We start from the raw sequence: 72,089 nt of genomic DNA, 5'->3' as shown, positions 1-72,089 counted from the left end.
GATATATAAAAATGATCTGATTCACAAAATAAATCCGATAAAAATGCATCGATGATTCACTAAAGTTGTCCGAAAAATGAATCAAAACTTGATTTAGTAAAAGAGTGAACAAGCGATGTTTTTTTGGGATTTTATTTTTTGCAAATATTGTTATTTTTTATCATCCAATGCTTGATTTGGTTGATTCTCCGGTATACACACAAATAATACATTTCTTACCCCTCCTACTGAATATTTTCGTCTTATTTAATATTGATTCTTTTACATATATATATATATATATATATATATATATATATATATATATATATATATATATATATATACATATTCACCTACTAATTTTCAACTTTAGTTTAATTTAAGTTTTTTTCTTTATGAGTATTGAAGGTATGTGAAGTGTCACATCTATTCAAAAACATTGTTATTGGAATGGGTAAGGGAAGATCTGGTTTAAAGGTCGATGTGGTTATCTATGTGACACGTTTGTCAAATAAACTGGTCTATGTGTCGTTGAAGTGACATTCACGTGGACTTATTCTTGACATAAAAAGAACATCTATCCACTCTTTACCTCTCACTGTAACCTCCACCACCACCATAAATTTATTGTTTAAATCATTCTGGAACTAGAAAAAAAATCATGTTCTCAATAAAAACAAAATTCAAAACCTATAAAAATCAAACGTATTGTAAGCTTTTCCATTTAAAGTTTTTTTTATGAGAAAACTCAACCAGAAAACTCTTTTATTATGGATGTTGTCCTTTTATTTTTATGCAAACGATACGTCAATTTCAAAAGAGGGAAATTTATGAATCAATGAAATTTTCAATAAAGTGATAGCAATTTCTGCATCCAAATATTTTTCATATGAAAGTTGCTCTATAATTAAAAATAACAATGACAGTGGTGTGTGATTAAATATAAAAACGACCACACATAGACACACATCACACACATAAGTACACACATACACACACACACACACACATATATATATATATATATATATATATATATATATATATATAGTTGCCAACCATGTTTTTAAATTTAGGTTAATTTGCTAACTAAAGTTTTTCTCTAGTATTCACTGTCAATGAATTGTCACATCTATGTCAAAAACTCTACTATTAGAAGGGATAAGTGAACTTGTCCACGTGTTGCTGACATGGAATTCGTGTGGATTTTGTTCTTGATGAATAAGAACATTCATTCACCTCCACCATTCATCACCTCCATTGCCAATTATATTGTGCACCACCATATATTTTGTAGTGAAAACATTATGGAACTAGTGAACAATCTTATTTCCCAATGAAAATATAAATCAAACTCTGTAAAAATCAAACCTAGCAAAAATGGTAACATATAATTAAACCTCATGTAACTAATGGAAGACAAAACAAAATTGTTTGAAATTAAAACCATTTACTATGATACATACTATATGAAATCAAAATCTAATATAACTTGTCTAAAATGAAAACCAAATATATGATCCATACTCCATGAAATGGAAACAAAATGCTACGATAAATACTATATGAAATCAAAACCAAGTACAATTTGTTTAAAATAAAAAAAAATGAAACTAGATATTGTGATCAATACTCCATGAAATCAAAACTCAAATACTGAAAACTCAAATCCTAACTGGAAACTCCATGAAACTCAAATCCTACAAAGGGCTTTACACCAAGAAATTCAATAGAGATATGGACGACTTGTTTGAATTTTCTAGCTAATGTCATTAGTCTCATTGAATATGATAGTTTGTTTCATCATAGGGCATAATCAATGGTAATTAACTGGTAAAATAAACTTGAATTAAAGGGGGTCATTAGTTTCACTTAGCCAAGGTTCTCTTGTTTTCTAGATTGGATATCGACATTCCACCCAACCATGGTTCTCTAGTTGTCAACATTAGATGTCGTTGAAGGGATAGTCGTGATCTTTTAGCAAATGGGAAAATTATACATATCAAAGACAAACATTAATATAAAAGTGCAATTATGTTGATATGGTTCAAAAATGAACATCTGTATTTGAGACACTGTTTGAAGCTTTATAATTATTGTTGCAAAACTAATTTTGAAGGTAAATGTAAGATTACATAGTATTCACTATTTTATCATTTTGTTTTAGTTAGTTATATGATATTAATATTTACTTTGAATCTCCAACTTTATGAATTTTCCACTAGCTTACCATAAATCTAATGGGTGCACACATTTGAAAATTATAAATTTTCATCCAGCTTACCATAAATCCAATGGGTGCACATTTAAAAATAGTTGGAGACGTTCACATTCATTTATGTTATGTTGGGTTGAAGTATTTTAAAAGAATATTCCAATAAAATATTACATAAATACGAAAATCATATAGTTCAATGAGTTCAAGTGTTTTAATTTTGTTACCATTATGATTATGCATACCACCATCTACATGATTTCGTAATCAATGTTCATAGATGAACACATGTCATAAATGAACATATGTTCAATTCTCTATTTCCCATATGTTCATCATTGATGTTCCAATAGCTTTCTAGTCGATCTTTTTCTTCAACATTATACTATATGTTCATAGATGAATATATTTTCATGGATGGACATATATGCTCATGGATGAATAATTTCATAGAAGGACATATCTTCATGAACATTGGTAAATTTGGCCCTTGATTATACATGTACTTTGATTTATTTTTTTACAAAAAGTAGAAGTTGTGTGGCTCAAACTATATATAACGGAGACCATATAGGTGCATCTAGGGTTCAAAAACATTTTTCTAAAAATGAAATAATTCGAAGATCATAAAGATGCATCGGGTTGTAAAAAAATAACAATGGCATAAAGATTCTTCGTTGGATGTACGATGCTAAGATTGTAACAAATTGTTATAAAATTTCATTTGTAATTTGAATATAGTTGAGTTGTAATATGTTTATTAGTTAGTTTGGAAAAATGGATGAAAGTATGATGATGTCATTGTAATATATTGATTTTGCTTTGAATAGATTAACAAGAATAACATTATACTTATATTACCTACTGAATTCTTTTTAACTACTAAATTCTAGTTTCTCATGACTAGTAAGAAAATGTAGGATGGTTTAAAAGGTGTATTAGTTATGGAATTCTAGTTTTTCAAGCATGATTATTGGTCTTTAACATTTCCGATTGTTAGGCCCGACCCAGATACCTGGGCGAGTTGGGCTAAGGCCTAGGGCATCAAAAAATTAAGGGCATAAATTTAGTCCAACTATTAACTATATATCGTTTTGGCCAGAAAATTTAGCCCAAAGATAGAACATAAGTCTGATTTCTATCTTGACGTAGGCGTGGGCGCAAAGAAGTATAAAATTTGAACCGTCGATCATATATCGTGCCTAGAAAAACTAAACGTCCATTCCTAGAAACACGCCATCTGTTGCCGATTGGAGAACTCAATGCCTAGCATGCCCATATATTTCGAATGCCTTGATTACTTTTCAAGTCGGTGATGTCTCAGTGCCTCGAAACACGACGATGCTAAGGATTCAGTTTCTTTTTAGTATGTACGATTTCTGTTTTTCTTTTTATTGCTTTGGGTAATTTTGGCGTTTAAGAGATGTTTAACTAATATTATTTACAACTTCCAAAATCCATTTTTCTGTAAGTGACTCGTCATTTTATGGTTTATATTTATTGTTTTTACTTGGTTAATTTGAAGCGTGAGAGAATACATACTTTTATGAGTGTACTGGAGGGATGTTTTTCAATTATATTCATTATAGTTTCAAGCTAAAATTAGAGTATACTAAGGTAATTCCGTATGTAACTTACTAATAATCTAAAATTTGTGATGGGTAGGTTAGATTTATTAGCTTGGAAACATATTGATGTTTTTATTACACTAATACTAGTATTGTTAAAGGTTTTTGCACTATGATACATTGATACTTGATAGCCAAGTAGTGTCTTCATATTAGATTCATATACCAACATTGGAATTATGATTAGTCAACCAAATTTTGTTCATGTTTTAAGGTTGTCTAATGTTTTTCTTATTTTTGTTTATCAATTTATTCCCAACTGGCGGTCACTGGATGAAGAGATAACTAGACTCGCAAAACCAAAACATGGCGGTGGAACAAAGGTTATGGAATTATAGGCTGGAAGGGCTTATGCCACACTCTCAATGATGTTAGTTTGAACTGATAGTATGAGTTCCTTTCATATCATATCCTTATGCCACATTCAAGTTTATTGGTGCAATTGTTGCAAGTTCGAACAACTTCATTATGCTTTTCCATTGTAAATATGTTAGGTGATACATCGATGCCCCAAACATGAAATCTATAGCTACAATTTTTCTTCATTTCTTCCTTTTATAATGAAATATATATATATATATATATATATATATATATATATATATATATATATACAAGAAATGCATATTGACATTGTTTTAGTTGAAGTTTGTGACTTTTAGCTCATAACGAATGTGTTTTTTTTTCTAAAGTTTTGTTACATTGCCGCGTCAATATTTTTGTCTTGCATTGGTTAGTTCAAGTCCAACGATATAAAAAATGGGGGCATTAATATGTTGTTTCGCCCAGGGCATGAAAAAGCTTAAGACCGGCCCTGCCGATTGTATTGTCCAACCACTAAATTCCAATTGTTTGTGCATAATCATTTCGTTGAGGTCTTATATTAAACACTTGGTGTACAATACCAAAACAAAAAATAAACACAACCACCATCATGTTAACTATTGATAATGTTTCAAATAATAGCAGAGTCCTCTTGGGTTACCCTTAATACCCATTTGAACAATTTAAATACTAAATGTAGAAGAAATTAGTTTATTAATTTCTCATGTTTTGATAAATTAATTAGAAACTATTTTAGACTTAATTGAGAAGTATTTAATTAGAGGGGTTGAATGTTAATTAATTAAAATATTTAATTAATTGAAACATTCCAGAACCCTAAGGAGTGGGGGATGGAATTTCTAGATAAAGCTTTTTTGACACTCATATCCGTTTCTCTCATTGGATAAAAATCATAACCTTCATAGGGTTAATGGAATTTTCGTTCCTAGCTGCCCATATCCTAGGGTTTGTTTTTTTTCTTGTTGGCATTTTCGGGTGTAATCATTAGAGGGATTCGGGTTGAGGTCCTCTCATCCAAGCAAAGTAGCAAGAACAAGATCTCTAGTTGAAAAAGAGGTACGTATTCCTATTTATCTTAGAGTTGCAATAATAAAATGAAACATAGATCCTCATTGATTGCTTGAACACACATGATTTTGGTTAAGTCCTTTTCTGCCATTATCATGTGTTTAGAATGCCCTATAACCTAAAAATGGTATTAGAACCTTAGTTTATAGTTTTTTGCACTCCTTGATCCAAATAGATTTAAGTTAAATCTTGTTTGCTTATAGGAATTTTCAAAATTAGGGTTTTTTATTAAAAAAATTCTTTTGTAAGCATTTAAAAAAAATAAATAAGGATTTAGTTAGCTTAAACATAATTTTGAAAATTAGGGTTTAAAAACCTTGTTTGTTTGGCAAGTTTCCTAAATTGTTCTGTAAGTAAACCAAATTTGAAGTTTTTTTTCACATTATGGATATGACTCTTATAATTTAAATATTGTTTATGATAGGGATTAAAATTTGATTTTCTTTAATTATTTAAATATTATTTATGATAGGAATTATTAATTTGAATATTTAAATATTTTACTTAAGTTAATTATGAATATTGCGTTAATAAACAACCATGATTGAGATTTGTAGTTGTATAGTACTTTGAGAGTTAAGGAGCGAGTGTTACTGAGATAAATGATAGAGTTATGTTATACGAGTTAATAAGTTAGTACAATTGAGATATTGAGAGTGATATGGATAGAGAGAGAAACACACACACACACACAGATATATATATATATATATATATATATATATATATATATATATATATATATATATATATATATATAGTTAGTTAGTTAGTTAGTTAGAAAGGGAGAGAGGGAGATAGAGATATAGTGAGAGAGAGAAAGAGATATTGTGTCACACCCCCGTTGGCAGCGGAAACGCCGGGCTGTGCGACGTAGAGACATTGGATCACAATGAGGGGTTTATTGAACAATACACAAAAATATTGCACAAACATTATTTTTATTTACTATAGATTATTTAAGGGTTACATTTTTTTCATACTTCAGGAAGACTTCCTATTTATAAGCTAAACATAGATAAAACGAAAATAACTTCCAACACCTTCCTTGATGGCATCCTTCCTTCCACAGCTACTTCCCATACTCATTTCCATGGGAATATATGCATTTTTAAAATGTCAAAATAAAGTTGGTGAGTTCATAGGTTTTTATAGTTTTCTACTTTAACCTATTTATTTAATATGAATTATTTTTTTCTTTAAAAGTCTTTCTTTCTTTTAGGATATGATACCTATCCTAAACTTTAATAATTTTTATCAAATCCTTTTTAATTGAATCATACAACTACTTGAAGGCATCCCTCTAGGTAGTATAAATTAAGATTTTTCGAACAGCATTACCATGAGTCCCTATAATCGATGCTATTAACCGATATATACTCCACACGACGCATCATCGGACATCGAATAATATTATTTTTATAGTTAAGAAAGCTATCATGTTGGTATTGTAACTAGCAATCGTAGGTGGGAGTGTCAGCCATATATAGATCTATACATATATTTTTGGCTCTCACATGATTAACGATTATAGGTTTGGGGTTAGCCAAATTTAATCAAGCTAAAAGATGAATAATAATAGCTTACTAACACATGTTTATTTTATCTTAGGTATGATTATCCTTTTATCTTTTCTTTCTTTAGTCCTTGTTTAATGAAAATCTCTTCCCTAATTATCACTACATATATATGCTTTACCATGATATATATATATATATATATATATATATATATATATATATATATGATAATTATAAACAGTTAATTCTTCATAATTATTCTCATGTGCATGTGTGTGTGTGTGTATATATATATATATATTCATAATAGAATATTAGGGCAGAGTAACAGCTAAGTATAATGCATATCCTTAACATTACTTCTAGATACTAAGTTATCCTAAGAAATCAGTCAACATAACATCTATGTATAATCATTTCCTCGTATATCAAGTAGCATAACGATTAGGTCTAATATCACTACTTAAGACTAGGCAGGTTATATTTTCCTATTGTTTCAGGTTTTACATAAACAACTGATATATTTACAAAAATATATTTTGATAAATCCATTTAATAAACATGTGTTACCCCCCCCCCCCCCCCATAAAATCTTTAACAACCACAAAAGTGGGGTCGTAAACTCACCATTGATGCATGATACCAGTGATTTAGGGTTGATTCGAGCTCGGGACTCAGGGATCACCTCGGGATTACAACACCTCTAATAGAGAGAGTAGGAGAGGGGTTTAAGGGAATGCAGAATGGGGGTGTAGACCTTGTTGTTTATCATTGAGGTTTTGGACTGCATACGACGCAAATATATGTGAGTGTCTTCCGTTATCATCATGGCTCCGTCAAGGAGTCGCCACGTGTCACTCTCCCCATGGACCATGTCACTCGTAATATGTTCGAATCTAGAGTCAGGTGCACGTCGTGCAATGGTGCACACCTCGCTCACAAAGAAATGATTTTGAAAAATCTTTATCGTATATATGAGCTCTGATCTTTACCCTATATATATATATATATATATATATATATATATATATATATATATATATATATATATATATATCTGATGGTCTAAACTAGTACTACAACTTTCCTTTATGTTGTTTTGGCTAGTTTCGACTTTCATCTTTTTGCCTAATGTGGGTAAAAAGAAATGATTTTTAAAAAATCATATCGTCCTCATACAGATCCTTTTTTCGACATTCTTTTTCCTAAAACTCTTATCTCGAAGAGTACTATGATTCTCCTTTATATAACTTTAGTCAAAACATAACTGATCTCTATATACCATTTCGACGTTGTAAAAATTATTTACGCGGTTAATTTTACATTTTACAAAAATAATAACTCCCCTAATCGGAGTTGGATTTTAATGAATTTTATATCATTGGAATCAAGTTGACGAGTACTTTCTGAATATATTAACCGTTTTAAAATACGGTACAACTTTTGGACGCTTATTTTTTAGTGTAAACGTCGAATTATGTCTAAATGTAACATCATATTTGATTATATTCAAACATTATAATGCTAAGCTATTACATTTATATTTCCCTACTATTTATTAACGGTTGATGGTGACAGAGATTTTCTTGGTTATCACATTCTTCCCCTGTTTTTGAAATTTCGTCCCGAAATTTTATCTTATCGTAGGGATTCCTTCGACCAAGTGAGTGTACTTGTTTTTCATTTGGTCTTCTTGTTCCCATGTATACTCAGGTCCTCACTTAGAGTTCCATCATACCTTGAATATGAGAATCCGACTATGTTTGAGTCATTTGACCTCTATGTCTATAATTTTGACTGGTTCCTCAATGAAGTTCAGTTCATGGTTGATTTGGATTTCGTCAACTGGTATGACAAGTGTATCATCGAAGACACACTTCCTATGATTGGACACATGGAATACATCATGCACGTTATTGACCTCTTGGGTAATCTAAGTCGATATGCCACTATACCAATCCATTTGAGGTTTTCAAAAGGTCATATGTGACTAGGATTTAGCTTTCCCCGCTTTTTGAACCGTATAACTCCTTTCCAAGGAGAGAACTTAAGCATTACCTATCTCCAACTTGGAAATCAAGGGGTCTGTGTCTTATATCGGCATAGCTCTTCTGATAACCACACCCTTCATTCATGCGTTCGTAGATTTGCACTATTTTCTCAGTCATCTCATGAATAATCTTTGGGCCTGTTCTTAGGGTTTTTCCTGCGAACTTCTTGGCTAGTTAGGTATCTTCAACTTCCACCCAACAAATAGGAGATCGACATTTCCGACCATATAACTCTTCGAATGGTGAAACCATGATGCTCTTCTGATAGTTATTATTGTATGAGAACTCGATCAATGGAAGATGACTGTCCCATGCATTTTCGAAATCTATCACACATGCTCTGAGCATGTCTCCAAGCGGTCTGAGGATGATAGGTTGTACTCATATTTAGGCGAGTACTAAGGGATTTTTCCAAACTTTGCTAGAATCAGGAGGTAAATCTACAATCTATGTCGGAGTTAATAGATAGCAGTACCCCATGTAATCTGAAAATCTCTTTAAGATACATCTTAGTCATCTTTTCCATTTTATCAGTCTCTTTTATTGGTAGGAAGTGGGCAGACTTGGTTAATCTATTGACAACTATCCATATAGTGGTTGGATTAGGTTTCTAAGCCCATAACTATAACTAGTATATACTTGACCCGAGAGTAGCATGGTCCATTTCGGGTTGCCTTCACCTGACCAATTTGAAACGATGGATATTTGATGAAGTGGTTAATTGTGATTTATTAATATATTATAAGTATAATATATTAATTGAGAAATCATATTATTTAACTAATATTGGTCAAGAATTAATTTAGTGATCAAAAGAGATTAATTAAACTAAGGGGACTAATTAAGTAAATCAGTAATACATATAGTTTGAGCCAATGATCCATGATTGATTAGTGATGGACTAAGTTTATGTGAGAGTCCATGATGTGTTAGTCCATAAGGCTCATCATATGGATTATTGGATTAAAGTCCCAAGGAATGAATTAGGGTTTACAAGTTGAAACCCTAGGAATTCCACACTATAAAAGTAACCCCTTAGCTCCAAATTCACCACCCCAAGGGTTCTAAGAGAACCCTAGCCAATTTTGGTGCTTCTAGACTCTCTCTCAAATTCCTCCATTTGTTCATGGTGTTTGTGACTTGTTTGAGGCAACACACTTAAGGTGTTAAGCTCTTGAAAGGCCAACAACTCCAAGCTACAAATAAGAGGTATTCTTCTAACTAGTTTTATGATTCATGTACCAAATTTGTATGCTAATAGATTTCATACTTTGAATATTTCTTGTTGCATGTATAACTACAAAAAACTTATTTCCAAGGCATTAGGGTTGTATGTCCACCATAGGAGTGTTATAGTACTTAAAACCCAACAATAGTGTCATAACCACTAGTAGTCTTAGGCAATTTGGTCACAAAATCGATTGGGATTTGCTTCCACTTCCACTCAGTTATTGTCAATTTTGCAACAATCCCGTGGGCCATTGATGTTCTGCCTTGACCTTGGAACATGTTAGCCATTTACTTACATAGGTTACAATTTCAGCCTTCATGCTTGACCACCAATAAAGAGTTTTTAAATCTAGATACATCTGGTCTTATTCGGGATGGATGGAGCACCTACTCATATGGGCCTCATCTAAAACTAGTACCTTGACATTTCTAAACATTGGAACCCATATTCGGTTCATGAAGTACATTGCTCCAAAATCCCTAATTTCTAGTTGCTTTTCCATTCCCCTGAGGCCTTCTATCTTGATTTTTTCTTATGCTAGAGCCTCAAGCTGAGAACTTCTAATCTACAAAATTAGACTAGACTGGATAGTCATAAAAAGCACTTTGATACTACTAGACTTAACTCTTGTCTACAATTCGAGGCATCAGTTACGACGTTACCTTTCCTGGATGATAACAGATCTCACATCCATAGTCATTAAGCAATTCCAACCAACTTAATTATCTCATGTTTTGTTCCTTTTGGTTGAAGGTGTGCTAGAGACTCTTGTGCTCCATGTAGATTATACATTTTGCTTCGTAAAGATAATGAAGCCAACTCTAGGTCCTGGGCAGTGTAGTTATTCTCATGCACCTTGACATGACGTGAGGTGTAAGATGATTCTTGGTCGAAATTGATGGTCATATGGGAATATGGAAAAAGTTTCCATAAAGGGAGTTGATTATTAAGTCTACATGTGAGTTGGAAACTTTAATGCAAGAGAAGTTTTCAAGGAGCGTACCTTGAATTAGAACCTTCATTACCTTGGAATTTTTTCTAGTAAGAAAGTTCCATTGAAACATTCCGTAATATCGTTAGCTCAGTCTCTGTGACTTCGAAGCCTCAACATCACAGAAAATTGATGCATGTAAGGTTGGAATTCCAACACATTTTAGGCAGTGATGAGAATTTGGAATTGTTAAATGAGCATCATTGGAATAGTGTCTAGTCAATCTGTTTACAATGGGAGGGCCATAGAGAGGCACATTATGCATGGTCATAACATGGCATGAATGATGCTTAATTCAAGTGGTTAGCTGATTACTCGAAACATTACACAATAAATAAATTCTTAATTGTCATGGTAATTAAATAATAAGAGTTCTACTTATATTCAATAGTTTAAGACCATATTTGAGTACTTTATTATTGTGTTTCACTTTGCATGTTTTACTTCCTAAATAATTCGATTATTCGAAACTCTACAGTCGCTCATACTTTGGAAGTAAGAAGTGAATTAAGGAGGTCATGAATTGAATTGTAGATTGTATATGGAGATTACGCATTGTAATGGTTGTTACAATGTTCATGTGTACTCATAAAAATGGGGATTTTAATTATTGGATAAACCCACGCTCAGAGAATTACTTCATGGATTTTATCATGAGTACTCCAGAGATGATAATATCTTATATTCTTGAAACTAAGATATATGACTTGTAATTTACAAGTCGGTTGTACATTGGTATTGCGATCACTAACTTGATGTTATAAAACATAGTATCATGTGCGATTTGGTGAGTAAAAGTTACAAGCATATGATTCAAAGTTTATTCATTCTTATTGCATTAATGGGAAAAGCGATATATTTGGGCCCCTTGATGATTTCATGTCAACATCTAAAGTGCTTGCCCAAGCCTAGACTCAATTGATGTGTTCAATTAGCAGTTTGAATTCAGTCGTCATAAATCAGGAAATCAAGAAACAAAATTTTGGAGACTGAGATTGATTTCAATCCATGTCTTGTGTCCATAAGATATCTTGTAGAACGAATGAATATTTGATCACTTATCTTAGGACACGTAACTGAATGGGTCAGAGCTCGACAACGAATTTTGGAAGCTACAATTTGTTGATCGGTTCAGAAGTTATACTAGCAATTATAGTTATACACTTATCCAAGTGGGAGACTTTTGGATTAGGTGTCTAAGTCCATTACTATAATTGGTATATACTTGAACTAATAGCAGCATAGTCCTTTTCGGTTGCCCTCAAACCTAGTAATTAAATAGGATAACTTTTAAAGAGAGAGACTGAATTATTAATTTATTATATGATTAATAAATAAATTAGAAATCAAAATAAATGATTTGTTAGTATATTATGAGAATAATATATTAATTAGATATATTATTATTTAATTAAGAATTAATCAGAAATTAATTGGAATTCGTTTTGGGATTAATTGGCTTAATTAAAAGTACAGGTGTTAAAGTGTAATTGTTTAATAGTTAAACAAGAAGCATTCCAGAACTTTCCTATAGCCTTGGAAGGTTTTAGGAGGGGCTAGGGTTTCTTGAATTATCCTTGGAGGATACTTAGGAAGCTAGATAATTACAAGAATGAAATAATAATATTTTATTCCTTTTAGGGTTATTCAGGGTTTCCAAGTTACACTATATAAGGATACCTATACCTAGGAATTTCGGCCATGTCTTCTAGATTTAAGGAGAGCTGAAATTCAAATCTATTTCATCTCTCTCCCTCTCTCTCTCTCTCTCTCTTCAAGTTTCCTTGGTTACTAGTGTTTGGGTGTGAACCATCAGAGGCACGATACTTATGGTGCTTGCTTCCAAGAGTACTTCAAGAATGATAGGTTTGATTGTGTACTACAATATCGAAAAGGTATGTAATTTCTATTTTGTTTGTCAATTTAAAAAATATCTAGGGTTAATAGGTTTCTTGTTGTTCAAAAGAATATTACTTCAATAGTGTTGCGACATATATCTAATAGGTTGTGTGACATCCCCATTTCCACGGCCAGAAAAGATCGATTTTGTTTATGCTTTATAAAAACCAGAGTAATTCTTTTAATACAAATGTTGCGGAATTTGTTCCCAGTAAAACATGATAAATACATTATCAAGGCATTTCCGAGGAAATGTATTTTTATTCATTTTAAAACATTTGGGATGTCATCGTCAATACAGAAACATAAGCATAAATAGAACTTACATTCATTTACACTAGTGATCTACATCTCTTTAATCTCTCAGTGTAATATGACTTCATATCAACACATGTGATATAAATAAACTGAGAGGGTCAGGTTGGGAAACCTGGTGAGTACATAGGGTTTTCAACCCACAATAATATAATTATTATGTTTAAACATCAAGCGATCAACCCAATTACCCATCCCCATTATCTACTTTACTCTTAAGGATCTACCCTAAGAATCAGCTACTCCTCGTTCATTCATTCCTAAGGATCATCCTAAGGAATCGGCACGAAATCCATCGTTGCCAGCGTTTACTCAACGGGCACTAAATCCATAGCTGCCAGGGTTTGCTCCACGGGTACTAAATCCATAGCTACCAGGGCTATTTTGTTTATCGACAGTATCCACTCGCAATACATGTCAATGGGTTTTTAGAGTACACCGGTGAACACATCGTTCACAACACATACAGGTTGCGAGCCTGTTAGTGTTCCACTGGACTGTCTAGAATAGTTTGTGGTTGTCATCCATACTCTGCTGAATGACAGGGCCATCATTTGGGAAAAAGGCTTCTCACATCGTCCACGTCTCACCATCACCTCATGGTCTATAACAACTCTCAACTCATACTCCATCTATTACATCTACCCATGTTTTATCCCAACATTATCGTAGATATAACATACATATACAATTTAAATCATTTAAATCATGTATAAAATCGTTCATCCAGCATAGACAACAAGTGTTTAGATAATAAGCACACATAGCATGTAATTTATATAAAATACTTCATATCTATGTGTAAGCTGAAAGTAACTATGCACTCACTTGATAAGGTGGTGAGTCGGCACTCGGACAGCACTTCGTTACTCTTAAAACAATTATCCCTTGACGAAACCTAGTACCATTACCACTAGAGTTTAGTCTAACGTTTGACGAGACTAATTTAATAGTCTAGCTATTATTACTATTCTATAAGCATTAAACAATACTTATATAACCCATAATAATATCCCAAATACTCCTTATAAGGTCCTAATAACATTACTATATTGAAACATAAGCTATACTAAAGATAGGACAGGTACAGCTCACTTACAGCGGGTTTTCTCGAAAACTGGGCTTCGCTAGAGCGGTGTTTTCGAGCCGAAAGGCTCTTTTCTTGGGACTCCGAGAGCCTCGGGGATTCCTTTGGGTGCTAGGGGTTTACCTACACTTTAGGGGGCTTAAGGGAGCTTAGAGAGAGAGTGTAGAGAGAGAAAGTTGAAGGGTGAGGTGTGAGGAAGTTGGAATGCCCGACACCTCTATTTATAGGGGGCTGACTGATGGACTCGCTAAGTAGGAGGACCTACTCGCCGAGTTGGGTCATGTGGCAGCCTTCTGGTGGTACCACGTGTCTAATTCCGGTGGTGCCACGTCACCCCATATCGCGTATCAGCCTTCAAACTTAGAAAAATCATAACTATCGCATACGAGCTCCATTTTCGACTTTCTTTTTTTCAACAGGTAGGTAAAATCAAGATCTACAACTTTTCGTTTTGACTCCATCGGCTAATTCTCGATCGATCTCAAATTTAACAATAGGAGGCGTTTAGACTGTTAAATGACCGCGAAGAATTCGTACCTCCTTCATACGAACTCCGTTTTCGTATGTATTTTTACCGTTGAGTTCCTATTAATGAGATCTTCAACTCTCATTTAGGTTGTGTAAACCAAAAACCGCTCGAACTAAAAATCGAGTTTTGGGTCGTGCACTGCTAAGCCAAATCTTAGAAAATTCATAACTTCCTCATACGAAGTCAGATTTTGGCGTTCTTTTTTTTTGTATGTTCTCGGTTTAACATATACTATAGATTTCGTTTAGATTGAAAAGGCTAAAATTCGCTCCATCATAAATTTACTATTTACGCTTCCCGGTGTCGTGCTGGTTTTGCCGTAAAACTTCGACAAGCCATAACTTCTTCGTTATAACTCGGATTTCAGCGTTCTTTATATGTACGGAAACCTTGAGACATATTCTACAACTTGGTTAAGATTGTTTATTCTAAATCAACTTTTGTCGAAAAGTCATTTTCGACCCCTATTATCTCTAAATTGACTAGCCCGGATCTACGGGCGTTACAATTACCTCCCCCTTAGGATGATTACATCCCGGAATCATCAACGAAACAGGGCTCGTATAATGACTCCATACATTATACCTTAATCCTAGGTAATAATTATAACTTCTATATTACTTCGGATCTATCTCTTAGACTTATTGACTGCAAGTAGTACTCGATCTTACACCTGCTCTTTATCTCAGGTTAGACTCCAAATTATGACCTTCAAGTCACAATCTCGATCCTTACTGGATACAAGCTTAAGATAAGTTCTTTTATTACTACAATGGAATGATGTTTCATATTCTAATGACCTATCATCGTATGTTGCAATGCTTGGACTCAGGTCTTTTATAGTCAAATTCCAGAATGGGCTATAGCTTCCATCATGTTCTAATCACATATTAAAAGGTAGCATTTCTAGCAACCGTTGCGATACTTCTACTGATTGCTGTGATTTAATTCTTCCGGCTTAAGTCGGTGCTACATCTAACTTGGTTCTCTGAATCACGTAACATACTTATCGTAGTCAGACTCAATTCGATATGACCACTTGGGTCGGAATAACAATCATCTTCTTAGTCATTACCGAAACGATGGTAACTACATATTTGAATAAATCGGAATCAATTATTGGCTTCTTGGTAACCTTGTGACTTTCCCTGATCCAAGCGTGAGTCCTGTGCTTCGGGTAGTATATGCATCTACTACTTTTCACACCTACTCATACTCATCCCAAGTATTGTCTCGCAGTACCCAAGTCACCATACAAGAAAATCACATAACTGTTTAACACACCAGATAACAAAACGAAGGTTTTATATCATTCCTTGAAACTATTACATAGGTGTTCAAGTTCATCCTAGACTATGCCTCTAATAGGCTACACCACGTGGTACTATCTACATGACTACTTCATAACTTCATCTTCGGTCATCCGTCCTTACTCTTGATTCCTTGCATTGCTAGCTGCTTTGTCAATGATGCTCCTTAGCTTTAGAGGTGCATTTGCTCCTGCTGCTTCATTTTTCTTCAGGCAGTCCCTAGATAAATGTCCTTCTTTGTTACATCCATCGTACACCTTACTCTTAGACGTGCACTTGCTGGCGTAATGCCCTATCCTTCCACATTTGTAGCAAGTCACCTTCTCATCGTATCCCTCATAGTGCTTTAGCAGTACATTTGGCGTTGTTGCTCTCATTGGACAATCTTGCTTGAAGTGTCCCTCTCCACTACACTTAAGGCAAACTTCCACCTTGGTTGAGCATTTATGGGCATTATGACCAATCTTCCTGCATTTGAAGCAGGTCACTTCCTTAGGGCATCTCCTGTTACACCATTTTGCTTCACCTCTTCCTCCTCCAGACTGTGAAAATAAGTTTTTCCTGTTGGAACTTGAAGATCCCTCAAATTTCCTCTTCTTGCCAACTTCAACCTTGTTGGCGATCCTATCGTCGATCTTTTCTTCGAAAGACTTAGCAACCCAGATGGTTGCCTCAAGAGTGGGTGCCTGGCGTACTGGCACAATAAGTTCGTCCTTACTTTGTTGAATTAAGCACCTTGTTTCTCTCATCTGTTGATCCAACATCATCCGCACCATTGCCTGTACTCCTTCCATCGTGATTGGCTCGGGTGCAGCTACTACTTCTGGTGTACGCTCAATCACTTGTGGCTTAGGCTGCGGGTAACTATTTTCGAATCCGCTTTGAGTGTTCATCATGTCGATCTATACATCTAATTTAGATGTCCGGTGTAGAGTGACGAGAATTTAGATAGAGAAGATTTTATTTACGATCGACGTGTAATTCTCCTTATCTCTCTGGAAAATTACATGCCAGTTCTAATACCGTAATTAAACGTTTAGAAACCTGAACACATAAAGTTTCCAGATCCGGTCGGCAACAGACCACAGATCCATTCATATAATGCATATCATAAAACATTTAGCACATAAAAGTATGTTAGGCATTATCCCTAAATAAGCTAGTACTTGTGTCTATTTAGGTTTACAACCTAAAATATATTAGACACACTCCTCACGATCATCTCTTAGCATTCTAAGTTTAAGTCTAGAAATAAATCCATATTCCTAGTTCGCTTAAACTAATGCTTTGATACTAACTGTGACATCCCCATTTTCACGGCCAGAAAAGACCGATTTTGTTTATGCTTTATAAAACTCAGAGTAATTCTTTTAATAAAAATGTTGCGGAATTTGTTCCCAGTAAAACATGATAAATACGTTATCAAGGCATTTCCAAGGAAATGTATTTTTTTATTCATTTTAAAACATTTGGGATGTCATCGTCAATACAGATACATAAGCATAAATAGAACTTACATTCATTTACACTAGTGATCTACATCTCTTTAATCTCTCAGTGTAATATGACTTCATATCAACACATGTGATATAAATAAACTGAGAGGGTCAGGTTGGGAAACCTGGTGAGTACATAGGGTTTTCAACCCACAATAATATAATTATTATGTTTGAACATCAAGCGATCAACCCAATTACCCATCCCCATTATCTACTTTACTCTTAAGGATCTACCCTGAGAATCAGCTACTCCTCGTTCATTCATTCCTAAGGATCATCCTAAGGAATCGGCACGAAATCTATCGTTGCCAGGGTTTACTCAACGGGCACTAAATCCATAGCTGCCAGGGTTTGCTCAATAGGCACTAAATCCATAGCTACCAGGGCTATTTTGTTTATCGACAGTATCCACTCGCAATACATGTCAATGGGTTTTTAGAGTACACCGGTAAACACATCATTCACAACACCTACAGGTTGCGAGCATGCTAGTGTTCCACTGGACTGTCTAAAATAGTCTATGGTTGTCATCCATACTCTGCTGAATGACGGGGCCATCATTTGGGAAAAAGGCTTCTCACATCGTCCACCTCTCACCCTCACCTCACGGTCTATAGCACCTCTCAACTCATCATCCAAATCATACTCCATCTATTACATCTACCCATGTTTTACCCCAACATTATCGTAGATATAACATACATATACAATTTAAATCATTTAAATCATGTATAAAATCGTTCATCCAGCATAGACAACAAGTGTTCAGATAATAAGCACACATAGCACGTAATTTATATAAAATATTTCATATCTATGTGTAAGCTGAAAGTAACTATGCACTCACTTGATAAGGTGGTGAGTCGGCACTCGGACAACACTTCGTTACTCTTAAAACAATTATCCCTTGATGAAACCTAGTATCATTACCACTAGAGTTTAGTCTAACGTTTGACGAGACTAATTTAATAGTCTAGCTATTATTACTATTATATAAACGTTAAACAATACTTATATAACCCATAATAATAGCCCAAATACTCCTTATAAGGTCCTAATAACATTACTATATTGAAACATAAGCTAAACTAAAGATAGGATAGGTACAACTCATTTACAGTGGGTTTTCTCGAAAACTGGGCTTCGCTAGAGCAGCGTTCCCGAGCCGAAAGGCTCTTTTCTCGGGACTCCGGGAGCCTCGGGGCTTCCTTCGGGTGCTAGGGGGTTTACCTAGACTTTAGGGGGCTTAAGGGAGCTTAGAGAGAGAGTGTAGAGAGAGAAAGTTGAAGGGTGAGGTGTGAGGAAGTTGGAATGCCCGACACCTCTATTTATAGGGTGCTGACTGATGAACTCGCCGAGTAGGAGGACCTACTTGCCAAGTTGGGGCATGTGGTAGCCTTCTGGTGGTGCCACGTGTCCAATTCTAGTGATGCCACGTCACCCCTATCTCATATCAGCCTTCAAACTTAGAAAAATCATAACTCTCGAATATGAGGTCTGTTTTCGACGTTCTTTTTTTCAAAGCGTAGGTAAAATCAAGATCTACAACTTTCTTTTTGACTTTGTCGGCTAATTCTCACCCGATCTCAAATTTAACAATAGGAGGCGTTTAGACTGTTAAATGACCACGAAGAATTTCGTAACTCCTTCATACGAACTCCATTTTGGTATGTATTTTTACCGTTGAGTTCCTATTTTTGAGATCTTCAACTCTCATTTAGGTCGCGTAAGCCAAAAACCGCTCGAACTAAAAATCGAGTTTCGGGTCGTGCACTGCTTAAGCCAAATCTTAGAAAATTCATAACTTCCTCATACGAAGTCAGATTTGGGCGTTCTTTTTTTTGTATGTTCTCGGTTTAACATATACTACAGATTTCGTTTAGATTGCTAAGGCTAAAAGTCGCTCTATCGTAAATTTACTATTCATGCTTCCCGGTGTCGTGCCGGTTTTGCCATAAAACTTCGACGGGCCACAATTTCTTCGTTATAACTCGGAACTATGATACATATCTCATTGATTTAGAAGCAGGAAATGGGGCATAGTGGCTAGCATCCTGCCAAGATCCTGGAATGTTATACACCTCAAAGTGCACTTTATGTAAGTTGATTTAGTCACATTTCATCACAACCAAGGCGAGGTACATACCTACTCCTTACTCTCGTTTCTTTCCTTTGTACATCTTTATTCCAAGAACACTACTGACTTAAGCATCGGAGGGGCATTAGCCAAGTTAATGCCCAGCCCAAGCTAAAGTTTGTAACATGCAGAAACTCAAGGGTCCTAGCCACTACGAATAGAGACTGATCATATCTCCTCCGATTAAGTGTACTTAATCCCTTCTAAGGTTTAAAGAGTTAACAATGTCTTTCATTCGTGTTTGGGTTTCCACATGCTTGGACGCATGATATCGTACTATGGGATGTGAGTAAGGGGATCATTTAACGCTTTAGTGACTTGGCAACCCTCTTATTTCTGAACATATGTTAAGATCCGAAAGTTTAAAGAGTTAATGACCTCTTTCTCACAAGTTTCGGTTTCTACACCTAGCTTGGACGCACGATATCTAACTATGCGATTTGATAAGGGGATCATTTCATGCTTTAGTGACTTGGGAATCCTCTTATTTTCGAAGATATGTTAAGATCCTAAAGTATAATCTACGGTTTATAACATCTTCATGTTATCACACGCTGGGATCTTACCCCAAAAATTACATAAGGTTTATAACATCTTTATGTTATCACATGTTGGGATCTTTCCCCAGAAAATACATACAAATCGTAACATTTTCATGAACAAGAATGTTTCCCACGCTATACATCACAAGTTGGGATCCTCCCCAATATATAACATTAAGATGTTATAGATTGAACTTGTAACATCCATAAAAATCATGCCAATTTAAAACTTTTTAAATCATTCAAAACCGATAATTCTTACAAATAAATTTCAAAATGGTTTAATGTCAGAGTCTCCTGGAATCAAATTTTCGCCTTCCCATAATCATCAGAAATATCTAAAACAACAATCGGTAAATGTAAGTTTGAAGGCTTCGTGAGTTACCCCAAAAATACCAACACCATATAGATATAACCATATCATATAAACAAACAACATGTATAATGAGCCTTCAGCCTGACTGGACTGCCTCGCATGCCTTAGGTCCATCTAGACCGCTCTCCGAGCCTTCATCATGTTTGGACCGCCTCTCAGGGTCGCCAGTCTATCCGGACCGCTCGATGGGCCTTTAGTCTAACTAATATGCCCTCCCAGGTTTGTATTCTCTCCGGTCCGACCACGGTATGTTGGCCTTCAGAATAAAGTAGGACTGCCACAACCCAAACCCAATCAAACAATCATGTGCACATTAATATCATACGCTAGCATATATATATATATATATATATATATATATATATATATATATAACAGTCAAATCGATCTAACAGATCACTAATCATAGCAACATCCTATAACTAGGACAAATACTAACCGGTCACTAACATAGCACCATCCTATATACCAGGATACCAACCTAACCAGGTCATTAAGCATATCACCATCCTAACTACCTGGATGTAAATCAATAAGCATATCATGCAGTAACTCGGATACAAATCCGAAAAGGACCGGCATTGGTGCCTTAGACCCTGTTGATATAGTGAGGAGAACTCACCTCGAACGGCAAATAAATCCCATAATTGTTGCAGCCGCTATGAACTGGCTTCCATGACTGAACCAATAATCAAATCATTCTTTAATAGTTGCCTATTACAAAACCACCAAGTACTACTCCTATAAATGGTCCAACTAACCAAGCCAACAATTTGCTCAAGCCTATTAGGACCAAACAATGCCCAACTCCATTAAGCCCATTAAGGCCCAATTCACCATCCAAGGCCCATTAGGGAAAGCCTAGCAAGGCAAGCCCAACCAGAAGTCCATTAATCTAAAATCCTTAGTCCATTATGAGCCCAAACCAAAGGATAAGTCCAAGACCAAAATAGCCAACATTTAAAGATACCAAAACTTTCACAGGAGGTTGTCACATCGTGAGCAACTTATGCTCATGTCGTGAGGTCACGACTTTGGCCCAGAAACTTCCTCGAATACGTACTCATGTCGTGAGGCTTCATTCCTCACGTCGTGAGTTCAGATCTGTCCAAAAATGAGCATTAAGCTCCTAATCCATTAATCCTTAGCATGGGATAATCTAGGGGGTCTTCCTTGACCTCAAAGATCATAAAAATCAAGGCTTTTTAGTCACATATGTCCAACACATGACTTAAATACTAGTTTGGTCAAAAATGGGTATAAACATCAAGATTCAAACTTGGAGCCCATAAATTGCACCAAAATCCATATCTAAGGGTACTAGCATAGCAAATGACTTAATGGTCCATAAATTTGCTAACTTTATGGACCTCATGCATGATACTTCAAGATCCCATGCAAAGAAGGTAACCATAACCTAGATCTAGCAAGATTAGAAGAGAAAGGTGGGATCTTTGAGACTTACTGAGGCTTATGAACTCAAAAGTGCCACTAGAAGGAGCTTATCTCGTCCAAAGGAACCTCCACAAGAGCTTCGTCATCTTCTTCAAGGAAATCAACTGCTATAGCACACCAATACCACCAACAATGGCTCAAGGGCTCAAGAAGGCCGAATCTCGGGTTTTTCAGTGATTTGGGAGTGAAAGAGGCTGAGGAGAAACAACCCTAATCATCCCATACCTTTTAATACACGAAAATTAGGGTTTTGGTGCATCAGGTGTGTCTCATGCCGTGAGCACTTCATGCTCACGTCGTGAGCCTTAAATGAGCTTGGTGAACAAGTCAACGATCACTCGCTCGAACCACTCCAACTTCAAACGGCCATAACTTCTTCGCTTCAACTCCGTTTTTGATGTTCTTTATATCCACAGAAAGGTGGTGAGAAGCTCTACACATCTATCAACTTTTCCTCACCTCAAAACCTTCTGAAAAAAATCCAAAATTCATAAAGAGCTCAAAATGCCACTTTACCGATTTACCCCCTTAGCTCCAAGACATAACCCAAACTCCCAGTTCACTTCAGTTATATTATTTGTACCTAAATGGGTCTAGATCTCTCTTTTCCAAAGGCCCTAAGCCTTATGATAACCTATCTCCAGGACATAATCTCGAATTAGGAAAGCGATTCAGAACAGGGCGTTACAACTCTCCCCCACTTAAATTCGATTTCGTCCTCAAAATCATCCTTTACCATCCCTGCCATGCCCGACATCCTGAGGGACAAACCCATAACCTTGAACATACCATGACCTAACCAAGGCTTCCAAACCCAGCAGAAAGTTTCCAATCCGAAGAAAACAAATCCATAATCCTATGCAGCAAATTAACCCTACTTTACCTAAAAATCTGCAATGCGGAAACTCGAATTTGGTCGGACTCCTCGACAGACCGCCCATACTATCCATCTCTAATTCTATTCCCTTTATCCCCTAAACGGACTACACAACCCTGAAAAACTGAAATTCCTACCAGAAAACAGAACCGCAGATCATATTATGTTGTCGACAACTCTTTACTAGACAAACAGATTTGATAATCCTTCAAGAGAAAGCTAATACTGATAACAAAATTTCCTATGATATGATGAGCAATGGGAGACGAACCAGGGATGAACCTTCTCGTGTCGACCGACAATGTTTCCATTAACCCCCGAACTAATTTACACATCATTGTCAGCTCATAACCATGAACTCCCATGACTTGCCCGATTAACCACGGCTGGAATATCAACATGTCGAATCATTTCAACAATTAGGTTGAAACACTTAGGTTTTGTTGCCCTACCACCTCAACCCTACTGCTCCCCCTGAGCCTCTATGCCTATGACTCACATTCGGTCCGCACCGTGTATCTTGGCCTACTACCTCAACCCTATTGCTCCTCTTGGGTTTTCATGCCTACGACTTATAATCGGCTCGCATCGGGTATCTTAGCCTACTGCATAGAGCAGGACTACCTCAACGCTCCCAACACAATGTGTTTCCATAGATAATTAGGAGCAAGATCTAACCCAATACTTAGAACCTGGCAAACAGGGATGCTTTAACCCAACAACCCTCGACTTCCCGATGATGACATTATACCTTTCGCCTACAACTCACGATTCACCCCACAAACCAAAAAGTTTTCCCTTATTTACCTCACTGACCTCTAGAGTGCATGCCTTACACGGATACACTTGCAATCCCCAACGCAAGTTTCCGCTATAAGCCATCTCAAAATGGTCGTCCATGAATCCATTCCACGTTTATGACCGAAACTACCACATATAGTGCAGAAAAGACCCTTAAACATGTCAATAGCAAACCTTTCACAATCTGGATCCATATGATACACTAAAACCTTAGTATACCCGTTGACTCTTTACCATGCCATTACCAAACTCTGGAGCGACGAAAGAAGATGATCAACCAGGAACTTCCCCATTACATCCGATCCTTAATAGCAACTTGAGAACATGCAGGAATATGGGGAAAACATTCCCCATATTCATTCTGATACCTGACTGATATTCCCTTCAGTCCTTACTGTTTCCTTTATCCAATCAATGGGCTTACGACTCGCCAGGCCCCTATCAACACGTCAATCCCGAGAACACTACAAGTAGAAGGAATGAATCTTTACGATCATTAGACCCACAACCTATAACTCGAACGCTTCTAATAACCTATCAACATTGTCGTCTTCTTGTCAGTAGCCCATTCCTTTGGGTTTGAAGGTACCCATCTTCCTCTGCTGCCCAAAAGGCCTAATCAACGTTCCTCACATCACCAAACAAGCATCGCAATACTGAAACTCTACCACGCATGATTCCCTTCTTGGGACAGGTTGCTACTCAAGAGTTTCCAGGCGCTTCTACATGACCACCGACAATTCCTAAGGGTACTCTATAAGTGATAACCAGCAAGTACGAAACGTACAATTCCACAGGTTATTATCACAAAGCAGCATGCTCAATACCATAACGTAGATCTAACAAAATACAGATAGAGACTTCAGCATGAATCGACCGCCTCACCGGGCCTTCAGCCTATCTGAACCACTCTCAGAACCTTCAGCATGTCTGTACCGCCTCTCTGGGCCTTCAGCCTGTCTAAACCGTTCTCCGGGCCTTCGGCTGGACTGGTACGCCCTGCTGACCTTCAGTCTATCCAGACTGCCCTAAGTCTGGTGAGCATAACCCTGGATCTATCCTGGTGCCCTCTTTTATATAGCCAGTTCTCCCCTACTTGGCCTTTAGAACTCCTAATCCAATCCGTAAACTATAATCCTAGCCTAACTCTAGACCTCGTGTTGATCTCCCACCCTCTTGGGAAAACCGTGGTCTGATCCCTGACCAGCGTATCCGCCACATACGCTAAATAACCCGCACACTCATGCTGAAAGAACCGTCGAGCCTTGGAAGCTAAAAAAACCCTCAATGGCTGATGCTCCATCTGAGAATTCCCAATTCTCCCCCACTTGGGACACTAACCACTACCTACTAGTAACGAAACCAAAACACCACTTAACCATCCCTACTAGGTATTACCATACTTAACCATGTCATGATAAACCCTAGAATAAATAACCTACGTAAAACAATCCTCTCAGTACAGAGCAACCAAACTTCAAGAGAAGCCAGAATCCCAGCTAAATGCTTCTGAATCTACAAAACCACAACTATTGACCCTGGAATGGTGATTCTCTATCCTAACTTCTCATCCTCAACGCATCCCTGGATCCTAACCATCTACAACCCTTCGATACTAAATTCCCTTGATCCTCATATGACCTAACATCTTATGTAGAAGGTAATGGAAAGTTCACAATATAATCATAAACAGTAATATAAAAGGTAGAAACATACCAGCAATCTCATATGGTGCTGCCCTGGCCTCCTTTGCTGTAAGCTGGAAAGCACGTCCCTGAGCCCTTGGAGGCTCTGCTCTACCCTGAATCCCGTCAGTAATCCTCAGTGTAACTGGCGTTGGAGCATGCACTGGCCTGGCAGCGAGTTATGGACAGCTGGTCTTCACATGAGCAAACTGATGGTAGTGGTAGCAAATCCTCGAATCTTGAACCGGGTCTAGCTTGTCACAAACCCTCGCATAGTGCCCCCTGGCCGCAATTTCGGCACGCGCTACCCGATCTGCAAACCACCGAGTGACCCTTCCTGCACTTGCCACAAGTTCAGCCCTACTATCCTCTTGTCTTGGAATCAGTGGTCTTAGACCGTTTTGGCGTCGGCTGTGACTGCGTCGGGGACTGTCTTTGCTCCTGTAACTATAACTCAATCTCAAGCTCATGCCGCCTAGCTGCCTCGTGTAACTCCAGCAAGGTATCACATCGCTGGGTAGCAACAAACTGAAAGATGTCAGTCTTGAACATGCTCAGATAACATGTCATCTAAGCCCACTCAGAAGCAAACATCGGGTAGAACATCGCTCTCTCCGTGAACATACGGGTGATCTCCGTCACCATCTCAGCATCCTGTCTCAACTCTAAAAACTACTGAGCTAACCGCTCCCGCTCGACCCGCAAAATGTAGCGAGCACAGAACATACCCCTGAACTGCTCCTAATTAACCACAGCTCTCTAATCATCATTGTACCACCCTATCATCAACCTCCACTAGTCATTTTCCTAGGACCTCAACAGGTTCAGAGTACATCTGACCTTCTGGTCAGCAGGACATGAGCACGTGAAGAAACACCCCTCCACGTCAGACAGCCACCTCATGGCTATAATCGGGTCCTCAATCCCCTCAAAAGTCGGGGGTTGTGGAGAGTTGGTCTTCACGTGACCAACCTGATGGCAGTGGTAGCAAATCCTCGTATCCTGAACCGGGGCTAGCTGGCGACAAACCCTCGCATAGTGCCCCTCCTGGCCGCATTTGCGGCACGCGCTACCCGATCTGCAAACCCCCGAGTGACCCTTCCCGCACTTGCCACAAGTGCGGCCCTGCTGTCTTCCTGTCCTGGAATCAGTGGTCTCAAACCGTTTTGGCATTGGTTGTGACTGCGTTGGGGCTTGTCTCTGCTCCTACAACTGTAACTCGATCTCAAGCTCACGCCGCCTAACGGCCTCCTATAACTCCAGCAAGGTATCGCATCGCAGGGTAGCAACAAACTGACGGATGTCAGTCTTGAGCATGCTCAGATAACATGTCATCTAATCCCGCTCAGAAGCAAACTTCAGGCAAAACATCACCCTCTCCATGAACATCAGGGTGATCTTCGTCACCATCTCAGTATCTTGTCTCAACTCCAAAAACTCCTGATCTAACCGCTCTCACTCGACCCGTAAAATGTAGCGAGCACGGAACATATCCCTGAACTGCTCCCAAGTAACCGTAGCTCTCTGATCATCAGTGTACGACCCTGTCATCAACCTCCACCAGGCCTTTTGCCTAGACCTTAGTAGGTTCAGAGTACATCTGACCTTCTGGTCAGCAAGACATGAGCACGTGAAGAAACACCCATCCACTTCATACAACCACCTCATGGCTATAATCGGGTCTTGAATCCCCTCAAAAGTCGGGGGCTTCATGTTATCGAAGTCCCGATACAGAAAAGCCCAACTAGCTCCTACCCCTGTCGCCATTACAGCTGTTCCGGCAGCCGTCTCTGCAATGGCTGCATAGCGCTTGTCAAAGTACTCAACCATGGTTGTCTTAATAGACCCAAACATCTCCAGCAACTGTGCTCAGAACAGTGTAGCAACCTCATCCTACAGGATCTCCCGAATCATGGCATCCATCTTATCCAGTCTCATCTGACCGATAGTCTCAAGTACTGCTGGTTCCACTTGACCGCCATCTCCTGATCCTGATCCGGATCCAGTCAAAAATCGTCTAGTAACCACCATGCTGAAAATATATCAAGAAGATATTAGATAATCCGTATAAATAATGGGGAACCAACTCCCAACTAAACCCTAGGGGTTGTGACTTCCTTGCTACGCGTATGGGTCTTGTGCTTTCATTATTACAGGCCATAACTATCTTCCACACCTTCCCATATTTGTCTCAAGTATCATCACAACGCCCTAACAATATACATAAACATCGAGAGCAATCCTCACTCCTAGAGGAATGCTAAATATCTCATACTGGCCTACTGACCTCGCACAACCCACCCATCCATGGAATTTCCACCAACCATGCAGCACTCGTGTATGCTAGCCATACATAACGTTGGACCCTATAGACTTTCGAATAAATGATCCTACCCTAAGCCCTTAATCAGACGAGAACAGTAAATAAGGCCAAACCAAACATTCTCAGACTATAAGATCTTAATTATGTACGGTCGTGATGCATACACTAAGAAACAACAGTAATGATGTCAATTTCATATAAGGAAAAACCCTAGGCTACCATACATCATATAATAAGGCAATTCTATCATGCAATTCCTGAAGATCCCTAGCCTAGTACTAGCATGTTGTTCTAACATATCACCAAAATCAAATAATTTGTAACGTATCTTAGGGTCTATTCGCGAGCTCCATTTGATCGTACACTTGCATCCTCCTTTAGTATTATGAAAACCATTTAAAAAATCATTTTAAAATCTTGTCCTTAGTTTGAGACTGGAGACACACAAGTGTTTCCTCCAATTCACTCAAACCAAGGCTCTGATACCAACTTGTAACATCCATAAAAACCATGCCAATTTAAAACTTATTAAATCATTCGAAACCGATAATTATTACAAATATATTTTCAAAATGGTTTAATGTCAGAGTATCCCAAAATCAAATCATAAAAATATAAGGAGGTGCACAATCACACCTTCGCCTTCCCGCAATCATCAGAAATACCTGACACAATAATCGATAAATGTAAGCTCGAAGGCTTAGTGAGTAACCCCTAAAATACCAACGTCACATAGATATAACCATATCATATAAACAAACAGCATGCATAACGAGCCTTCAGCCTGACTGGACCACCTCGCAAGCCTTCAGTCTATCTGGACCGCTCTCCGAGCCTTCGACACGTCTGGACCGTCTCTTAGGCCCTTCAGCCTATCCGGACCACTCGTCGGGCCTTCGGTCTGACTAATATGCACTCCCGGGTATGTAGTCTATCTGGTCTGCCCAGGGTATATTGGCCTTCAGCACAAAGCAGGACCACGTCAACCCAACCCCGATCTAACAAATCACTAATCATAGCAACATCCTATAACCAGGATACAGACCTAACCGGTCACTAACATAGCATCATCCTATATACCAGGATACCGACCTAACCTGTTCACTAAACATATCACCATCCTAACTACTAGGATGTAAATTAATAATCATATCATGCAATAACCCGGATAGAAATCCGAAAAGGGCTGACATTGGTGCCTTAGATCCTTATGATATAGTGAGGAGAACTCACCTCGAACGACAGATAAATCCCACAATTGCTACAACTGCTACGAACCATCTTCCATGACCGAACCAATAAGCCAACCATTCTTTAATAGTTTCCCATGACAAAACCACCAAGTACTACTCACATAAATGGTCTAACTAACCAAGCCCACAATTTGCTCAAGCCCATTGGGCCCAAACAAGGCCCAAATCGAATGGGCCCAATAATGCCCAATTCACCATCCAAGGCCCATTAGGGCAAGCCTAAAAAATCAAGCCCAACCATAAGTCCATTACTCTAAAATCCTTAGTCCATTATGAGCCCAAACCAAAGGATAAGTCCAAGACCAAACTAGCCAACATTCAAAGAGTTTAAAACTTGCACAGGAGGTTCTCACGTCGTGAGCACCTTATGCTCACAATGTGAGGTCGCTACATTGGCCCATAAGCTTTCTCGAATACGTTCTCACATTGTGAGGCTTCATTCCTCATGTCATGAGTTACGATATGTCCAGAAATGACCATTAAGCTCCTAATCCATTAAGCCTTAACATGGGACAGTCTACAGAGTCTTCCTTGACCTCAAGGACCATAAGAATCAAATGTTTTTAGTCACGTATGTCTAAAAGTGTGTGTCATGTTATTACTCACACTACAGTAAAACTCATTATTCTTAATGAACTAGAAAAATAGAAAATAGAGGCCTTAAAGCCATAAAATGAGAAGAAGGAAGGGATGGTACATTACACTAATATCTTACTTGATGATCCACATGGACTAAAAGTATTTAAGAATCGGCTATGGATTCCAAAGATTGGTGGATTAAGACAGAAGATTTTAGAGAAAGCCCATAAGTCTAAACTGTCAATACATCCTAGTACAAGTAAAAAGTGGGTGAGTGTTTATGAAGATTGTGAGTATTTAAAATATGGGGGTACTTTAGGAAAAATTTTAGACACAAATGTATGCGTTGAAGTCTTGGCATAATGGCTGAGTTTTAAACGGATTGTTTAGTGCAATATTGGTAAAATTAAAGTAAATTTGCTTGGGGGCAAGCAAAGGCTAAGTGTGGGGTATTTTGATATGTGTATTTTTATATATATTTTTATGCACTTTATCTTAATATTTTGGCCTTATTTATTCTATTTTAGAACTAAAAAGTACGCATAATGCTTTGAATTATGTTTTGCAGCTATTCGTTGTCAATAAAGCACAAAAGAAAAGACCGAAGCGGAAACCGGATTTAGGAGCTAAAAGAAATTAAATATGCTGAAGAAGCGGATTACACCCCGCGTAAAATGGCAGTACGCACCGCGTAGTGACCAGAAGCGACGTACGCCCCGCGTAATTAAAGAGTACGCGCCGCGTACTTGGTTGCCTCGGATATGTTCAATCGCGTGATTATCCTTAGTACGCACCGCGTAATCCTAAGTACGCCCAGCGTACTTAGGTCGGCCACAAAGATTATAAAAGTCGATTTTCAGCTAACCAGGAGGGGGGATTCGACTTCTAACCTAATTTAGTCGACAATTAACTTCTGTTAAGCCGTTTTGAGGATCTAGAAGGCAGCCGGAAGGCCGTTAAGCTAACGGGAGCGGAGATCGGAAGGGTTGGAAAGCGGATACATGTCGGTAATGATATGGGTTGCTAACGTGACCATGTTTAGCATTCCATTGTGGTACTTTTCTGTATTTAGTTTCTGATTTAGGTGTAAAAACCTTTTACTTTGTGTTTATGATTGAATGAAGCTTTGATTATTAGACTAATTGCTATATTAAATAGTTTATTTGTGTTTAATTTATCTTGCCAAGCTTGTTAAAAGATCCTCATGTGTTAATGATGATTATTTTCTGTTAATTGTTAAGTGAATTAAGTTGTATGAACATCTGCTTGATTTGCTTGTCTCTTATGATTGATGACCATCGAGATTATAAGACTAGAAATAACGAATGTGAAACTAGAATTAATTTGAGAATAAGTAAGTTAATGTGTGAGCCTTGTTTGATGACCATCAACAAGAGGTTAATTAAATCTCGAAATTGATTAACTATATTTACAAGTCTTGCTTGATACGAACTGAACACTAGGAAGCATGTTAGTTTAATCAACTGATCACTGTTTAAATTGACTTGTTTGCTAAAGGATTGGTTATAGTGAACGCGAATCTAATCATTTTAGGAATCGGTGAATATGAATAAATGAATTTGTGTATGCAATTCTCTATGTTTTTAAGGTGTAATTTATCTAAACCAAAGTACCTGAAGAGATGTGCTTTCCTGTTAGTTTATCGAGAGTTGTTAATTGTTAGTTTGAGATTTATTCAACCATTTTCTTTATTATTTTCGTGTGACCTGTAACCTATAATCAAATATATTAAATTAATCCACCGTTCCCTGTGATCGACACCCGACTTACCTAAACTATATTGTAATCTGACTAGGTACACTGCCTATAAGTGCATAGATAGTCTAAGTTTGTTAGCTTATAAATATTAAAATTAGTGGGTACTTTTGTGCACATCAAGTTTTTGGCGCCGTTGCCGGGGAACGGTTTGTCATTAATTTAGTTTATTTGATTATTCGTTATTTGTTTTTAGTTAGTTTTTATTTTTAGTTTGATTTTCGATGATATCATTTCACTTGTCGGGAAGGTTCTAGTTTTTATTTTGCAGGAATTTGGGATTGTACACATTGCTTGACGTTACTTTTTGCATGGGTTTCGGGAATGAAAGCGATTAGGGAATTCTTGACCTGCTTAGCCTACTACTTTGTTGATTAGTCCAACTCAATCCATGAGGCGTAGTATAGCAAGGCGTATTGTGGTGGTTAAGTGGAAGACCGAGCTCTTGCTGTTCTTGACTAGTTAGGTCACTTCTTGTTCCGCTTTTAGTTAAAGGTGCAAGGAAAACAAAGGAAATAATCTAACGGGTCCCGAAAGTGGGTATTTTCGCAAACCAATTCTTGCATGCAAAGGTTTTTGATCAACCATTGTTGTTTGATCTTGACAAAGATAAGTGATTATGACATCTCCGTTTTTTTTTATCACTCATCGTGAAGTCATCATTAGCTTAAGAAATTAAAAAGGAAAAAAATAAATAAGTTTTAAGTCCCTAGATTAAATAATTAAAAAGAAAAGGAAGTTAAATTAAAGAAAAAGGAAATTTTCAATTAAACTTACGCCCCGCGTAAGTTATATTACGCCCAGCGTAATTCAACATCTGATCGCGGATGAACATTTCAGGGGGTTTAGGTACGCCCCGCGTAACCTTGAGTTACGACCCGCGTAACACGACGACCAGGCATATCTTTTGACCCTTTGACTTCTTCTTTATTCTTTTCAATCCTCTTCTACTCTCGCACACGAACTGTGACGGCAACTCTCCAAGATTTTCTATTCTTCTTCATTTCTTGTCAAATTCGACACTCAAGTAAGCTTTTTCGGTTACTCAATGTTTTAGATTTATGTTTAATTTGATGAAAAAACCTGCAAAATGCCTTTGCTCGCAAACTAGGGTTTATGGGGTTCTTGAATTAGGGCCGATTTCGCAAATGTATGTGTTGATTAGGGCTTGAATGGACCGATTTCGGTTAATAAACTAAACCCTAGGACCTAATTTGGTCTAAATTCCGTCCCACACCCATCGATTTGAGCTCGGGGTCGTACGCCAAGCGTACCCCTGTTGACTTCGAGTTCTTGACTGACTTCGAGTTCTTGACTGCTACACATGATTCCCTGTTAAGTATTGTCACTAGACACGAGATTATGGGGATTGATTTTTAAGGGTGGTCACGATTTTTTTTTCTACTGTGATTGGACCACGCAAACCTTATGCTCGATATACCACATATATATGCCATGCTGTGTTTATTGCTTACAGTTGGTTAATTTGAAAAATTGTGATATGGTTTATGATTTTAGCACAAGCAAGCGAACCAGGACACAGACTCGTGAACCTGGACGTACGCCCAGCGTACTGTCCCTATCCAGTTCCATTTTGTTGGTTTAAAAGGTTGTTAATTCTGTGAAATGGTGTTTGGTTTTGTGTTTGTGTTTGTTTGTGCAGATTATGGCTCGAAGGACACAAAGAACCAACCCACCTGAGGATGTGACTGATCATCATTTTTTACAATTTCCGCAAACGCTGAACGATGCTACCCGGGCACGTTATGTTACCAACTTGAGTTTACTTCTCACAAAGGAGATTGATATTGCACCCTCATTTGATTGGGAATTGGCTACCAGGACTGGACTTGTTGCATTGATCCAGGAATTTTTGCAATACACACACTCGGACGCGAGTGGTGTGGATTTGTTTGTGTGTCAGGGATGGGCGCATTTGTTCAGGATCCAGGAGCCTGTATATCGGGAGTTTTTGCTGGAGTTCTACGCTATAGTTTCCTATGATCCTAGGAAGGCACTCAATGACAGGACAGCTTTTGCCTTCAGATTAGGGGGAGTGAGCCGGGAATGCAGCGTGATAGAGCTAGCTACTCGGGTGGGTATTTACACAGCCGATGAGACGAGGAGTGTCCACTTCCCGACGTTCCTTGCTGATTGTCTCACGGACCGGCCAGAAGACTATAACGAGAACACTTTTTGGGCCGAGATTACGGGAGGAGTTTATACACCATCTACCGCTTGAGGGGGGATGATTCGGTCTACTACATACCGAATGTTGCACCGGTTGATTTCTATGTCTCTCACGCATCACAAGAATAGTGAGAGAGTGCCTTTGACGGACTTGTATTTCCTATGGGCACTAGTTACTCCAGGGAGGCACCTGAACCTTCCCGTTGCATTAGCTGCATATTTGGGACGGAGGGCCAGGGGACTTCGGGGAGATAGCCCGATATGCGGAGGGAATTTTATCACACGGTTAGCTCGGTCATATCAGTTGCTGACGCGTGAGATCACGAGATCGATGGTGTTTCACGACATGAGGCCGATGAGTCTTCAGCTATTGGAGTCGATGCATGTATTAGAGCGGGGTGGAGATGGTGTTTTGAGGGTTCAAGTAGATGATGTGGCAGATGAGGAGGGTGCCTCCGAGCCACAGCCGAGACGGGTCCAGCGGTGTCGACCTGCTCCTCGGGGAGCGCAGCAGGGACCTGAGCGAGAGATTGATATGCGCTACCTGGCTCAGGGTATTGACCGTCTTGACATGAGGGTCCAGAACCTTAGCGAGTATGTTGCACATGTGGACAGGCAACAACAGTGGTATGGGAATGCGTTGAACGCATTCTTTGTCCACCAGGGGTTTCAGTATTCGGTTCCCTTTCCACCACCATTCCAGTCACGATTTGATGGGGCCGGTACTTCTGGGACACAACCACATGATGATGGAGATGACGAGTGATCCTTTTTATTTTGTTTATTTTTTGTTTTGTGTTATTTTTAGTTTAGTTTAGTTTTTTTTAGTATTTGGTATGTAATTAAACTTGGATTTAGTTTGTTTTACTTTTGTTTTCCATGTTGATGCTCTTTGGTTGTTTAGATTTCTGCAGAATTTTCGCCCTTAGGAAGCTGGCAGTAAGTTCAGCAGCTAGGTCCGACTGTTGCTATAGAGAGCAGTATGAGAGTTGAAGATTATAGTCGAGACCCACAATTTGTCATAAGTGTGGGGTGCATATTTATTTCGTGAGCGATCGTTTTGAAGATTGGCATTTTCACAAGGTTTTGACTCTTATGATATGGATGAGCAGTTCCCACACCATAGAGTTTTATTTCGACGCGAGGAAGAAGTATCGTCCCGGCTGCCACGACATGGTTGACACCTTCCTATGTTGTGGGGGGGATTTTTCATCGCGAGAAGAGGATGTCATTCTTGACGAGACGACGTGGCCGACACTTTCCCACGTCATGGCTATTACACACTGCATTTGTTTGCAATCTTTTGCGCCACATTTTTGAAGATGGCGGTCTTGATTTTATTTTTCGGCAAATTCAGAAGCAGCAGTTCCAGTTTTCAGTCTTTCAGTAATACTTGGAGCAACTTGTAGCAGCCCCATTCAATCTCGCCACAACTACCCAAGGGAGTCTGTTCCTTTTTCTCCTTTTTATGTTCTTAATTCGTTTTAGCATACAATGAGGGCATTGTATGAAATAAGTGTGGGGTAGGGGGTCGGTAAAAGTAAATTAAATTTAAAATTTTAAAATTTTAAAAAAAACTTGAAATAATAGTTTAATTTAGAAAAATCTAGTGATAATTTAAATTTTTGCTAATATTGTATGAAATGATCCGATGAGAACTCAAATGTTTAGTTGAGCCAATATACGTTATAGTGCATTTGTGGCCTCCCTTATTTTAGTGAAATCATGGAACAAAAACATAACCCCGCTTGGTTTGAGGGATGCAATATGTTTAGCAGCCTAAACCTGAAATGTATCCAGGAAAATTATTATCATTAACCAATAAAGGTTGAGGTTGAGCGCCTCTGCTTAAGCATGTAGGTTTTGAGTGAGAAAAAAAAAAGTGAGTTACATGTGAAAAAAAAAAAGAATTATGAAAAAAAGTGTGAAGAATTTTGGAGCAATTAAAGTGAAGATCAAAAGATCAAAATTCCAAGAAATTCAAAAGTTGAAGATACCAGAAATCAAATCAAATAAGGTGGTGAATTCAAAGTGATCAAAAATCAAATGTTAAAGAAATGAAGAATTCAAATAGAGCTCCATAGTGGTATCGATAATTGTAATTCTAGATTATGTATGCTTAGGTTGCTCAACTAAAAATACATTGAGGTTAGGAGGTTTTCTGCGGATGGATTCAGAGGGTTGCATAAAATGAGCATTGTTCGGAAAAAGTGGGTGAGTGTTTATGAAGATTGTGAGTATTTAAAATATGGGGGGTACTTTAGGAAAAATTTTAGACACAAATGTATGCGTTGAAGTCTTGGCATAATGGCTGAGTTTTAAACGGATTGTTTAGTGCAATATTGGTAAAATTAAAGTAAATTTGCTTGGGGGCAAGCAAAGGCTAAGTGTGGGGTATTTTGATATGTGTATTTTTATATATATTTTTATGCACTTTATCTTAATATTTTGGCCTTATTTATTCTATTTTAGAACTAAAAAGTACGCATAATGCTTTGAATTATGTTTTGCAGCTATTCGTTGTCAATAAAGCACAAAAGAAAAGACCGAAGCGGAAACCGGATTTAGGAGCTAAAAGAAATTAAATATGCTGAAGAAGCGGATTACGCCCCGCGTAAAATGGCAGTACGCACCGCGTAGTGACCAGAAGCGACGTACGCCCCGCGTAATTAAAGAGTACGCGCCGCGTACTTGGTTGCCTCGGATATGTTCAATCGCGTGATTATCCTTAGTACGCACCGCGTAATCCTAAGTACGCCCAACGTACTTAGGTCGGCCACAAAGATTATAAAAGTCGATTTTCAGCTAACCAGGAGGGGGGATTCGACTTCTAACCTAATTTAGTCGACAATTAACTTCTGTTAAGTCGTTTTGAGGATCTAGAAGGCGGCCGGAAGGCCGTTAAGCTAACGGGAGCGGAGATCGGAAGGGTTGGAAAGCGGATACATGTCGGTAATGATATGGGTTGCTAACGTGACCATGTTTAGCATTCCATTGTGGTACTTTTCTGTATTTAGTTTCTGATTTAGGTGTAAAAACCTTTTACTTTGTGTTTATGATTGAATGAAGCTTTGATTATTAGACTAATTGCCATATTAAATAGTTTATTTGTGTTTAATTTATCTTGCCAAGCTTGTTAAAAGATCCTCATGTGTTAATGATGATTATTTTCTGTTAATTGTTAAGTGAATTAAGTTGTATGAACATCTGCTTGATTTGCTTGTCTCTTATGATTTTTAATGACCATCGAGATTATAAGACTAGAAATAACGAATGTGAAACTAGAATTAATTTGAGAATAAGTAAGTTAATGTGTGAGCCTTGTTTGATGACCATCAACAAGAGGTTAATTAAATGTCGAAATTGATTAACTATATTTACAAGTCTTGCTTGATACGAACTGAACACTAGGAAGCATGTTAGTTTAATCAACTGATCATTGTTTAAATTGACTTGTTTGCTAAAGGATTGGTTATAGTGAACGTGAATCTAATCATTTTAGGAATCGGTGAATATGAATAAATGAATTTGTGTATGCAATTGTCTATGTTTTTAAGGTGTAATTTATCTAAACCAAAGTACCTGAAGAGATGTGCTTTCCAGTTAGTTTATCGAGAGTTGTTAATTGTTAGTTTGAGATTTATTCAACCATTTTCTTTATTATTTTCGTATGACCTGTAACCGATAATCAAATATATTAAATTAATCCACCGTTCCTTGTGATCGACACCCGACTTACCTAAACTATACTGTAATCTGACTAGGTACACTGCCTATAAGTGCATAGATAGTCTAAGTTTGTTAGATTATAAATATTAAAATTAGTGGGTACTTTTGTGCACATCATATACTATGATGTACGAGCTGATTATTGGTGGCCTGGATTAAAGAGAGACATTGGAAGATACATGTAAGAATGCTTAATATGCTTACAAGTCAAAGCGGAACAACAAAAGCCATACGATAGCCCAAAAGGTATTAATGTTCCCATATGGAAATGGGAGGAGCTATCCATGGATTTTATTACCAAATTTCCAAAGACTGCGAGACAGAATGATCGCATTTGGGTAATTATCGACCGACTGACTAAGAGTGCATATTTTCTTGTAATGCGTGAAACATCTCCAATGGAGAAATATGCACAAGTATACCTGGATAAAATTGTTGTGAGACATGGTGTGCCACTAAAGATTGTTTTTTATCGTGATACTCGTTTCACTTCTCATTTTTGGGCGAGTATGCAACGTGAATTGGGATCTCATGTTGCTCTCAGCACATCTTATCATCCCCAGACAGACGGTCAAACGGAGAGAACAATCCAAACAATGGAAGATATGCTTCGTGCATCTGTCTTGGAGTTCGGTGGTAACTGGGATAAGTACTTACCGCTTGTCGAATTTTCGTATAATAACATTTACCATGCTTCAATCAAAATGCCACCATATGAAGCACTATATGAACGAAAATTTTGTACTCCATTAGTTTGGCATGATGTAGGATAGAAATATACTTGGGAAACTAAGAATGAGATAACAGAGAAATATCCCCATTTGTTTAAATCAATGTTATTTCGGGGACGAAATACTCAAAAGGAGGAGGTATTTGTAACATACACGTTAATAATTTTGTTTAGATTCGTATTTTCTATGCTTGTTAGCTTAAAAACGAATAGTATTAAATAATATATGATTTTGAACGTTGATTTCTAACTATATAGTTTTATGAGATTGAAGTAAAACTATGTTTAGAATCATTTGGAAAGTATTGGAAGTCTTATGAGATTTTTGAAATAAAAATATAAAATAATTAAAGGTGAAATTCAGCGTCAAAAATAAAATGTTAAATAAACTTGATTTGAATAAATAAAATGGTAGACATCGTAACAAGGTTTCCGAAAATATAAAGAACACTGAAATCCGATTTATAATGAAGAAGTTATGACCAATCGAAAATCTGCAACAAAACCGGTAAAACACTATTTAGTGTAAAAAGTGAGTTTTCAATAAACTAATTTTTAGCTTTAGTGATCTAGATGAAAGTCGTAGTATTCGTTAAACCGAGAATTTTCATAAAAATAACGTCCAAATCTGACTTCGTATGAGGAAGTTATGATTTTTCTAAGATTCGACATAGCAGTACACATCCCGGAACTCGAAATAAAGATCAATTGATTTTTAGTCGACACAACCTAAACGAGAATCGAAGGACTCCTCAATAGTATTACAACGGTAAAAAGACAAACACAAACGAACGTCAGATGAAGAAGTTATGAATTTTTAACGGTTTTTCCTATCCCGGTCTGTTAAAAATAATAATATTAAAAATAAAGTCAAAATTAGCCGATGGAGTCAAAATGAAAGTTGTAGAATATAATCTCACCTACGCATGGATATAAAGAACGTCGAAAATAGAGCTCGTATGAAAAAGTTATGAATTTGTGAAGTTTTGGGCACAAAATCCGAGAACCTTCGCATATGCGTTGCTAGAGTTCGGCCATGTAGCCTATTCCTCGCGAGCCTGCCCCGTGTCTGACCAGGTGACGCATCCGAAGCGAAGTCCAATCAGGTACCAACACGTGTCGCATCCGTGGCGCGTCTGAAGATCCAATTCGTGCTACCCTCGCATGTTCGACACGTGTTCCCCTCCTCCCCCTCCGGATCCGAGACCTCACACCATATATAAAGGGAGTGTGAACCCTCCCGGTTTTGGTTGGAATTTTACACCTTTTTCCATTCTAAACTTTCTTTTAAGCTGTTTTACAACCCCCGAACCCTCGGGAACATACCTAACACCGGAAGAACGTCCCGAAGCGCACAAAGACCACGAGAAAATTATCTTTTCGGTTTAAAACTCAACCCTCACAAGGCCCGGTTTTCAATAAAGCTCCCAGTTTTCATCGAAGAAAGTCATTTATAGAAACGAAGTGTTGTCCAATTTACCATTTTAACATCCGATTATTTAACGGTGAGTTCAATATATATGAACAATTGTATGTTATGTGTAATATGTGTGATATGCTTTCCTGTATTATCCTGATAATGGATTTATACCTTTGGCCATGTAGAGCATGTATCATATAAATTTTGGTATTGGCTTTGAGCCTTTGGCCAAGTAGAGCATGTCTGGTATCACTTCTAGTATTGGTATTATGTCTTCGGCCATGTAGAGCATGTCTCGTAAAACTTCTGGTATCGGCTTTGTGCCTTTTGCCATGTAGAGCATGACTCGTATCACTTTTGGCATTGACATAGGGCTATGTAGGGCTGAAAACCTGTATATTCTAGCAAATGATAATCAGAAATTGTATATTTCTGTGCTGCTTGGGCTGAAGCTTTATTGATGTATATCAAGTTGAAATTGTTATGTCTCATTCATTGTAAATTTTGGAATCTAATAAATTGTTGATATGGAAAGCATGTCATATGATACACATATGTCTTTGTTGTTCTTTGTTCCTCTTTGCTTCTGTCATATTGGTATATATATGACATATTGTTATATTGTATATGTTATTGAACTCACTAAGCGTTACCGCTTACCCCTCTCAGTGTTTAACTATTGCAGGTGATAAGCATCTAGTATAGTCATATACTGTTGGAAGATTTAGAATAGTTAATACTGTGTTCGTGTATGTATAAAATTATAATTTCCTGGGTAGTTATGTAATATATATATATATATATATATATATATATATATATATATATGTATATATAAAGCATTAATAGTTAGTTTGTATCCAGTCTTTTGTAATTAGACTATCAATGTAAAATATTGTTTAAGAATATACATGTAGCATGTTCTGGATTAATATAATGTAGTTTTAGAGTAGGGTTCTTTCAATCATGGTATCAGAGTAGTAGTTTAAGTGAACTAAATCCCACGGATTCGTATTTAGACTTAAACTATTGGAAGTTCAATATATGAATGGATACATTGTAAGTATATGGATAGAAACCATAGGAAAGACTTTAGTGAAGTATTAGGTAATGATAAATCATAATATTCTAAAATACTATATTACTCAAAAATTTCAGAACAATGGCTGAACAGGTGAGTAGCCATACACCAGATGTGGGTGGAGATCCTCATCCTGATGAAGTAAATACTCTAATATCCCATCATGAGGAGCGACTCGTGGATAAACTTATGGGTGTTATTCGTAAGACTTTGAAAGAACATAAAAAGAATAGTGATAAATGTAAAGAGAAGAATCTTCAAAAGGGGAGGCGAAACGTCTCTCAGTCAAAACTTTGAAGACTAATGGTGCTACGGAGTTTTCAGATGTTCTTAATCCCATTTTTGTTCTTACCTGGATCCAGAAGATAGAAAAAGTATTATGTATTTCTCATGTGGTTAATGAATACAAGGCTAATTATGCTTTTGCAATGCTGATCGGAGAAGCCTTGATCTGGTGGGAAGCAACATTTGAAGCTCTCAACAAGTATGATCGGGATAGTTTATCTTGGGAAATGCTGAAAACATGTTTGCTAGGAAAGTATTGTCCTCTAAACATGAGTAGAAGATTGGAAAAAGAATTCCTCGAGCTTAAATAAGGAGGAATGACTGTGAATGATTATGAAACTCAATTTAATCAAAAAGCACGGTTTGCTGCAAAGTTTATTCCAACTGAAGACGATAAAATTCAGTTATTCATGGAAGGATTACGGTATGAAATCCACGATTTCGTGGTTGCTCGGGATGTTCTGTCATTTGATAAAGCGGTTGAGTATGCCCGAAAGCGCGAGCATGACTTAGAGATATGTGGTGCCACCCTTTATGTTCCGAAGCATCCACATGTTGATCGAAATGTTCCTGTTTCCTCTATTCCATCAACTCAATCTGCTCGATATGATCTTGGTAAACAAGTACAATCTCTTAATACCTCTCGTGGTCACGGTAGGTCACAATCTTTTTCTCTTCAGTTGCCATCGTGTCGAAATTGTGGAAAGAATCATCAGGGCGAATGCAGATTAGAAAAAGGATCAGTGATCTATTATGGATGTGGAGAAATAGGCCACATGAAGCCGAATTTCCCGATGAAGAATGTTACTTGCTATGCTTGTGGTGTTACTGGCTACAGGAAGCGCTTATTCCCTACTCTTACTAGTCAAATGGCGGGGAGTCAAGCTTCTGTTCAACAACCAAAGAGTACTCCAACTAAAAAGGAGGAGGTGCCAAAAGCTAAAGGTCGCGCATTCCAAATTACCACAGAGGAGGCACGTGAAGACCCGAATGTTGTGACTGGTACATTTCTCGTCAACTCTAGACCTGCTCACATCTTATTTGATTCTCGTGCCTCAGATTCTTTTGTGTCTAATGAATTTGCACGTTCTTTTCAAATTGCTTGCTATGCTATCGCTCAACTGTTTCATGTAGACACAGCGGGAAGTATATTATTACTTGTTGATAAATTCTATAGAGATTGTGTCATAGAAATTGAAGGTTATAATTTTCTTGCTAACCTGATTCCTATCTCCTTGCCCAATTTTAATATTACTCTCGGCATGGATTGGTTGTCAAAGAACTATGCAAAACTCTTGTGCTACGAAAAGATTGTATGCATTCCTATAGAAAAGGAGAATCCTATTTTATGTCTACGGTGAATAAAGACTTAAAATCTTTACAATAACCTCTTTCCTAAAAGCACGTAAATTCATATCGAATGGATGTTCTATTTATCTAGCCTACACAGTTGATATCTCAAAAGAAGGGAAGAAAATTGTAAATGATGTTCCTGTTGTTAATGAATATCCTAATGTTTTCTCCGTTGATTTGCCCGGACTTCCTCCGGATAGGCAAGTAGAATTCTGAGTTGATCTTGTACCTGGTGATGCTCTAATTGCAAAGACTCCTTATCGTCTTGCGCCAGCTGAGATGAAGGAAATGATGACCCAACTGCAGGAATTACTTGACAAAGGCTTTACTCGACTAAGTACCTCTCCTTGGGGTGCTCCATTATTATTTGTCAAGAAGAAGGACGGTTTGATGCGAATGTGTTTTGATTACTATGAGCTAAACAAGGTAACTATCAAGAACAAGTACCCACTATCTCGCCTTGACGATTTTTTTGATCAACTTCAGGGTGTTAGCTATTTCTCGAAGATTGATCTAAAATATGGCTATCATCAATTGAAAATACACGAGCAGGATGTGCCGAAGACTGCTTTCTGTACTCGTTATGGGCATTTCGAATTCCTTGTCATGACATTCGGTTTAACAAATGCTCCTGTCGTGTTCGTGGATATAATGAATCGGGTATGCCATCCAATGCTCGATAAATTTGTCATCGTATTTATTGATGATATTCTAATCTATTCCAAGTCTGAAGCTGATCATGCCATTCATATTCGTGAAATATTAGAACTTCTTCGAAAGCATAAACTATATGCTAAGTTCTCCAAATGTGAATTTTGGCTTCGTCAAATTCAATTTCTCGGCCATGTGATTTCTGGTGACGGTATATCAGTAGATCCTACCAAAACTGAAGCCATTCATAATTGGGAAGCGCCCCGTAATGCTTCTGAAATTTGTAGTTTCTTGGGTCTCGCGGCGTATTACCGGAGATTAATTAAAGATTTTTCACGTATAGCGATACCTCTCACAAGTCTTACACGAAAGGAGGTAAAGTTCGAATGGAGTGAAGCCCAAGAAAAAACTTTCTCAACTCTAAAAGATCTTTTGACTCATGCTCCGATCTTATCACTCCCAGAAGGTGATAATGATTTTTCCGTTTATAGCGATGCTTCAAGGTTGGGAATTGGTTGTGTTTTGATGCAGTGTGGTAGAGTAATAGCCTATGCCTCAAGACAACTGAAAGAGTATGAAAAGAATTATCCTACCCATGACCTCGAATTCGTTGCAGTAGTATTTGCCCTAAAAATTTGGAGATATTATCTTTTTGGTACAAAATGCCAATTGTTTACTGATCACAAAAGTCTCAAGTATATATTCAATCAGCAAACTTTGAATTTGAGACAACAACGAGCTATGGAGCTAATTAAAGACTATGACTGTGAAATCCTTTATCATCCTGGAAAGGCCAATGTAGTTGCCGATGCACTTATTAGGAAGGTTTATCATAATACTGTGTGTTATGTTATTACTCACACTACAGTAAAATTCACTATTCTTGATGAACTAGAAAGATGGTAAATAGAGGCCTTAAAGCTAGAAATGTGAAGAAGGAAGGGATGGTACATTATGCTGATATCTTACTTGATGATCCACGTGGACTGAAAGTATTTAAGAATCGGCTATGGATTCCAGAGATTGGTGGATTAAGACAGAAGATTTTAGATGAAGCACATAAGTCTAAACTGTCAATACATCCTCGTACTAGTAAAATGTACTATGATGTACGAGCTGATTATTGGTGGCTTGGATTAAAGAGAGATATTAGAAGATACGTGCAAGAATGCTTAATATGCTTACAAGTCACAACGGAACACCAAAAGCCATATGGTAGCCCAGAAGGTACTAATGTTCCCATGTGGAAATGGGAGGAGCTATCCCTGGATTGTATTACCAAATTGCGAAAGATTGTGAGACAGAATGATAGCATTTGGGTAATTGTCGACCGACTGACTAAGAGTGCATATTTTCTTGTCATGTGTGAAACAGCTCCGATGGAGAAATACGCAAAAGTATACTTGGATGAAATTTTTGCAAGACATGGTGTGCCACTATAGATTATTTCCGATCATGATACTCGCTTCACTTATCATTTTTGGGCGAGTATGCAACGTGAATTTTGATCTCGTGTTGCTCTCAGCACATCTTATCATCCCCATACACACGGTCGAACGGAGACAACAATCCAAACAATGGAAGATATGCTTTGTGCATGTGTCTTGGAGTTCGGTCGTAACTGGGATAAGTACTTACCGCTTGTCGAATTTTCGTATAATAATAGTTACCATGCTTCAATCAAAATGCCACCATATGAAGCACTATATGGACGTAAATTCCGTACTCCATTATGTTGGCTTGATGTAGGACAGAAAATCCTTGGAGACCCTGAAATGATTAAAGACACCACTCACAAGATTCAAATTGTACGAGAAAGAATGAAAGCGGCCTAGGATCGACAAAAGTCCTATGCAGAAAGGAGGAGACGACCCATAGAAATCCAGGTGGGTGATTTTGTAATGCTGAAGGTATCCCCATGGAAAGACATTATGAGATTTGGGAAGAAAGGAAATTTGAGTCCTAGATTTGTTGGTCCTTTCGAAATCATTCAGAGAATTGGTAAACAAGCATACCGCTTGGAATTGCCTGAAGATTTGGCAGGTATTCATGATGTGTTTCATGTGAGTTATCTGCATAAATGTTTGATCATATATGATGAAACAGTTCCGTTATCCGAGGTGAAACTGGATAATTAATTAAGATATGTAGAAGAACCTGAAGAGATCGTAAACGAAAGAACGGTTGATCTACATAATAAAGAAGTGGAGTTGGTGCTTGTCAAGTGGAAACACCATCGAGGCCCAAATTATATTTAGGAAACTAAGAATGAGATAACAGAGAAATATCCCCATTTGTTTAAATCGTTTTAATTTCGGGGACGAAATACTCAAAAGGAGGAGGTATTTGTAACATACACGTTAATAATTTTGTTTAGAATCGTGTTTTGTATGCTTTTTAGCTTAAAAACGAATAGTATTAAATAATATATGATTTTGAACGTTGAGTTCTAACTAGATAGTTTTATGAGATTGAAGTAAAACTATGTTTAGAATCATTTGGAAAGTATTGGAAGTCTTATGAGATTTTTGAAATAAAAATATAAAATAATTAAGGTGAAATTCAGCGTAAAAAATAAAATGTTAAATAAACTTGATTTGAATAAATAAAATGGTAGAGATCGTAACAAGGTTTCGAAAATATAAAGAACACTGAAATCTGAGTTATAATGAAGAAGTTATGACCAATCGAAAATCTGCGACAAAACCGGTAAAACACTCTTTAGTGTAAAAAGTGAGTTTTCAATAAACTACTTTTTAGCTTTAGTGATCTAAATGAAAGTCGTAGTATTCGTTAAACCAAGAATTTTCATAAAAATAACGTCCAAATCTGACTTCGTATGAGGAAGTTATGATTTTTCTAAGATTCGACATATGAGTACACATCCCGAAACTCGAAATAAAGATCAATTGATTTTTAGCCGACACAACCTAAACGAGAATCGAAGGACTCCTCAATAGTAGTACAAGGGTAAAAAGAAAAACAAAAACGGACGTCAGATGAAGAAGTTATGAATTTTTAACGAATTTTCCTGTCCCGGTCTGTTAAAAATAATAATATTAACAATAAAGTCAAAATTAGCCGATGGAGTCAAAATGAAAGTTGTAGAATATAATCTCACCTACGCATGGATATAAAGAACGTCGAAAATAGAGCTCGTATGCAAAAGTTATGAATTTGTGAAGTTTTGGGCACAAAATCTGAGAACCTTCGCATATGCGTTGCCAGGGTTCGGCCATGTAGCCTATTCCTCGCGAGCCTGCGCCGTGTCCGACCAGGTGACGCATCCGAAGCGAGGTCCAATCAGGTACCAACGCGTGTCACATCCGTGGCGCGTCCGAAGATCCAGTTCGTGCTACCCTCGCATGTTCGACGCATGTTCCCCTCCTCCCCCTCCGGATCCGAGACCTCGCACCATATATAAAGGGGGTGTGAACCCTCCCGGTTTTGGTTGGAATTTTACACCTTTTTCCATTCTAAACTTTCTTTTAAGCTGTTTTACAACCCCCGAAGCCTTGGGAACATACCTAACACCGGAAGAACGTCCCGAAGCGCCACCACGAGAAAATTATCTTTTCGGTTTGAAACTCAACCCTCGCAAGGCCCGATTTTCAATACAGCTCCTAGTTTTCATCGAAGAAAGTCATTTATAGAAACGAAGTGCTGTCCAATTTACCATTTTAACATCCGATTATTTGACGGTGAGTTCAATATATATGAACAATTGTATGTTATGTGTAATATGTGCGATATGCTTTCCCGTATTATCCTGATAATGGATTTATACCTTTGGCCATGTAGAGCATGTATCGTATAACTTTTGGTATTGGCTTTGAGCCTTTGGCCAAGTAGAGCATGTCTGGTATCACTTCTAGTATTGGTATTATGTGTTTGGCCATGTAGAGCATGTCTCGTATAACTTCTGGTATCGTCTTTGTGCCTTTTGCCATGTAGAGCATGACTCGTATCACTTTTGGTATTGACATAGGGCTATGTAGGGCTGAAAGCCTGTATATTCTAGCAAAATGAAAATAAGAAATTGTATATTTCTGTGCCGCTTGGGCTGAAGCTTTATTGATGTATATCAACTTGAAATTGTTATGTCTCATTCATTGTAAATTTTGGAATCTAATAAATTGTTGATATGGAAAGCATGTCGTATGATACACATATGTCTTTGTTGTTCTTTGTTCCTCTTTGCTTCTGTCATATTGGTATATATATGACATATTGTTATATTGTATATGTTACTGAACTCACTAAGCGTCACCGCTTACCCTTCTCATTGTTTAACTATTGAAGGTGATAAGCATCTAGTATATTCATATACTGTTGGAAGATTTAGAATAGTTAATACTATTACTATTGTATTTAGTGTTCATGTATGTATAAAATTACAATTTCCTGGGTAGTTATGTAATATATATATACATATATATATATATATACATATATATATATATATATATATATATATAAAACATTAATAGTCATTTTGTATCCAATATTTTGTAATTAGACTATCAATGTAAAATATTGTTTATGAATATGCATGTAGCATGTTCAGGAGTAATATAATGTAGTTTTAGAATGGGGTTCTTTCAATCATGGTATCGGAGTAGTAGTTTAAGTGAACTAAATCGAACGGATTTGTATTTAGACTTAAACAATTGGAAGTTCAATATATGAACGGATACATTGTAAGTATATGGATAGAAACCATAGGAAAGACTTAAGTGAAGTATTAGGTAATGATAAATCCTAATATTCTAAAATACTATATTACTCAAAAATTTCAGAACAATGGCTGAACAGGTGAGTAGCCATACACCAGATATGGGTGGAGATCCTCATCCTGATGAAGTAAATACTCTAATATCCCATCGTGAGGAGTGACTCGTGGATAAACTTATGGGTGTTATTCGTAAGACTTTGAAAGAACATAAAAAGAATAGTGATAAATGTAAAGAGAAGAATCTTCAAAATGGGAGACGAAACGTCTCTCATTCAAAACTTGAAAGACTAATGGTGCTACGGAGTTTTCAGATGTTCTTAATCCCATTGTTGCTCTTACCTGGATCCAGAACATAGAAAAAATATTATGTATTTCTCATGTGGTTAATGAAGACAAGGCTGATTATTCTTCTGCAATGTCGATCAGAGAAGCCTTGGTCTGGTAGGAAGCAACATTTGAAGCAACATCTGTTATGGATGTGGAGAAATAGGCCACATGAAGCCCGATTGCCCGATGAAGAACGTTACTTGCTATGCTTGTGGTGTTACTGGCCACAGGAAGCGCTTCTACCCTACTCTTACTAGTCAAATGGCGGGGAGTCAAGCTTTTGTTCAACAACCAAAGAGTACTCCAACTAAAAAGGAGGAGGTGCCAAAAGCTAAAGGTCGTGCATTCCAAATTACCACAGAGGAGGCACGTGAAGACCCGAATGTTGTGACTGGTACATTTCTCGTCAACTCTAGACCTGCTCACATCTTATTTGATTCTCGTGCCTCAGATTCTTTTGTGTCTAATGAATTTGCACGTTCTTTTCAAATTGCTTGCTATGCAATCGCTCAACTATTTCATGTAGACACAGCGGGAAGTATATTATTACTTGTTGATAAAGTCTATAGAGATTGTGTCATAGAAATTGAAGGTTATAATTTTCTTGCTAACCTGATTCCTATCTCCTTGCCCAACTTTAATATTACTCTCGGCATGGATTGGTTGTCAAAGAACTATGCAAAACTCTTGTGCTACGAAAAGATTGTATGCATTCCTATAGAAAGGGAGAATCCTATTTATGTCTACGATGAACAAAGACTTAAAATCTTTACAATAACCTCTTTCCTAAAAGCACGTAAATTCATATCGAATGGATGTTCTATTTATCTAGCCTACACAGTTGATATCTCAAAAGAGGGGAAGAAAATTGTAAATGATGTTCCTGTTGTTAATGAATATCCTAATGTTTTCTCTATTGATTTGCCCGGACTTCCTCTGGATAGGCAAGTACCCACTACCTCGCATTAACGATTTGTTTGATCAACTTCAGGGTGTTAGCTATTTATCGAAGATTGATTTAAAATTTGGCTATCATCAGTTCAAAATACACGAGCAGGATGTGCCGAAGACTGCTTTCTGTACTCGTTATGGACATTTCGAATTCCTTGTCATGCCATTCGATTCGACAAATGCTTCTGTCGTGTTTATGGATATGATGAATCGGGTATGCCGTCCAATGCTCGATAAATTTGTCATCGTATTCATTGATGATATCCTAATCTATTCCAAGTCTGAATCTGATCATGTCATTCATATTTGTGAAATATTAGAACTTCTTCGAAAAGAGAAACTATATGCTAAATTCTCCAAATGTGAATTTTGGCTTCGTCAAATTCAATTTCTCGGCCATGTGATTTCTGGTGACGGTATATCAATAGATCCTACCAAAATTGAAGCCATTTAGAATTGGGAAGCGCCCCGTAATGCTTCTGAAATTCGTAGTTTCTTGGGTCTTGCGGGGTATTACCAGAGATTAATTAAAGATTTTTCACGTATAGCGGTACCTCTCACAAGTCTTACACGAAAGGAAGTAAAGTTCGAATGGAGTGAAGCCCAAGAAAAAGCTTTCTCAACTCTAAAAGATCTTTTGACTCATGCTCCAATCTTATCACTCCCAAAAGGTGATAATGATTTTTCCGTGTATAGCGATGCTTCAAGGTTGGGAATTGGTTGTGTGTTGATGCAGCGTGGTAGAGTAATAGCCTATGCCTCAAGACAACTGAAAGAGTATGAAAAGAATTATCCCACCCATGACCTTGAACTCGTTGCAGTAGTATTTGCCCTAAAAATTTGGAGATATTATCTTTTTGGTACAAAATGCCAATTGTTTACTGATCACAAAAGTCTCAAGTATATATTCAATCAGCAAACTTTGAATTTGAGACAACAACGAGCTATGGAGCTAATTAAAGACTATGACTGTGAAATCCTTTATCATCCTGGAAAGGCCAATGTAGTTGCCGATGCACTTAGCAGGAAGGTTTATTATAATAGTGTGTGTTATGTTATTATTCACACTACAATAAAATTCACTATTCTTGATGAACTAAAAAGAAGGCAAATAGAGGCCTTAAAGCCAGAAAATGTGAAGAAGAAAGGGATGGTACATTATGCTGATATCTTACTTGATGATCCACATGGACTGAAAGTATTTAAGAATCGGCTATGGATTCCAGAGATTGGTGGATTAAGACAGAAGATCTTAGATGAAGCCCATAAGTCTAAACTGTCAATACATCCTGGTACAAGTAAAATGTACTATGATGTACGAGCTGATTATTGGTGGTTTGGATTAAAGAGAGACATTGGAAGATACGTGCAAGAATGCTTAATATGCTTACAAGTCACAGCGGAACACCAAAAGCCATATGGTAGCCCAGAAGGTACTAATGTTCCTATGTGGAAATGGGAGGAGTTATCCATGGATTTTATTACCAAATTGCCAAAGACTGCGAGACAGAATGATAACATTTGGGTAATTGTCGACCGACTGACAAAGAGTGCACATTTTCTTGTCATGAGTGAAATAGCTCCAATGGAGAAATACGCACAAGTATACTTGGATGAAATTTTTGCAAGACATGGTGTGCCATTAAAGATTATTTCCTCAGCGCCTCGTCCACCCCAAGGCTCTCAGCAAACTTCCTCTTTCGGGATCCTAGAGTATTGACGGTCAGATTTATCGAGGTTCTCTCCGGAGGAAGAGAAGATGAGTTATTCTCCTTCTTCACCACAAGTTGGCCACCAAACATGGCGAAGTCGATATCAACAAGGGTGAACCAAGCACTAGAGTGCGTAGCCTTGGATCCTAAACATAACAAAGGAACTCAATAAGTTCAAGATCCTTCATGAAAAATAAAAAATAGACAAATAAAGGAACTTTAGCTTTCGACGTGGGGGCAATAGCAGATTTACCTTTGAAACCTAACAGATCTTTCAGTGTCAGGCAAAGCAAGGAAACTCCCAATCTTCTCCTTGCTATCTTTAGCAGTAGGGACATGATCCTCGAACTTGAAAGTTGCATTAAAACAAATAAAACAAGGAAATGTGAATTTTACATCATCAACGAAATAAAATAAAATCCTACCTTTTCTAACCCGATTTATTAGCAGGAGATCACCGTCGAGATGGATTCACGTTTCATGAAGAAATATTTCTCTTTCCAAGAACCTTCATTTTTTTTCGATTTCAAAATAAGATGTTATGTATTTGTTTTGACTCTGAGCAGGAAAGGACAAGACCCAAAAGTTTGTAAATCACAAACATGGGCCAACTTAGCTAAATCCCATGTCTAGATCCTTAGATTGATTCAATCGATCAACCTAAAGCAGGATCCTCCAAATCATGAGCATAGTTTGGATGGGACCAACCTAAGTATGAGAGACGAAGTCAGGTTGGGTCTTAGCATCAAAAGGCTTGAAAATAACATTGGAAGGAAAAGTCCTGATTGACTTCAAGGACTCAATGTCGTCGTCACCAAAAGAACAGGTCTTTTTCATAAGACAAGATCCTTTGACCGATGAAGTCCTCGTCGGAAAATCAAGGATGCTCGAGCGAGAATGGAGTGCCTCTTTACCCATAATCAACAAACAGGAAAAATAAGAAGAAAGGAGAAAGAAATTTAACTTCAAACCAAGGAGAGAAAAGTGATTTGACAACATAATCATATCTTTTGAATGGATACAATTATATCCGTTATAGTTTGAATTTTGAATCCTTTATTTCCAGTTAATTAAATTATACACTTAAAATACTTGAAATCAATTTAAATATTTTGTAGGTATAATTTGGGGGCAATTGTTAGGGCCAGGATCCTCACAATTTTTAGGATCCTCAAAAATCTAGGATCCTTAACTACCTCAGGATCTCAAATATTACTATTATTATTTTTATTAATGTTTATAATGGTTATATATTGTTCATAGCTAACATGTGTGCAGAAGTAGTCAAGGGAAGACCAATTCTGAACGAAGAATCAGTCCAACCAGGCTTAAGACCCGGAAATACCAAGTCAAAGCACGTTTTAAATACCAGTTCAGCAGGATCCCAGAAATATCAGACATTTAGTTACTTAATCTAGACTATAAATACACCTATAAAACATATACAACCGGGACAATTCTTTAATACCTTACTCACCTAGACTCACTTTACCATTTGTAATCATATTATCAAACTCATCTCTGTAATTTATGTTCAAATCAATAAGATCATACAAGGCAGGTGATCATTATCACCTCCCACGGATTATGCCGAAGATCCTAGCAAGGATTAAGGGCTTTCCTTGTAAACCACTTATGCAATTCCGTTCTAATTTCGTTAATCACTTCACCTTACAACACCACAACCTCTCATGCAATTTGGTTAATATCCACTTTGTTGATTTTTGACCAAAACAGTTGCCACACTTTCCATGCTACTTTTTTAATATACAAAATAAATATTTCAAACATAGCATTTTTTAAAAACTAGAAATTCATTGAACTTAAAATAAAAACATAGAAATTCAAAAATACAACAAACATACCAAACACACCAAAAAAATATAATTTAAAATTAAAACATAGAAACTAAAATTACCAAACCCATATAGACCTAAAGGACATCTTCATCGAAAAATCGACCTTCTAAATCGTAGACCGATTCCGCATTAAGATCAATGTGGTCGACGTTCCAAATATGTTCCATCAAGTCCCTACGAAAAACATGACACGTCTTAACATCAAGAACTATTTCCTTCCTTGGCATCTACTCCGCGCTTCCAACCTCAAAAGGTTGTGTCGGTGGAACGATCTCGTTTTCGTTATACTCACATATTGCATTTCATTCGTCTTTGAGAATCATATAATATATGCAATATGATACAAGTATACATCACCTCGCTCATTTTCTTCTCCTCCATATAAGGCGCAAGATATTTAAGAATATGCCAATGTTTTTTCAAAGCTCCAAATGCTCTTTCAACATCCTTTCCCGCCTTCCCTTGAGCTCTCTTAAACTTCAACCTTTTGCAATCATTTAGACAAGATAACGACTTCACAAAACAAGCATGCTTCGGATAGAACCCATCAACAAGATAATACCCGTTCCTATACAATGTTCCAACTACTTGAAAGGATGAGTCGAGTGCAGTCCCGTTATACATGTCATCAAGTAACAGAGACATGTTAAGAACATTAATGTCATTGAGGGAGCCATTTGACCTAAAGAATGCATGCGATATCCACATATCATGTGAGGCCATCACTTCAAGTATAATAGTTACATAACCATGATCACCTCAGGTGTATTGCCCTTTATAGGCATTCAGGTAACAACCCCATGCCCAATGGAGGCAATCTAGTCTTCCTAACATTCCAGGAAAGTCGAGCACATTTGAGTGATGAGCATACAATTGTAGGATGTCACTACAAGTAGGTTTATGCAAATATCGTGGACCATATAATCTCATGACATACTTGCAAAATTTGTGAAGGCTAGTTCGTGCAGTATGTTCGGACATCCTAAGGTTCTCCTCTAGTGCACCGGGGCAAGTGACATACGCTAATTGACGAAGTGCAACGATGCATTTTTGTATAGAAGTAAAACCAATCGTACCTCTAGCATCTAGATGTTGTTGAAAAAATGGACACGCTGCCGTGATGTCCTTGACGATACGCAAAAACAGAGATTTATGCATATGGAACCGGCGGTGAAAATAATATCTTATAAACGTGGCGTCATCCATAATGTAATCTTGCATGAGTCGTTCATTAGCCGCCTCACGAAATCTTTATATGTACCTTTCTCTTCCTCCGACGTGCATTCTCTGTATTTTCTTGTTGTAGTTGCTCGATCATCTGTTCCGCCTCCCGAATAACCTCTATGGTTGTTTCAAGCAAGGCATCAAACATGCCCGATGAAGATGACGAAAACGATATTTTTGAGATAGTGTATATGAGTTGTAAATTGATTTTGATGAGTTAAAAACTTAAAATAGTTAAGGGTTGTAGTATATATATGAGGGGTTTTAAAAAATAAATAAATAAATAAATGGAAGTAGCCGTTGAGCCACCCCATTGGTCCACTCAACATAGTTAAACTCAACATTTACTCACCGAGATACCGAGCCGGGGTAGGCCCCGTGTGCGCTGAACTCGCTGAGCTCCTCACCGAGCCCATACCTTCTAGGCTTAAAGCTAATTCAAAATTTGAGCTCATCTTCATTGATTTGGGGTTTTGTATGAATCATCATCACCCTTCAATTTGTAAAAGAGACGAAGGCGAAGGTTGTGTAATGGGGAGTAGGAGTGAACAATAACCGCACCACAACTAAAATTAACCGTAAAAACTGCATAAATTGCAACCGATAAACCACAATAAAAACCGATGGTTAGATTTTCTATTTTTCAAAAACCGCAAATTTACGGTGCGGAGTAGTTATTAGTTTTTAAAAACCCCATCGTACCGCATATATTATATAATTTTTTTATTAATTATTAGTATATTAAATATTAAAAATAAGATAAGTTTTATTTATTAATATATATTAAATATTAACATATTAATCATTAATAATTATTAATATATTATATAATTTATTTATTGTTAAATTACTAGTGATTTGATGTTTTTAAGATAATAGTCTTTTATAATTTAAGTTAATTGTCTTATACCTTATTATATTTTGTTATTACAACTAATATGTTTGAACTCTTAAAATCATTTGAACTCTAAACTGCGGTTAAAAAATCTCAAAAAATAACCGTACCACATCCATACGGTTAATAACCGAAACACAAAAAAAACAAAACCGAATTGCAAAAATAATTAACCAAACAGTTTTGAAAATAAATTAACTGCATTTACAGTTAGTGATGATATTTTGGCCAATAATCATTCCAAACCTCACCGCTTTTATCCGGAGAGGTGTGAACCCACGTTCAAGTACATTACTTTATTTCATATAAATGTATTGAATGGAGAAAAATCTTATCTTATATCTTATATATGTATATATTTTTACACAAAGCTAAATCACGAATTAGATACAACTATTTTTATTCAAATATAATAAAATTATCAAAATTTTTACAACGAAATTACAAAAAGGGAATGACTTGATCACAACGTCCACGTGTCAAGTCTAAACGATCGAAGGGCTCCGTAACAAATTCTTGTTCCCATCAGTTGTGGGGTAGCTCATCAAACGAGATCACAGCCGTTGAAATTAAAATCGACGGTTGACAGCCTGCCCCAACAATAATCCGGGCAGATTCTTTGCCCTATAAAATTGACACCATACCAACCACACATTCTCACTCGCCCCTTTCTAGCGTGAGGAAGAAGAGGGCCCCCTTCAAATCCAAAACCCTCGCCTCTTCCCGTCACCATCACCGGTTAATTCTCTCCGGCGACTACTCCTCCGTTCTCCGCCTCATGGCTTCGCGCCATTTTTTTGCTGGAGATTAGTTGCCGGAAGGTAGAAATGTCGTTCTGATTCGACGAGCTCCCTTTTTTCTTTCCACTTTCGTCGTCATTGTGGTTTCTATGGCGTCTGCGATTTTATCAAGCAGAAATGAACGAAACTCGGGTGATTTTATGAATAAATTTACTGAAAATAGTCATCTAACTTTCTCCAGATTACAGAATATCACTTGCCCTACTCCTCACTCTAACCCTAACCCTAATTCTAGCCGTTTCTTTAGCAGAAATGTTCATTGGAAAAATCAGGAGCAAATGCGGTCTTCTGGTCCGTCTGGAGAGGTGTTTATCGGTTCGTCGATCAATTCCGTACCGGCGAGCTCTCATGGATACAGGTACATTACCTATCGTCTTGGTTCGTACACTAGATTAGAGCTTAAAGAGTTGAAAAAAAAGTTGGTTCTGGATCTGGAACGGGTGAGGGACCTCAAGCATTGGATCTGTTCGACGCCGATACCCAAAAGGCATTATCAACCACCGCCGCTGGGGTTACCGCCGGCTCCTGAAGCTGATTTGACGGTGAAAGAACGGCCAAAGAATGCAGTCGGTCAGAAACGTGCGAAACCGTCTTCTTCAGCCAGGGATACGAAGAAGCATTGTGGTGCTCGTGTGAAGAACAATACGCAGAGGAGTAAGCTCGTGATGAAGAAATGTAGTCAAATTTTAGCTAAGCTGATGAAGCACAAACACGGTTGGGTTTTCAATACTCCAGTTGATGCGGCTGCTTTGAAGCTAAGTGATTATCATAAAATCATCAACAAACCGATGGATCTTGGAACTATCAAGTCGAAGCTTACTAAAAACGAATACGAATCTCCTCTCGCCTTTGCTTCCGACGTCAGATTAACATTCCAAAATGCCATGCTCTACAATGGCCAGGGCTCCGAAGTCTTCGCAATGGCAGAGCGTCTTCTTTCGCTGTTTGACGAAATGTTCGATACAAATCATCATTCCAAGAGCCAAAATCGTTCTACCAAACTACCCATGGAACAAAAACCAATTTCAATCCCATCTCTTCCAATTGAAAATGAGAAACCAGTATCCAATGTCAGAAAACCAAACCCTGTACCTCCTCAACTCGCACTACATCCAGGTAATACATCGAGTGATAACATCAGAAAGCCAAAGAAACCGGAGATGACAGAACAGGAGAAATCAGAGCTAGCAGCAGGGTTAAACAATCTACAACTGGATCCTGAAGGCATGGATCAGATAATGGCAATCGTTAAGAAAAGGGGTTCCAAATTAGAACAAGATGGAAGTGAAATCGAGCTTGATTTTGGTTTGCTTGATGATGACACGCTATGGGAGCTTCATAGGTTCGTTGGTATCTCATGTAAGAAGACAATCACCAACATGGGTTCTTCTGTACAGACTAACAATGTAAGTATTCCATCATCTTTCATTTACTTTACTCGATACTTCTTCTCTTAAACCTCTCTGATGATGAACATTGGGTATCAGTCTCCAGATATAGAAGAGGAGATTGATATAGGAGAAGAAATCCCATTAACCAATTTCCCATTTCTTGAAATCGAAAAGGATGGTTTAACAGTGAGTAGTAGCAGCAGTTCGACCAGTGATTCGTCATCTAGTGGTATGAAATATGAATTCAGTATGACCTTTTCATGAATTGTGTTGATGATTATGAATTGATGATTTGAAATGTGATTGCAGATTCAGAAGGTTGTTCAGGGTAAAAGGGGAAATGAAGATTTTTGGGGGTTTGAGGTGAAAAGTGAAAGGAGAGAAAGTCTAACTGTTTTTTTTTTGGAGGTGTAGAGAAGGTTATATGTAAAGGAATTAACATGATATGATATTTTGATATGATATGATATGAAGAAAGAAGCTTTAGTTTAGAAGAAGGTGAAGTAGTAATAGGAGGAATGTAATTGAGATGGGGGATGAATGTAAATAATGAAAAGTATGTTCTAAAAAGTAAATGAGAATGAGAACGTTTTATGGATGGATGTTTTTAACTTGAAATGAATGAATGAATGTATGTGCAAACAATAAAATTTGATAATTGAAACATGAGATTTTGAAAATGGAGTTTCTTCGTTCAAAAATGGCAATGATTAGTTGATCATACATGTGTAATCCATAAACTTAATAAATGAAAAAAAAAAAACAAGCAAATTGATAACAAGTTGTGGCCATAGTTGTTATTATTATTATTTTTTTACATTTTACATTTCTTTCATCCATAAATTAAACGGTGGATGGACCGTTGAAAGGTCAAAAAAAAACATTAATATTTATTTATTTATTTATTACCTATAAAATAAACTCTTTACATTTATTTGTTCAAAATAAAACCAAAATTTTAGATTTTTCTATTGCTTTCTCAAAATCAATAGAAAATGTCATCTTCCCAAAAATTTCAAGCTATTTTCGATGTTGCTATTGCTTGTGCTAAAAATATGAAACAAATGTATGATTTTTTTCAATAATACAACCAAAAGAACATGAAGATATATTTATAGAAATTGTGAAACAACTAACTAATGTTTGATATAATACTATTTTCACGAGAATGTCACTTATAAATGACATTATTTTCGCAGGTGCTTCAAAATGTTCAAAAGTTTATACGAATGTATAGTTAAAGATGTAATGAGAGAGTGTAGTTTTTTCAACAACGTTGCAATGTAGAGGTACACCCGGTGTCACTCCCTTACAAAAACACATAGTCGCATTTCGTCAATTAGCATATGACATCACACCTGATGCGTTGCACAAGAGTTTTAGGATGTCTGCTAGGACTGTACGAGATAGCCTCACTATTTTTGCAAAACTGTGATTCAATTTTATGGTCCAAAATATTTACGTAACCCTACAAACAATCACATCTTATAATTGCAAGTTCGTCATGCTAGTGTACATGGCTTTCCCAGAATCATATGAAGTTTAGATTATCTCCATTAGGCATGAAAAATTGCTCTACCTCACACCATGTTCAATTTACCTGAGGTGATAATGGTCATCCAACGATCATACTTGAAGCGGTGGCGTCACATGATCTATGGATTTGATGTGCTTTTTTTAGTTCTCCCGGTTCAATTTACGACATCAACGTTCTTCATTGTTTACTTATATTTAACAACATATATGACGGATGTGCACTAGATTCTTCTTTTGAAATGCATGGAACGCCATATAAGTATGATTATTAAATAGTTGATGTATTTATCTTGAGTATGTTGTGTTTGTTAAATCGTTTACAAGTCCACATGGTTCTAGACGGAAAAAATTCAAAAGAGCTCAAAAAAGTGCTAGGAAGGATGTTGAGCGAGCTTTTGGAGCTCTTAAGAAACGTTGGTTCATATTGAAAAAACCAGCAATTCATTTCGGCAAGGAAAAACTTAAAGAAATCATGTATACATGTCTCATATTGCATAATATGATTATTGAAGACGAATGAAGAGCGATATGTGTGTATAACGAGCAAGAAACCATGCCCGAAACACAACCAATAGAAATTGGTGGCGACGAATATATAAACATGAGAGCAGATATATGTTGCACTGAAAAATTTCACAATCTTTGCATTGAATTGGCAGAACGCATTTATGAGATTCAACACATTAACCTTAATTTGGATCCCACGAAGTACTCAAAAGACGAGTTCTCGGAGAACGACTTTATGTAGTATGTTTTAGTTATTTTATTTTTGTATTTTTTTAAGTTATTTTAATCGTTTGATGTGTGTTTTTTTTAAGTTTATATGATTTTTTCTTTAATGTCATGCTATTTTTTTATTTTTATTATTATATATATATATATATATATTATTTTGAAGTAATGATTTTTTTTATTATTAAAAAGAAAGTTTTATTTAAATTAAATTATAAAAAAAAAACAAAAGTGTGGCACCACTTTTTGGGTGTGGCAAACAACCACACTTCTGTGGTAAAAAGTGATGTGATGTGACAGTGAAGATAATGCAGTTTCGATGACATCACTCTCTTCGATCTTACTTAACCTATATATAGTCGCGGGAGCAGTTTTATACATAGCCCTAATAAGAAAGTATTAGAAAGTCAGGATATTAAAAAGAGAGAAAAAAATGCATTTTCCATAGGAACATTTGGGAAGGAGTCTTTTGAAAGAGTGAAAGAAGATGAATTATTTATTTATTTATTTTTTTAATGAAATAACAAAATGAATGATTAGATGAATCAATATTTTGTTGATTCATAAAAAAATCGTAAAAAAAACCTTCATGATTCTTTTTTTCGGTAAATTAATCAAAAATTCATTTTTATGATAATTTTATTTAATAACAACAAATCATCATAAAAATGAATGATATAAATGATTTTTAAGATTTTTTTTGTGAGTCATGTTATTTTTGATTTATTTAATAATATTTTTTGTTCACCAAAAAAATATGTAGAATTTTTTTCTTATATTACTACCAAAATTTTCTTCTTACCAGATCTATATCCCGAACTTGATATGAGTTTTATTTAAGAAGGGAAGGAAATTTACCTTCATTTTTTTTTCCTAATGTATTTCCTACCCTAACTTTTAAACTCTAGAATGGTATCAACTATCAACCAGCTAGCCGGGATATGAAGACATTCGAAGGACATCGAGTGTCTTAAGATAATTTATGTTTTGAACTTATTTAAATTTTAATGTTTGATTTGTGAAAAAAATAATGTACAAGTTAGTTTTCTTTAAATGTTACTTGTGATTGATTATCATTTTTTTTAAATCAAGTATGCTGTTTGTTGGGATTAAAAACCTAAAAGATCGATTAGATTGTAACAGGTAAGTAAAAAGCACAAAGATGATCAAACAGATTTTGAATGATATAAAAGTCACACCCCATATGAACTCGATGAAGACTTTCAACTGTAGAGGCGTGCTAGGGTTTACAAAAGATATCTTAGCAAAAGCGATGCATGCATGCACTACTAATACTTAAACCCTAATAAACGTGACAGCTTGGACAGGCCCAATACTGTATACAAAATGGACTGACTATTACAAACCCAATGACACAACATCTATAACTTAACAATCTCCCGCTTTGCGTCAATTGAGGCGAGAGATACTTCACTGTTGAGTCTTCTTGATTGTCTTGAAGAACTTGGGAATCACAGCGAGCAAAGTTCTGTGAAATAAGATATACCATCGGACCATATCATTAAAGTTCTTCTTCGCAGCAGCATCATTCAAGGTACACTTGTTAACAATCTCCAAAATATGTTCCAAGCAAATTGTGGAGAATAAGTGTTTGTCAGGTAAAGCGAATATGCATTTCTGAAAAGCTCCAGGAACATCAGTCCCTCGTTGAAACATCACAGTTAAGTGGCCAGTATCAATCTTCCCCATGCATATTTCGCTCATATCACTCGCTTTTCCAATAGGATTGACAGTTGGCTTTCACTTAAGAACTTTAGCTATTTCAATATCAACCTTCGCCACTTCGTAGATATACGAAACCAACATTCGCTTTAAATGAGCTAGAATGGGTTCGTATTTTTGTTCTTCAATCAGCAAAAGATTGAGCAACAAGATCCAATCATGAGGGTTGAGATTTGGCAGATCAGCAAGCGCGAACTCATACAAAGTATTTTTTGAAACCATTGTCGCCTTGAATTTTACATTCATGAAGCCTCTTGTAGCGATTGGCCCTGTGACCTTGACCGTCGTTAGTTTTTTAGCACTCCATGTCAAGTACTGAGGTTTGCCATAAGTGAGATAAAAGTCAATTAAGGCTTTATCCACTTTCTCGTCTGGAGAGGGAATATCAACAATCGAGTCAAAGCAGTGGAAAATAAAGGCTCTTCTTGTAATTGGAATATCAAACTGAGAATCCTTCGTGTTAGCCAAATCAAACGAAATCATTGGCTCCAAAAAGTGAACGCTCAGAAAATCAACTGCTTCATGCATCAATCGCTCTAACGTCCACAAAGGAAAGAGCGTCTTTCTACATTCCAATGCGCCGTGAGCTTCCTTTTCTTTTCTTTCCTTCTCCTCAATTTCTCTCGCAATGTGATCACTTTCATTTATCTCATTTTCACGTGATTTTCTCTTTAACTGATCTTCTTCACTTTCGTCTTCTTCATCATCAACAACCATTGGACCTTTACCTTTTGAACCCAAAGCTCCATTAACCTTCAGTTCGTTTTTCTTTGGATTCTCCCCTGCCTTATTAGCTTTATCTTCAACCCTTGTTTCGGAGGGACAATGGCCTCAGGAACACCTTCAGGCCTGTTTAGAAGAGCGAAGGCAGGACGAAGCTTATCAGATAAGTGTCTGCGAATGGTGATTGTGAAAATTGGATCATGCGCTTCAATAAGATTAGACAGCAAGGAATTGACATCACTGATGCAGGATTTCATAATCGCTCATTCAGACATGAGCTTGTCAATTTATGACTTCGCGTGCTTGAGCTTGATTGTTTGAGCACAGACTTGTGTGGTGTGAAGAGAAAGCTTGTCCATGATTTTTCTTTCAACGGCCAAATCATCTTGGAACTTGGTGAGCGACGTAGAAATCGAAGAGTGAAAGGTTATGTTGTCATCAGAGATACCTGAACGAAGCTTTTCCACTTTCTCACGTTCATATTTAAGCGAAGTGCTAAGCTTCGAAATGGCTTCAGTTGTGACATCCCCAAATTCACGGCCAAAAAAGCCCGATTTAATTTATGCTTTAAAAATAATTCAAAATAATCCTTTGATTAAAAGAGTTGCGGAATTTGTTCCAAAACACAATATGATAAAATAAAGTTTATCAAAGCATTTCTTAAAGAAATGTATTTTCATATATAACAAAACTTGGGATGTCATGTTCCGATACAAACCAAAAGCATAAACGGCACATTATAAGCCTTACAACGGTTATTTACAACTACATGCCTATAAACAAAATAACTTGATGATTCATCCAACTTATGCTCTCGCGCCACTACCTGTAATACAGATAAAACTGAGTGGGTCAGGCTTGGGAGCCTGGTGAGCATATAGGGTTTTCAATGCACAATAAATAATTATATTAATTTCATCAACCAACAATAACCCAATTACTCATTCCCGTTATCCTCACTTTACGTCCCTAAAACAACTATCACAAGGGACCTAGCCTAAGGATTTTCATTGGGGTGACAACAAAATGCTTCGGGGGTTCCTCAGTAATATATGTCAAACAAGGCAACAATGTGGGGGATGGAGTATAACAATTGAACACCCAAGTTCAATAACACCTACAGGTGGCGAGCCTGCCAGCGTTCCACTGGACTGTCTAGAAGAGTCTGTGGTCGTCATCTAAACTCCGCTAGATGATTGAATCAACAACATTGAGGCCTCTCATCATTTTATTTAATCACACATCAACTATCTACCCATGTTTCACCCAACATATTGGTAGATATATATATATATATATATATATATATATATATATATATATATATATATATATACAACTTAAAACATGTATAAAACATTCATTCAAAACTTATCTCAAATAAACAAATAATATATAAACACATAGCACATATTTTATAGAGAATACTTCGTATCTATGTGTTAGAAGAAAATGAATATACACTCACATGATAAGACGATTATCGGACAACGCTTCGTCTCTTAAAATAATAATCTTCAATGAAACCGGGATATCTTCCAAAAACCGGGCTTCTTGCGGGCAGAGCTTCGGCTTGAAACTCTTTTCTTCTCGGGATCTTCGGTGCTTCGGGTGTCGGGATGATACTAGGGCTTCAGGGGTATTTCTCGCAAGTTGAAAGAAAGTTTAAGGGTGAAAGGAAAGAATTTGAGCAACAAAACCCGGAGGTTTTGCATCCTATTTATAGGAGGAGCCTGACTCTCGCTACGCAACGTGTTCCCATTAGGTACGTTGCGCGTTCCCCGAATGTTGGGCGTTCCTCCGAACGATGCGCGTAGGAGCAGGTTTGGCCTCAATCCGTTATCTAGTTGAGTCAGCATCAACATGGCCCATCCGAAGCCTAGCAAATGAACGCGGGGCGTTCCCCTTTCGGATAAGCTTCTAATTTTTATTTTTTTTATTTGAAAACTTCAAAAATTCATATCTTTTGCATACGAGCTCTGTTTTTGAAGTTCTTTATATCCACACGTAGGTGAGATTATGCTCTACAACTCTCATTTAGACTTTGTCGACTACTTTTGACTTTATTTTTATTATATTATTTTTAGTAGGCCGGGACAGGAAAACTCTGTTAGAAATTCATAACTTGTTTATCCGATGTCCGTTTTCGTCTGTCTTTTCACCGTTGCACTACTATCGATGAGATCTTCGATTCTCGTTTAGATTGTTTCGGCTAGAAATCACTCGATCTCATATTCGAACTTTGGGTTGCATACTGCTAACCTGAAACTTCAAAAAATTACAACTTCCTCATACGAAGTCAGATTTGGACGTTCTCTTCATGCACGCTCTCAGTTTAATGAACTCTACGACTTTCGTTTAGATCGCTAAGGCTAAAAATCACTCTATCGTAAATTCACTAATTACGTCACGCAGTGTCGTACCGGTTCTGTCGCGAAACTTCGACAAGTCATAACTTCTTCGCTATAACTCGAATTTCGGCATTCTTTATATATTCGGAATCCTTGTCACAACCACTACCTCTTTATGTAAAGATATTAAGTTTATCTAATATTTTATTTTAATGCTTATTTTACCCTTAATTCATTTAAGTCACAATAATTAAGCATAAAACACATAATACTCAAATAATACATTTCTATTATTTCGAAGCAAGTTACAATGGTTAACCTAGACTATTACATCGTCCTTAATGCCTAGCTTAGAAACACGGGCGTTACATCAGTTGCCTTGACATCATTCGCTTCAGCTGCAGAATTAAGGTATGACATAAAAACCTTCGTTTATAAGATTAGTTTATCGACTTTTTCGGTCGCCTGTTGATTAGAACGTGTGGAGTCCTCAACGACCTTGGTTGCTTGGGCAAGGTTCGCAGCATGCTCTTTCACTAGAGTATCAAGTATACCCTTAAATGCAGCTTCAGAATAAGCTTGAATGGAAGAGGAAGTGGAGGATGCAAGAAGAGTATCCAACTTCGCGTTCAGAGCTTTGAGATCCTTCTGAGTTAGAGGGGCATCATCATCACTCTCTTCTTGGATGGCAAAGGGACTATAGTGAAAAGTATCAAAGTCAAGTCCATCAGCCCCAGGAAAGTCCTCCGAACCATGTTGATGTTGAGGAGAAATGGGAAATGTAGAGGTGGTAGTTGAAAAACCTAAAGTCTTTGCCCCTGCATCAGATGCGTTGACATTGAAAGGAGGTTAGCATGTGGTGGTAGTAGTGGTTGTTTCACTGAAAATGGGGTGTTGCTGAGGAATAGAAGTGGGAGGTTCAATATTAATAGTTGGTGTTTGAGTTTTTATAGGGGTGGGCAAGGTGTGATAGTAATTGGAACAGATGTGGAAGTAGGTGATGGTGGAGGAGATGGAACGAAGTTTACCTCTTATTCGTTTCAATTGACATCATCATCAAATTCGTCTTGATGTGCCTCTTCCGATTCGCTTTCAGATGAAGAAGTGGAAGGGAGGCGTGTCTTACAAATTTGCTTCTTCACGCACTTTCGCTTCGGGGATGAGGGAGTAGGCTTGGATGAATCACCTTTTGTCTTTCGCTTTTTGGAAGGCAGAGGTAAGGTAGAAGGACCCTCTTTTGTCTGCTTTGGTTTGCCCCCTTTCTTGACTTTATCTGCCTCATCAGGGCTGGTGGTTGTCGAGGCCAACAAAGTTAATAAACCTAAATATTTCTCACTAAAATAGTGTATAGTGGTAAACGGACCGTATCCACGGAGATTGGTTAATAGCCCTAAATCTATGTAATTCACTTGTTCAAGTACTTGTAAAACTAAAGTAAAAGTAAAATGGAGGGGGGGGGGTTAATTATTTTTGATTGTTTGACAAAATTAAAACTAGCTAGAATGTAAATATGACAAATAAACAAGTAAAAGATTTGATTAAATTCAATGAAGTGAAATTGGTTGATTTTGGGATACACCACATGGATGACATAGTTTACTTATCATTAGACTAAAGGAACAACACTTGTGAATTGGTTTAAATTGGCTATAGTAATTCATAAGCACAAATTAACTCAATTCTTCTTAGATATTAAAATGGTTATAAGAGCTCTAACACATTCCCTTAATTAAAGTCACAAAATCAATGAAGCATATAATCTTGTGAAAATCAATTAGCTTTGAGTTCTAAGAGTTACCAAGTCCATAAGATAATCAAATGCTTACATTATCATTATAGAGGAAGCATTCCCATGGTTTAAATGAAGTGAAAACAAACATAGAAGCCATTTGTTGCTTACCAATCTCAAATTCCATTACTTAACCAAGAAATTAATCAACAAAAATATATGTTTATTCATCCAAGCTCATGATCAAAGATAAACAAACATAACAAGATGTGTAACTAGAAAACATTTCCATAAACTTCAAACACAAGGTAATAATAGTCTTCAAAACAACCAATCATCCATGAGATTAAACCCTAATCAACCAAATGAAAATCTAGCCAAGCATGGCCAAAATAAAAGAAACACAAGGTAGTTTAAAAACACCAAACATTGTTCTAAGTGCAAGATGGAAAGAAATAACACCAATCTTCAAATTCTTCAAGTCCTTCCCAAGTGTTCTTAAGAGCAAAATGAGATGTTCTTCAATGTGTTGTATGTGAAGAATGCCTTTAATCTCCAGCAAAAAGGTGCTTTATCCCGGATTCAAAAGCTCCCCAAAAGCCATCCACCAACCTTCCAAAAATAGGGTCAAAGAGTCAAGGCCCGTAATCACTTCAGCACGATCCACGTGGACCGTTTGTGGATCCACGCGGACCACGTAGGTCTCGCTGATTGTGGGACTTGGCCCATTTAAAATATATTCCAGCCCAATCTTCTAATTCGTGCTCCAGCCCACATGCACAACTCTTGGTAGCCCAATTATGTTATTCCAAAGCCTCCAATGATGGTCCAATGCTTCTTTAATCCTACTCAACTTGAGTCCTTGTCCAAAATTAAATCCAACACGCATCCCGCTTGTACTGACACCGAGCCTAATCGCACCACCTCAAGTCCACAAGCAATCCACAAGTCTCACAATCCCTCTATTCCTCCAGTAACAAATAGTCTTCAGTAAATCCTGCAAAATAAGCTCAAAAGACTGGAAAGCACCCGGTAAAGGAGAAAAATTAACAAAAAGAGAAAATATGCATGAAGATTAACTAGAATGAGATGGTTTTTACTAAAAATAAACTATGAAAAGAAGTAATAAAAACGTAACTATCAAATCACCCCAAGCTTGAACCTTACTTGTCCTCAAGTAAGATAAGACTAAAATGAACTTGGGATGAACTATCCTAAAAAGAAAAAGAGAATGAACATCTTAGGTGGAAATTCACAACACGCCCTCAAAATAAAAACAAATAATCCATTTTTAGGGGTAAGAATCACTTTGAGGGATAAGCCTTTGTTATCTTTCTAGCAAGGGATACATGTTGATCAAGATGCAAAATGAGCATGCATACTTCACTAGTATGGTTTATGTGATATTGTTTTGTGGTCCGATCTATCCCACTAGCCATAAGAAAGTGTCCCTCGGTTAGAATGTTCCTCACTCCTCACAACTTCAACCCTACGCCAAGAAATAAAACCTAGCAAAAGATAACTCGGGCCAAAAATGTCAAGGAACGAACTATGTACAAAGGTTGGCAAACCGCCATCATCTAGAAGAATAAGTGCTTCCACTAAAATAAGATCATGTAGAGCGAAGAATCGAGCACGCGATGAGGAAAGGCGCCAATGTAGTTTCCAACAAAAATGATATCTAACTACAAAAACATCAAACTAGAAACAAATTACATGAGCTAAAAATACGAAAAAGGGTAAACATCTACAAAAGCAAACAAATGGATATAACTCCATGACCTGAGCCTCTTTATTTATTTATTTTTATTTTATTATTTTTTTTCTTTTTATTTTTTTAGGACAACAAAACCCCAAGAACACAGTTACAAATGCAAATACTTAAGACACAACGAGGAAAACACTAAAAATACATAACTACGTTCGCATCATATGATTGCGATAATATCTGAATTTTCAAAACTTTATTTTATTTTATTTTATTATTTTTTTTAACTAGAACCAACAAACATAAGTTTCAAAATTCACGAAAGATCAAAAATTTGACTTCTCCAAACAATTTGGTTACATATGAAATTTCACGTACACAAACTAAATACTAGACTTTATTGACATTTTTGGTAAATTGATGCAAAATTTTTTCGAACTACAATTTAAAACAATTTTATTTTGACTCACAAAACAGAACAAAACTGGAAAAAGGGGGTAGTTCTCTCTCTCTCTCTCTCTCTCTCTCTCTTTTGTTTGGGCTCACTTTTTTGGTTTACCACAGGAGTTTTACAAGTGTAGCATGAAAATAAAAATACAAAACTATATACAACTATAAGTAGAATCTAAGTCTAACCCAAACAAGAGGCCAAACGAGCACAACTACACTAAGGCTAATTTGAGATAAAGTGGGAAAAATGTGTCTAAATCATAAAGTAATGAGATATGATGTGAATTGTAGCAGTTAGACACTAAAGATATCAAAATAGCAAAATCCAGCTTTTATTCCTTTCTTTGGGGTTTGATTGCGGCTTGTGAGGAAAATTCAAGTGAGGGACTAGTCGACATGAGGCTAAGTTGTCTTCTTACTTATGCCACACTTCACATAGGTCGGTTCATATGCAAAACTACTTGCACTTTCTCCCCACGTATATATAATAGAAGAAGCAACAACTGAAAGTCCCTAAGAGCGATTCTTATTTGGTATGTCAGTTTCCAAAAGAATTGTATTTAAGGTGTGTCGTGTTTTTCAAGTAAAGATGTTCGGAGGTGAGGATAAAGAGATAACAAAAGTGCATGAATGTTTATGCCCTAAGCTAAGTACCATGCAAAAAAAAAGTGAAAAAGAAGAAAATAAAATATTTTTGGAGTTTTATAAAAAAAAATTGAATGCAATTTAAGGCTAAAATGCTATGCAACCTAATTAAAATGCATGAGAAATCAAAAAGAAAAAGGAATACCCCACCCCAAGCTTAGAAATAAGCATTGTCCTCAATGCTCGGGGAGAGGCGAAAGTACCTAAATCGGGGGATCTGGAGGACGATATGGGTATTGGGGGTAAGGGTAGGGGCAACGTGTAGGTGGATAAGGGTGGGTGGGTTGAGGGTATGGACATGGAGGTGGAAGTGGAATGTTCTCAAAATGGTTTTGTGATTGGTGCAATATGGTGCATCTGTTGGGATATGATTTGGTTGGAGACACAAAGAACCTCGAACCATTCGGCAAAATTAGGGGGGAGCGGGTAATATCCGGGAGGTGCTTGGCGCTTAGCTTGCTGTGGACCATGGGTGGGATCATCGTTGGGCTCGTAATCCACATGCATCTTGTCATCATCTTGAGCCTGGAGCGCATCCTCATTGACTGACTGAATGATGGTCCTCGCGAGTCTCTACTGATTGCGATCGTGGAAGGTGAAGTTGGCGACTCAAGGGTCGGGAAGAATGAGATATCCGACCCATTGAGGACAATACCATGTAAAACTGCTCTTGTTCCTGCGACAGATGTGATGCATGTTTGTGAGAACCCGCTCATCCAAGAGAATTTTGGTGTCGACGGTCGTGTAGTCGTCCGAGAGCTCAATGTCAAGACCACGGGCTAAAAGGGTGACAAATCCTCCAATGCAAATATCACCGGTTGTTTGGTTCTTATAAGTGCACATTTGTGGAAAAAGAATGAGGAAAAATTCGGGATCGGTGAGTTTTCATGTCGCGTCATGCACCAAAGGAAGAAGAGCTCATTTTTTGTGACCTGACCGGCTTCTTTGCGGGCAAAAACAGTGCACACCAAGATACGATGGGCAATGCGGAGGCATGAGTGAATGATGGAGGTTGCTTTATCTCGACTCGCACACAAAAATATCCCCCTGGTGAGTTCTGTCCAAAAAGTCTTGTGGTTGAACTCGGTAGGCAAGGTGTCGAAAACCGTGAATGTGCTCGAGGAAGGTAAACCCTAGATGTCATTTATCCTTGCAAAATCAATGTACGCCCGGTTCCCCATAAGTTGGAATGCAAATTTTTTTCTCTCACTATCTAACTCACAGTCGGCAAGGAACTCTCTAGTAGGGAGCTCGTAAGTGTGTGCCATGAGTTCGAGAAGATTTTCCCAACCAATGTTATGGAACAGTTGAGTGGCCCCCTCAAGAACCCCTAATGAAATGAGTGTGGGTTTGCACACAAATTTGGTCGAGGCGACCTTCATAGGCAAACTCTTCTTATAATTTTCAATTGCCTTTGCATCACGAAACCTTGGAATGTCGGGTTCATTATTTTGAGCTGTAGCGTGGGCCTTGCCTCAAGCGGCAGCCGAGCGTTTTTTTGATGTGGACATGATCAAACTGCAAGAAAATTAACACTACGAAAACCACAATCCCAACAATTGATATTTCAATCCAAATCACCAATCGACACCCTATGGGCTTCTAAAACAATTCAACAGTAAATGCAAGAACGTTTCCTAGACTCAATAGATGCAATACCATATAAATTGTTGTTCTAAAACATGCATATTGGTCAATTAAAGTCAAGGAAAGAATGTACTCATTGGTGATCACGATTTTTGTAAGTTGAAAATTTGTGCGCGAAAATTCGCGATTTGAAAATCTTGCAACGCTCCACCCCAAGCTTAAAGCTTTGCTCAATACCCCGTGAGAAGCACTTGACCGCTAAAAACCGAGAAATCCGACAACGACTTAAGATTCTGGAAAAATTTTACGGCGAGCTTTGAGGAATATTTTTAGTGGGGTTTGTAGCCTTGCCCAAGAGGAGTACAATGGTGGTGTCGGAATTGCAAAAGATGGTCGGAGTTGGTCGAAAAATGGCCGGAAAGTGGCGAGATGGTGGTGGTGGCGCCTGGAACTAAAACAACAGATCAGACAGGATTTTGGGTGGGGTTTGTAGAGCTCGTAAAATGGGAGAGAATGGCGGTGATTTCACGTAATTCCAACCGACGGTTTGACGGAAAATCGAGTTTTAGTGATGGAGGTGGGTAGTGCTCTAATGGAGTTTAGGGGAGAAGAAGAAGAATAAGTGGGGAAGACGGGCCGGCTACTCAATATGGGGGAGTTTAATTCGCAGTCAAACTTGGTAAAACACGGGTCAACGAAAGTCAGCAATTTACGTAGACTAGTCTGCGAGTACACGCGGTCCGCGTGAATAGCCCTGGAACAATTCTGTTTTCGATCCTTACACGCGGTCGATTTTGGAGATGCTACGCGGTCCGTGTTAATAAACCATGCGGACGGACCCACGAGTACATGCGATCCGCATGAAGTGCCTTAAAACGGTCCATTTCTTCGATCTTTCACGTGGTCGATTTTTCCGAGTACACACGGTCCGTTTGTATAAACACACAGACGACTCTTCGAGTACACGCAGACCGTGCAAAATGTTTTGTAAGCCCCCAATTCTTGAAGATGGACGCGATCATTTTCAGGGGTCACACGCGGACCATTTGTTTATTAACGCGGACACTCCTTTGAGTACACGCGGTCCGCTAGTATATTGCTGCAACTTCTTCAATTTTCGCCCTTTAACCATAACACATACCGGGGCTTAAAATCCAACACTCTTTCACTGCAAGAAGGAAGAAGAAGAAATGTGATATGCAAAAAGGATCTATCTCAGACATTTATTCGGAATTAAAAAATAATGACAACTTTAAGTTTTCCAAAAATGTCCTTTATATTCTTTGGCGAGACGTCCATCCCTTTCGATCTCAGTATACCGGGGCATCCAATTGGATGACATCTAGGACATTTGCATTAAAACCTTCATAGAAAGGTTTCAAACGATGTCCATTGACTTTAAAGATTTGCCCCGTTTCTTCACTTTGGATCTCAACCGCTTCGTGCTCAAAGGCCTTTAGCACAACAAATGGAACTATCCATCTTGACCTCAATTTTCCGGGAAATAACTTCAATCGCGAATGGTAAAGCAAAACCCTATGCCTTGGCTGAAAATGCTTGCGGGTAATGGACTTGTCATGGAAAAGCTTTGTTTTGTCCTTGTAAATTCTCGAGTTTTCATAAGATTTGTTTCTCAATTCTTCTAACTCTTGAAGTTGAAGCTTCCTATGCCTTCTCGCGTCATCAATGTTGAAGTTTCATTGCTTAACCGCCCAAAATGCACGGTGCTCTAATTCCACAGGAAGATGACATGGTTTTCCAAAAACCAATATAAATGGAGACAATCCTATTGGGGTCTTGTAAGCGGTCCGATAGGCCCACAAGGCATCATCAAGTATCGAACTCCAATCCTTTCTCGCCGGGTTCACAGTTTTCTCAAGAATACTCTTCAATTCACGATTCGAAACCTCCGCTTGGCCATTCGTTCGAGGGTGGTAGGCGGTAGAGACATGGTGGGTCACGTTGTATTTTTTTTAGCAAAGCCTCCATCATCTTGTTGCAGAAAATGTGTCCATCGATCAGTAATCAAAGCTCTAGGCACACCAAATCTCACAAAAACATTAGACTTTAAAAACTCG

The 72,089-nt window shown here is 37.3% G+C and overlaps 2 protein-coding genes across 3 annotated transcripts; one reads left to right on the top strand and one right to left on the bottom strand.

The window, feature by feature from the left end:
- Positions 1-52,571: 52,571 nt before the first annotated feature.
- Positions 52,572-53,220, bottom strand: LOC128132826 (uncharacterized). The gene is made up of 2 exons (XM_052769814.1): positions 52,790-53,220; positions 52,572-52,671 (listed from the first exon to the last, which is right to left on the bottom strand). Exons 1-2 carry the CDS (start codon positions 53,218-53,220, stop codon positions 52,572-52,574), a joined length of 531 nt encoding a protein of 176 aa, XP_052625774.1.
- A 2,063-nt stretch (positions 53,221-55,283) lies between these two features.
- Positions 55,284-57,405, top strand: LOC111907708 (transcription factor GTE7). Of its 2 annotated transcripts, XM_023903516.2 has the most exons (4): positions 55,284-55,548; positions 55,667-56,822; positions 56,904-57,036; positions 57,117-57,405. In XM_023903516.2, exons 2-4 carry the CDS (start codon positions 55,695-55,697, stop codon positions 57,137-57,139), a joined length of 1,284 nt encoding a protein of 427 aa, XP_023759284.1. In that variant the 5' UTR covers positions 55,284-55,548; positions 55,667-55,694; the 3' UTR covers positions 57,140-57,405. The 2 variants fall into 2 exon arrangements, with proteins under 2 accessions (XP_023759284.1, XP_023759283.1); XM_023903515.2 differs by having other exon boundaries at positions 55,284-56,822.
- Positions 57,406-72,089: the final 14,684 nt, after the last annotated feature.

Source organism: Lactuca sativa, chromosome 3, assembly GCF_002870075.4.
Source record: "Lactuca sativa cultivar Salinas chromosome 3, Lsat_Salinas_v11, whole genome shotgun sequence".
Taxonomy (NCBI): domain Eukaryota; kingdom Viridiplantae; phylum Streptophyta; class Magnoliopsida; order Asterales; family Asteraceae; genus Lactuca; species Lactuca sativa.
The sequence above is the reverse complement of the archived record's forward strand: the minus strand, read 5'-3'. Positions and strand labels throughout refer to the sequence as shown.

Coding starts and splice junctions, on each gene's coding strand:
- LOC128132826 (XM_052769814.1), bottom strand. CDS start 53,220: ATGGCCTCACATGATATGTGGATATCGCATGCATTCTTTAGGTCAAAT. Junction 52,672..52,789: donor AGACGAATGAAATGCAATAT/GTGAGTATAACG, acceptor TGTTTTTCGTAG/GGACTTGATGGAACATATTT.
- LOC111907708 (XM_023903515.2), top strand. CDS start 55,506: ATGGCGTCTGCGATTTTATCAAGCAGAAATGAACGAAACTCGGGTGAT. Junction 56,823..56,903: donor CTTCTGTACAGACTAACAAT/GTAAGTATTCCA, acceptor ATTGGGTATCAG/TCTCCAGATATAGAAGAGGA. Junction 57,037..57,116: donor CAGTGATTCGTCATCTAGTG/GTATGAAATATG, acceptor ATGTGATTGCAG/ATTCAGAAGGTTGTTCAGGG.